The sequence below is a fragment of the Arachis stenosperma genome, chromosome 7, assembly GCF_014773155.1.
Source record: "Arachis stenosperma cultivar V10309 chromosome 7, arast.V10309.gnm1.PFL2, whole genome shotgun sequence".
NCBI classification, from domain to species: Eukaryota; Viridiplantae; Streptophyta; class Magnoliopsida; order Fabales; family Fabaceae; genus Arachis; species Arachis stenosperma.
In genome coordinates this window covers 18441854-18513641 of record NC_080383.1, presented here as the reverse complement: position 1 = coordinate 18513641, position 71788 = coordinate 18441854, and the positions used below count along the sequence as shown (strand labels likewise).

At 36.7% G+C, this 71788-nt stretch overlaps 4 protein-coding genes, 1 non-coding gene and 1 pseudogene across 8 annotated transcripts; 4 read left to right on the top strand and 2 right to left on the bottom strand.

The window, feature by feature from the left end:
• Positions 1-27951: 27951 nt before the first annotated feature.
• On the bottom strand, positions 27952-34515 carry LOC130941403 (protein ABA AND ROS SENSITIVE 1). Of its 4 annotated transcripts, none has more exons than XM_057869889.1 (9): positions 34020-34515; positions 32370-32604; positions 31606-31718; positions 31018-31117; positions 30662-30869; positions 29285-29549; positions 28643-28718; positions 28375-28421; positions 27952-28279 (listed from the first exon to the last, which is right to left on the bottom strand). In XM_057869889.1, exons 3-9 carry the CDS (start codon positions 31689-31691, stop codon positions 28093-28095), a joined length of 969 nt encoding a protein of 322 aa, XP_057725872.1. In that variant the 5' UTR covers positions 31692-31718; positions 32370-32604; positions 34020-34515; the 3' UTR covers positions 27952-28092. The 4 variants fall into 4 exon arrangements, with proteins under 4 accessions (XP_057725872.1, XP_057725871.1, XP_057725874.1 ...); XM_057869888.1 differs by having other exon boundaries at positions 34036-34515; XM_057869891.1 differs by having other exon boundaries at positions 31606-31707; positions 34036-34515.
• A 1103-nt stretch (positions 34516-35618) lies between these two features.
• On the top strand, positions 35619-41632 carry LOC130941616 (tRNA threonylcarbamoyladenosine dehydratase 2). The gene is made up of 11 exons (XM_057870176.1): positions 35619-35859; positions 36132-36175; positions 36785-36878; positions 37519-37666; positions 38093-38305; positions 38680-38814; positions 39268-39402; positions 39732-39947; positions 40352-40476; positions 40885-40942; positions 41411-41632. The coding sequence occupies exons 1-11, from the start codon at positions 35765-35767 to the stop codon at positions 41525-41527; spliced, it is 1380 nt and encodes a 459-aa protein (XP_057726159.1). The 5' UTR covers positions 35619-35764; the 3' UTR covers positions 41528-41632.
• A 2405-nt stretch (positions 41633-44037) lies between these two features.
• On the top strand, positions 44038-45607 carry LOC130941550 (pentatricopeptide repeat-containing protein At4g18975, chloroplastic-like). Its single transcript, XM_057870102.1, has 3 exons — positions 44038-44272; positions 44738-44924; positions 45036-45607. Exons 2-3 carry the CDS (start codon positions 44811-44813, stop codon positions 45240-45242), a joined length of 321 nt encoding a protein of 106 aa, XP_057726085.1. The 5' UTR covers positions 44038-44272; positions 44738-44810; the 3' UTR covers positions 45243-45607.
• Positions 45608-46670: 1063 nt separating this feature from the next.
• On the top strand, positions 46671-50696 carry LOC130940533 (beta-glucuronosyltransferase GlcAT14A-like; annotated as a pseudogene).
• A 653-nt stretch (positions 50697-51349) lies between these two features.
• Positions 51350-52168, bottom strand: LOC130941906 (uncharacterized). Its single transcript, XM_057870545.1, has one exon. It carries the CDS (start codon positions 51974-51976, stop codon positions 51554-51556), a length of 423 nt encoding a protein of 140 aa, XP_057726528.1. The 5' UTR covers positions 51977-52168; the 3' UTR covers positions 51350-51553.
• A 15212-nt stretch (positions 52169-67380) lies between these two features.
• On the top strand, positions 67381-67488 carry LOC130942452 (small nucleolar RNA R71). Its single transcript, XR_009071022.1, has one exon. It is a non-coding gene; the product is annotated as a small nucleolar RNA R71 (small nucleolar RNA).
• Positions 67489-71788: the final 4300 nt, after the last annotated feature.

The following is a 71788-nucleotide window of genomic DNA, read 5'->3' as shown; positions in this document are numbered from 1 at the left end:
AAGAAGCTCAAGAGCTTATAGACACTGTTGCTAGAAACCAATATTTGTACTCTAGCAATGAGTTCTCTTCAGAAGAGGAAGTCATGACAATAGTCACTGACTCTAATCCTCAAGAACAGATAATTGAGCTTAATCAACAACTACTCCTGATGACAGAACAGTTAGCAGAATTTAAAGAGATGCTCTGTGAAACTAAAGTTGCTAATAAGAGCATAGAACTACAGTTGAATCAAGCAAAACAGCAAATATCTAAACAGATAACTGAGGAGTGTCAAGCAGTTCAATTGAGGAGTGGAAAGACCTTGAATAACACTGCTCAAAAGAGCAAAAAGCCAAACAAGGAACAATTGACAGAGGACAACCAAACCACTGTTCAAAATCCCTCTGAGGACAGTAAGAGCCCAGAGAGGAATATTGGCGTTCAAACGCCAGAAAGGGAAGGAAAGCTGGCGTTAAACGCCCATTCCTTGCCCAGTTCTGGCGTTCAAACGCCAGAAAAGGGGGAAAAGTTGGCGTTAAACGCCCATCTTCCACCCAATTCTGGCGTCCAAACGCCAAGGGAGGATCAGACACCTGAGAGTGCTGACAGTAAGCCCTCTAACAAGGCTTCTTCAACCACTTCTGTAAGGAATAAACCTGCAGCATCTAAGGTTGAAGAATATCAAGCCAAGATGCCTTATCCTCAGAAACTCCGCAAAGCGGAACAGGATAAACAATTTGCCCGCTTTGCAGACTACCTAAGGACTCTTGAAATAAAGATTCCGTTTGCAGAGGCACTTGAGCAAATACCTTCTTATGCTAAGTTCATGAAGGAAATCTTAAGTCATAAGAAGGATTGGAGAGAAACTGGAAAAGTGTTTCTCACTGAAGAATGCAGTGCAGTCATTTTGAAAAGCTTACCAGAAAAGTTTCAAGATCCGGGAAGCTTTCTGATACCATGCACATTAGAAGGCACTTGCACCAAGACAGCCCTATGTGATCTTGGAGCAAGCATCAATCTAATACCTGCATCCACTATCAGAAAGCTTGGGTTGATTGGAGAAGTCAAACCAACCAGGATATGCCTCCAACTTGCTGATGGCTCCATTAAACACCCATCAGGCATAATAGAGGACATGATTGTAAAGGTTGGGCCATTTGCCTTTCCAACTGACTTTGTGGTGCTGGAAATGGAGGAGCACAAGAGTGCAACTCTCATTCTAGGAAGACCTTTCCTAGCAACTGGACGAACTCTCATTGATGTACAAAAAGGGGAAGTAACCCTGAGAGTCAATGAGGATGAGTTCAAGTTGAATGCTGTAAAAGCTATGCAGCATCCAGACACACCAGAGGACTGCATGGACGCTGACATTATTGACTCTCTGGTAGAAGAGATCAATATGGCTGAAAGCCTAGAATCAGAGCTTGAGGACATCTTCAAAGATGCTCAAACTGATCAGGAAGAGCTAGAGGAGGCAAAGGAATTTTCGAAAATTCCTCAGAAGGAGGATAAGCCTCCTAAGCCTGAACTCAAACCACTACCATCATCCCTGAAATATGCATTTCTGGGAGAGGGTGACACTTTTCCAGTGATTATAAGCTCAGCTTTAAATCCACAGGAAGAGGAAGCACTGATTAAAGTGCTGAGGACACACAAGACAGCTCTTGGGTGGTCCATAAGTGATCTCAAGGGCATTAGCCCAGCTAGATGCATGCACAAGATCCTATTGGAGGATAATGCCAAACCAGTGGTTCAACCACAGAGGAGGCTAAATCCTGCCATGAAGGAGGTGGTGCAGAAAGAGGTCACTAAATTACTAGAGGCTGGGATTATTTATCCTATTTCAGATAGCCCCTGGGTGAGCCCTGTCCAAGTTGTTCCCAAAAAGGGAGGCATGACAGTGGTTCATAATGAAAAAAATGAACTGGTTCCTACAAGGACAGTCACAGGGTGGCGCATGTGTATTGACTATAGAAGACTCAATACAGCCACCAGAAAGGATCATTTTCCTTTACCATTCATAGACCAAATGCTAGAAAGACTAGCTGGTCATGATTACTACTGCTTTTTGGATGGCTACTCAGGCTACAACCAAATTGCAGTAGATCCTCAAGACCAAGAGAAAACAGCATTCACTTGCCCTTCTGGCGTGTTTGCCTACAGGAGGATGCCTTTTGGTCTGTGCAATGCACCTGCAACCTTTCAAAGGTGCATGCTCTCTATCTTCTCAGATATGGTAGAGAAATTTCTGGAAGTCTTCATGGACGACTTCTCAGTATATGGAGACTCATTCAGCTCCTGTCTTAACCACCTATCACTTGTCCTGAAAAGATGCCAAGAGACTAACCTAGTTTTAAACTGGGAGAAATGTCACTTTATGGTGACTGAAGGAATTGTCCTTGGGCACAAAATTTCAAGCAGGGGAATAGAGGTGGATAAGGCAAAGGTAGAGGTAATTGAAAAATTACCACCACCTGCCAATGTTAAGGCAATCAGAAGCTTTCTTGGGCATGCAGGATTCTATAGAAGGTTTATCAAGGATTTTTCGAAAATTACTAAACCTTTGAGTAACCTGTTAGCTGCTGACACGCCATTTGTGTTTGACACACAGTGTTTGCAGGCATTTGAGACCCTGAAAGCTAAGCTGGTCACAGCACCAGTCATCTCTGCACCAGATTGGACATTACCATTTGAATTAATGTGTGATGCCAGTGATCATGCCATTGGTGCAGTGTTGGGACAGAGGCATAACAAACTTCTGCATGTCATTTATTATGCTAGCCGTGTTCTAAATGATGCACAGAAGAATTACACAACCACAGAAAAAGAATTACTTGCAGTGGTCTATGCCATTGACAAGTTTAGATCCTACTTAGTGGGATCAAAGGTGATTGTGTACACAGACCATGCTGCTCTTAAATACTTACTCACAAAGCAGGATTCAAAACCCAGGCTTATCAGATGGGTGTTGCTTCTGCAAGAGTTTGATATAGAAATAAGAGACAGAAAAGGGACAGAGAATCAAGTGGCTGATCATCTGTCCAGAATAGAACCAGTAGCTGGGGCGTCCCTCCCTTCTACTGAGATCTCTGAGACTTTCCCAGATGAGCAACTCTTTGTCATCCAGGAAGCTCCATGGTTTGCAGACATTGCAAATTATAAAGCTGTGAGGTTCATACCCAAGGAGTACAGCAGTGTGCAGAGAAAGAAACTAATTTCAGATGCCAAGTACTACCTTTGGGATGAACCATATCTCTTTAAGAGATGTGCTGACGGAGTGATCTGCAGGTGTGTACCCAGAGAGGAAGCACGAAGGATCCTATGGCACTGCCATGGATCACAGTATGGAGGACATTTTGGAAGTGAGCGAACAGCCACTAAAGTTCTCCAGTGCGGCTTCTACTGGCCTACTCTCTATAAAAATTCCCGAGAGTTTGTGCGTAACTGTGACAGTTGCCAAAGAGCTGGTAACCTGCCTCACGGATATGCCATGCCTCAACAAGGAATACTAGAGATAGAATTGTTTGATGTATGGGGAATTGATTTCATGGGACCATTCCCACCATCATACTCAAACACTTACATTCTGGTGGCAGTGGACTATGTATCTAAGTGGGTAGAAGCAATTGCTACACCCACTAATGATACCAAGACCGTGCTGAAATTCCTCCAGAAAAACATTTTCAGCAGGTTTGGCGTCCCCAGAGTGCTAATCAGTGATGGGGGCACTCATTTCTGCAATAAACAGCTATACTCTGCTATGGTTAGATATGGGATCAGCCATAAAGTGGCAACTCCGTATCATCCACAGACAAAAGGGCAAGCTGAAGTCTCTAACAGAGAGCTAAAAAGAATCCTAGAACGGACTGTGATAGCCCGAAGAAAGGATTGGGCAAAGAGCTTGGATGATGCTCTGTGGGCATACAGAACAGCATTCAAGACTCCTATAGGCACCTCTCCATACCAACTAGTGTATGGGAAGGCGTGTCATTTGCCTGTGGAACTGGAACATAAAGCCTACTGGGCAACCAGATTCCTAAACATGGATGCACAGTTAGCTGGTGAGAAAAGACTGCTCCAGCTAAATGAGCTAGAGGAGTTCAGACTCAATGCCTTTGAAAATGCAAAAATTTATAAGGAAAAGGCAAAGAAGTGGCATGACAAGAGATTGTCAACCAGAGTCTTTGAGCCAGGACAAAAAGTTCTGCTCTTCAACTCCAGGCTCAAACTGTTTCCAGGAAAACTCAAGTCCCGGTGGAGGGGTCCGTATGTGATTACAGGAGTATCACCATATGGATATGTTGAGCTTCAGGATATTGATTCTGACAAGAAGTTCATTGTTAATGGACAGAGAATCAAGCACTATCTTGAAGGAAATTTTGAGCAGGAATGCTCAAAACTGAGACTTGAGTGATTCTCAGTGAAAGTCCAGCTAAAGACAGTAAAGAAGCGCTTGCTGGGAGGCAACCCAGTCATTAGAAGGTTGTATGAATTGTTCTTACAAAGTCAAGTATCAAAAATGAAGGAATTCACAGAGTTACAGAAGGATTTAGCTCAAAAAGCAGAGAAAATGAGCTTACTGGCGAAAAAACGCCAGTAAGGGGCATTTTGGGCGTTAAACGCCAGAATGGGTGCCATTCTGGGCGTTTAACGCCAGGAATGGTGCCATTTTGGGCGTTAAACGCCAGAATGGGCACCATTCTGGGCGTTTAACGCCAGGTGTGCAGCATCCTGGGCGTTTTAGAAAAACGCCCAGTGAGGAAGAATTTCTGGCGTTTAACGCCAGCCAGGGTACCTGGCTGGGCGTTAAACGCCCAAGTGGGGCAACAGATGGGCGTTAAACGCCAGAATGAGTGCCATTCTGGGCGTTTAACGCCAGCTTGGTGGGGGTACCACAATTTTGTTTTCAAATCAGATTTTTTCAAACTTTCCTTTTCTCACCCATACTTTTCTACAAAATCACACTTCAATCATTCATCATTCACTTTCAAATCTTCAAAAATCAAAACCTTTTTTTTTCAAATTTATTTCAAATCAATTACAAACATTGTTTAAAAATTTCACCCTTTTCTCAATTTCTTCTCATATCTTCTCAAATTTCCTTTCAAATTCCTCTTTTTTTTCGAAAACTCCCCTCCCCACCTTATAAATACACGTTTGTTCCCCTCTTCCAACCACACCATTTGAATTTTCTCTTCCTCCCCCTCTCTTCTCTCTTCTCTTTTGCTTGAGGACAAGCAAACCTCTAAGTTTGGTGTGCTTTTCCGTGATCACTAAGCCAAAGTTCATCAATATCATGGCTCCTAAGGGAAAACAAACCAATTTAAGAGGCAAGAAAGAGAATAATCCAAAGAATCTTTGGAATGAAGAGAAGTTCTTAACCAAAGAACATGAAGACCATTATCATAAAATAATGGGTCTGAGGTCAGTGATCCCGGAAGTTAAATTTGATCTGAAAGAAGATGAATATCCGGGGATCCAAGAGCAAATTCGAAACAGAGGATGGGAAGTTCTAACCAATCCTGAGACAAAGGTTGGAAGGAACATGGTTCAGGAATTCTACTCAAATCTGTGGCTAACAGATAAGCAGAGAATGACTGGAACTGCTTACCATACCTACAGAACCATGGTCAGAGGGAAAGTTATGTACTTCCATCTGGACAAAATAAGAGAAATCTTCAAGTTGCCTCAACTGCAAGATGATCCTGATTCCTTTAATAGGAGGATGGTGAGAGTAGATAAGGGGTTGGATCAAGTTCTAGAGGACATATGCCTCCCTGGAACTAAGTGGATAACCAATTCTAAGGGTGTCCCAAACCAACTCAAGAGGGGAGACCTCAAACCAATTGCAAGAGGTTGGCTAGACTTCATTGGGCGTTCCATATTGCCCACTAGCAACCGTTCTGAGGTCACCATCAAGAGAGCAGTGATGATTCATTGCATTATGCTTGGAAGAGAAGTGGAGGTGCATCATGTGATTGCCTGTGAGATCTACACAATTGCAAATAGGAATTCCACTGTAACCAAATTGGCTTACCCAAGCTTGATCTCCTTGCTCTGTAAAGAGGCTGGGGTGAAGATGGAAGCAGATGAATCCATACCCATTGAACATCCAATCACCAAGAAGACAATGGAAGGAGCAAGAGAAGCAGGGGCGTGAACTCCAAGAGTTGAAACGCCAAAAGTTCTCCTCTCAAGCTGAAGGAGCATCCACTTCTCAAAATCAAGGTTGTTGAGTTCTAACTCTGTGAAAACCTCTATCATTAGGAGCCTATGTTTGCGTTTTTTTTCGTTTTTCTTGTTTTGTTTTCTACTCTTATATCTATATTTGAGTCTTATTCTTAGCTCATAATTAATAAAATTTATGCCTTAAAGTTATGAATGTCCTATGAATCCATCACCTCTCTTAAATGAAAAATGCTTTAATCACAAAAGAACAAGAAGTACAGGATTTCGAAATTTATCTCTGAAACTAGTTGAATTAGTTTGATGTGGTGACAATACTTTTTGTTTTCTGAATGAATGCTTGAACAGTGCATATGTCTTTTGAATTTGTTGTTTTAAGAATGTTAAAATTGTTGGCTCTTGAAAGAATAAAGAGAAAGAGAACTGTTATTGAGGATCTGAAAAATCATCAAATTGATTCTTGAAGCAAGAAAAGCAGTGAAAAAAAAAATTTTCGAAAAAAAAAGAGAAAGAAAAAGAAAAAGAAAAGAAAAAAAAGGAGAAAGAAGGAAATAAAGTTGTGATCCAAGGCAAAAGAGTGTGCTTAAGAACCCTGGACACCTCTAATTGGGGACTTTAGCAAAGCTGAGTCACAATCTAAAAAGGTTCACCCAATTATGTGTCTGTGGCATGTATGTATCCGGTGGTAATACTGGAAGACAGAGTGCTTTGGGCCACAGCCAAGACTCATACACTGGCTATGTTCAAGAATCAATATACTTAACTAGGAGAATCAATAACACTATCTGAGTTCTGAGTTCTTATAGATGCTAATCATTCTGAACTTCAAGGGATAGAGTGAGATGCCAAAACTGTTCGGAGGCAAAAAGCTACTAGTCCCGCTCATCTAATTGGAGCTATGTTTCTTTGATATTTTGGAATCTATAGTATGTTCTCTTCTTTTTATCCTATTTTGATTTTCAGTTGCTTGGGGACAAGCAACAATTTAAGTTTGGTGTTGTGATGAGCGGATAATTTGTATGCTTTTTGGCATTGTTTTTAGTATGTTTTTAGTATCTTTTAGTTAGTTTTTAGTATATTTTTATTAGTTTTTAATTAAAATTCACTTTTCTAGACTTTACTATGAGTTTGTATGTTTTTCTGTGATTTCAGGTATTTTCTGGCTGAAATTGAGGGTCCTGAGCAAAAATCTGATCCAGAGACTGAAAAGGACTGCAGATGCTGTTGGATTCTGACCTCCCTGCACTCGAAGTGGATTTTCTGGAGCTACAGAAGCCCAATTGGCGCGCTCTCAACGGCATTGGAAAGTAGACATCCTGGGCTTTCCAGCAATATATAATAGTCCATACTTTGCCCAAGATTTGATGGCCCAAACCGGCGCTCAAAGTCACCTACAGAAATTCCAGCGTTAAACGCCGGAACTGGCATAAAATTTGGAGTTAAACGCCCAAACTGGCATGAAAGCTGGCGTTTAACTCCAGAAAAGGTCTCTACACGAAATTCCTTCATTGCTCAGCCAAGCACACACCAAGTGGGCCCGGAAGTGGATTTTTCTGTCATTTACTCATTTCTGTAAACCTTAGGACACTAGTTTACTACTTATAGGATCTTTTGACATTGTATCCGTACCTTATGACCTCATAACATTTCTTACACGTTTCTTTCCACAGTATGAGCCTCTAAACCCAATGGTTGGGGGTGAGGAGCTCTGCTGTGTCTTGATGGATTAATGCAATTACTACTGTTTCTATTTCAATCATGCTTGCTTCCATTCCAAGATAACACTTGTTCCTAATCCGGATGAATGTGATGATCCGTGACAATCATCATCATTCTCAACCATGAACACGTGCCTGACAACCACCTCTGTTCTATTTTAGATTGAGTAGTTATCTCTTGGGTTCTTTAATCGGAATCTTCGTGGTATAGGCAGGACCTGATGGCAGCATTCAAGAGAATCCGGAAGGTCTAAACCTTGTCTGTGGTATTCTGAGTAGGATTCAATGATTGAATGACTGTGACGTGCTTCAAACCTATAACCTACTGGGCGTTAGTGACAGACGCAAAAGAGGGATTCTATTCCGGTAGGGGAGGGAACCAAACCGGTGATTGGCAGTACTGTGACAGAGTGCGTGCATTAGCTTTCACTGCGAGGATGGGAGGTAGCCATTGACAACGGTGAAACCCTACATGAGCTTGCCATGGAAGGAGGCTTGCGTGTTTGATGAAGAAGACAGTAAGAAAGCAGAGATTCGGAAGATGGAGCATCTCCAAACCTCAACCCATTCTCCATTTACTGCAATACAAGTAACCTTTACATGTTCTTTTGCTTTTTACGATCAATCCTGATAATTTCTGATCTCCTGACTAAGATTTACAAGATAGCCATAGCTTGCTTCAAGCCGACAATCTCCGTGGGATCGACCCTTGCTCACGCAAGGTATTACTTGGACGACCCAGTGCACTTGCTGGTTAGTTGTGCGGGATTGCAAAAGTGTTATTGCAATTTCGTGCACCACTAAGCCTCTCATACCAAGCTCTTGGAGCTTGCCTAAGACCATAAAGAGCCTTAGTTAGTTTGAAAACATGATTTGGAAAGTCTTTATGTTCAAAACCGGGGGGTTGTGCCACATACACTTCTCTATCAATAAAGCCATTAAGGAAAGCACATTTAACATCCATTTGAAACATTTTGAAACCTTTATGGGCAGCATAGGCAAAAAGCAATCTAATTGCTTCCATTCTAGCTACCGGAGCAAAAGACTCATCAAAATCTATTCCCTCTTCTTGATCGTAACCTTGGGACACTAATCTAGCCTTGTTACGAACAACTTGTCCATCCTCACCAAGTTTATTTTTAAACACCCACTTAGTACCCGTAACTTTCTTACCATCCGGATGAGGTACTAATGTCCAAACCTTATTATTGTCGAATTGAGCAAGCTCCTCTTGCATGGCCTTGACCCATGATGGGTCTTCAAGAGCTTCTTTCACATTATTGGGCTCCATTTGTGACAAAAATGCAAAGTTGCTTGGTTCGGATTGTCTTTTGGTTGAGGATCTTGTTGTCACTCCTTGGGAGGGATCACCAATAATGAAGTCATGAGGATAACCCCTCATAGACTTCCATTCTCTAGGCTTCCTTTGTGGTGTTGAGCTTTGATGAGTTTCTATTGGTCTCACTGTTTCAGTTTCTTGTGCTAGCTCAGGAGACAAAATGGAAATGTCTCCTCCAATCTGACGAGACAATTCTGGACTGGTAGATTCTTCAATTTGGGCAGACTTAGGATTTTCTTTGCTTGTTCCAGCTCCTTCACAATCTGAATCACTATCTATCACAGTACTGGGAATTAAGTTAGAATCACAAAAAGTAACATGTATGGATTCCTCTATGGTTCTATGTTCTTTAAGGTAAATCCTATAGGCCTTGCTAGTGGTGGAGTATCCAACAAACATTCCTTCATAAGATTTTGGATCAAACTTACCAAGATTTTCTTTGTTGTTAAGCACAAAATATTTGCCTCCAAAATCATGAAAGTACTTAAGATTTGGAGGGGTTCCTTTCCATAGCTCATAAGGAGTTCTTTTCAACCCTTTTCTAATTATTGTCCTATTCAAAATATAACATGCTGTATTTACAGCTTCAGCCCATAGAAATTTAGGAACCTCATTCTCACATAACATAGCCCTAGTCATTTCTTGAAGGCTTCTATTCCTTCTTTCAACAACCCCATTTTGTTGAGGTGTTCTAGGGCATAGAAAATTATGAGAAATTCCAAAGTCATCACAGAATTTTTCAATGTCTTGGTTTTCAAATTCTTTTCCGTGATCACTTCTCAAATGAGTTACTTTTAAATCTTTTTCATTTTGAATTTTCTTGCAAAGGGTTGAGAAAGCATGGAAAGCATCATTTTTATGAGCAAGAAAAAGTACCCAACCAAATCTAGAGTAATCATCTACCACTACCAAACCATAGTGTTTACCTCCTAGACTTTGTGTTCTAGTTGGACCAAAAAGATCAATGTGTAACATCTCTAATGGCCTTTTGGTTGAAATTCCATCTTTTGGTTTAAAAGAGGATTTGACTTGTTTGCCTAATTGACAAGCATCACAAGTAAGATCCTTATCGAATTTAATTTTAGGAATTCCTCTAACCAGATTTTTCTTCACTAGCTTAGATATTTGGTACATGCTAGCATGACCCAACTTTCTATGCCATAGCCATTTTTCAGATTCAAGAGATGTAAAACATGTTACATTTTGTTCTTTCAAGTCCTCAAGAGTTAATCCATACACATTGTTGCATCTCTTAGCTTCAAAAAGAATAACCCCAGTTTTTTCACAAACAACCAAGCACACAAATTTTCTAAAAATTACTTCAAATCCTAAATCACACAATTGACTTACACTAAGTAAATTATGTTTCAAACCATTTACAAGAAGAACATCATTTATACAAGATGAAAAGTTTTTACCAACTTTTCCAACGGCCACTATCTTTCCTTTTCCATCATCACCGAAAGTGACAAGTCCTCCATCATATTCATCAAGCTTTATGAAGAAGGTTGTCTTTCCGGTCATATGCTTAGAGCATCCGCTATCCATGTACCACATATTTTCCTTCCTCTTGGATGCTAGGCATACCTACAAAATAAGCTCAAGTGACCTTAGGTATCCAAATTTTCTTGGATCCTTTCACGTTAAACCATCTCCTATGTCCCAAATCATTGTAATAAAAAACAACTTTGTAAACTTTATCACCAATCATTCTTTCACCAAAGAAACACCGAAAAGGAAAATGACCGCTTCGGTTGCATAACCTACAAAACCTTGGAGTTGCTGTTTTGTTAAAGTAGGTGGGATCTTGAAACCTTGTGTCATTGGATGAAGAAGCTTTATCTTTAAAAAAAGGTTTCTTATCAGATTTATAAAACCCCAAACCAGCTTTATCAAAGAGTGGTTTTTGACTAGTCAAAATTTGATTTAGATTTTCAAAACTTTGAGTAAATTTGGCTAAGTTATTTTCAAGACTTTTAACATTTTTCAACAACTCTTCATTTTCCTTAAAACAGTTTACATATGCAACTACCGAGTGATTACTTTCACAACTTCTAAGTTGAGCTTTCAACTGCTTATTTTCTTCCACAAGATCACAAGCAGTTTCGGCCTCCCTTAGCTTTTCTTTGAGAAAATTATTTTCAGCTTTAAGAATGACAATTTGTTGTTCAAGATCTTGATTATCAGTCATAAAATATCTTATTTTTTCAGAAAGGTGATCTATCAAAACATGAAGGTCTTCAGTGTCAGGATTTTGAAAAAAATACCTGATCTACATGATTTGCCATGAGACAAGGCTGTGACTTGGTCTCAGATTCTTCATCACTGTCTGAGTCATTTTCCAAGTCTTCCCATGATGCCATCAGACCCTTCTTCTTCTTTCCCCCTTTTTGCTTCTCCTCTTTCTTTAACTTGGGACAGTCAGATTTGAAGTGTCCCATTTCCTTGCAGTTGTAACAAGTTACTTTGCTAAGGTCTTTCTTCATTTTCCTTGAGTTGCTGCCTTTGCCTTTGAACTTCACCATTTTCTTGAATTTTTTGGCAAACAACACAAATTCATTTTCAGAGGAGTTATCACTGGATTCATCATCCAGGGGGTTAGTTACAGAAGAAAAAGCAATTCCTTTCTTTTTTGATTCTTTTTTCAAATAAGTGTTTTCAAAAGCAAGAAGGTTTCCTCTCAAATCATCAAGTGTCATGGAATCAAGGTTACTGCTCTCAGAAATAATTAAAGCTTTTGTTTCCCACTCTTTAGTGAGACATCTCAGCACTCTTCTCACAAGCACAGAATCGGAATGTACTATTCCCATAGCATCCAAGCCCACAATGATGGTGTTGAATCGTTCGAACAGTTCATCAATGGATTCTCCTTCCTTCATTGTAAACATTTCATACTCCCTGTTTAACATGTCTATCTGAGTCTTCTTTACAATGGTGGTTCCTTCAAGAGTGATTTGTAATTTATCCCAGATTTCCTTTGCCGTTGTGCATCGTGATACCCGTCGGTACTCCTCAAAGCTGATAGCACAGCTGAGTAGATTAACAGCCTTGGCATTTAACTCTATTTTCTTTCTGTCTTCTTCGGTCCAGCTTGCTTCAGGATTAAGAGTGACTACTCCTTCAGCACTTGTGTTGATCAGAAATTAAGGACCCTCCAGGATAATCTTCCATAGTCTGTAGTCTACTACTTGCACAAAGATCTTCATTCTCTCCTTCCAATAGGTGTAGTTTTTCCCATTGAAAAGATGCGGTCTGTTGCTTGACTGTCCTTCTGTAAGGTTATAGGACACCAGATTTGAGCCACTGCTTTCTGCCATGAGGATCTTTTTTCCAAGTTACAAAGCTTGATCTCTTTGAGACCAAGCTCTGATACCAATTGATGGTTTCAGTGGCTAAGAGAAGGGGGGTTGAATCTTAGCCCCTTTTTGCTTGATTACACTTTCTGGTCTTGGAAGAGACTTTTCTGTGTTTGTCTCGTCCCTAGCCACGAGACTTTTTATTTTTGTCTCGTCACTTGGTACAAGATATTTTTTGTTTTAGCTCCTGTGCAGTAGAAACTGAAATGGAGTAGTAGAGAAAGAAGATTACACTCAGATATATCCTGGTTCAGCTGCTAAGTGCAATGCAGCCTACATCCAGTCTCCATCACAACTATGATGGAATTTCACTATAATCAATCTTATTACAAACTGTAAAGTGCTAACCCAACTTACAAGGGGATTCCCACAGAATCATGAAATACAACACAGATGTACAAAGGAACTCTAAGGACATCTATGGCTTTTCTTTTAATTTTGCACTCTCTGCCTTTTTCCACTCTATGGCTTTTTCATACAAACCTCACTGTTTGCCTTTTTCCATGAGACTCAAGACATGACAAAATTAAACAGAAAAATACAAAATAGAATACATTGAAGGAGAAGAAAAACTGTAAGCTTAGGTAGCTATGAGACTTCTGTGCCTTGCACTCTCAAACTTTCTTTCCTTGAATCAAACCGTGACTGTTCACCCCTTTTATAGAGAAGAGAAGCCTTCACAGTTGAAACAAAACCAAGCTTAACTCTTTTTCCTTCAAAACAGAACCGGTTCGGCCACAAAGAGAGAAGAGGTAACTCATGCAAAACCCAACATGCAAATACCTCTAGTTCTTCTTTGGTCATCACTCTTCATCAATCCGAGTGCTCCATCCTTGGCTTGCTCTCCAAGATGGATTTCTGGCCCTTGATGCTTCATGATGATAATGGCTTCATCTACTCCAATCTCTACCTCTTCCATCACTTCGCCACTCTAGCTACTTCCTGTGGTGGTTGAGCAGAATAAAAAACAAGCCATGCCTCCAAGAATCTCCTCCTTGCTGGCCGAATCTTCTTCTTTCTTTTTGGGTATGAAGAGCTCGAGATTACCTCACCAAATCTTACCATTTTTGGTGATAATCTTAGCCACAGCATACTTTTATTTTTTTATGTTTTCTTGCCATCATCATGATGGTCTTGTAGCGTGTTCTTCCTTCACTTCGGTAGCTCACTTTTGCTTCCATGGTTTCCTGGACAATGACCGAAAGAGAAGAAAGAGATGGGAGAGAAGAAGCAGATGGAAAAGTAGTAATTAAGTGAAGTTAAACAAATTAAGTGGAGAAAGTTGCTTTTACTTCCCTTGCTTGAGTGTCGTGCAGCACAAAGCAAATCAATCATGTCACTCATACTCTCTCTCTCACTTATGTTTCCAATGCATTTATTAATTCTTCTAAATAAAACTTTGAGTTCCATCACATGCTTAGAGAAGGGATCCGTTGAAGACATCAGGCAAATGATAACATTTGATTTCTTGATGGATTTTGGATCAAGCATTGGATCTTAGCATAGATCTTGGGCTTGTAACAATAACAAAATCAATTTGGCCCATTATTACAACTAGGTTCAGCCACAAATTAATTTGGACATTCAAGTTTGAGCAAATAGTGAAACACTTGGGCTCATTAATTTGGTTTCGGCCCAAAATCAATTCAGCCATGCTCATCAATGTATTCTTGCATTAAATCAAGGCTGAGTATAATTGGGCTTGTACCAGAATTTTATTTTCGTCCCAATTAGAATCTGCATCACAAAATTATTAATTAACATATGTTAAATAAAATCAAATTAATAATTTTGTAATTAAATATTTCAATAATGTTTGTTCATCATTAAAATTAAATTAGAGTTTTTCAAACTCATCAAGAACAAAAAGAGCATGCAAATGACACCAAACTTAAAACATGAAACTAAACTCAAAGAAAAATTAAAGATTAATAAAGAAAAATAAGATTTTTGAAAGATTTTTAAAAAGAAAAATAAAAGACTCAAACTTAGTGACTGTAAACCAACAAAAATAAATTATTCCTAATATAAGCAACAAGATAAACCGTCAGTTGTCCAAACTCGAACAATTCCCGGCAACGGCGCCAAAAATTTGGTGCACAGAATTGTGATTCACACTTTTCACAACTCTAGTGCCACTAACCAGCAAGTGCACTGGGTCGTCCAAGTGATACCTTACGTGAGTAAGGGTCGATCCCACGGAAATTGTCGGCTTGAAGCAATCTATGGTTATCTTGTAAACCTTAGTCAGGAGATTAATAATGAAAAGAGTTTTGTTTGTAAAAAGTAAAAGAACATGAAATGAATAATACTTGTTATGTAGTAATGAAAAACAGGTTGAGGTTTTGGAGATGCTCTGTCTTCTGAATCTCTGCTTTCCTACTGTTGTCTTCTTCACCCACTCAAGGCTCCTTCCATGGCAAGCTGTATGTTGGTGGATCACCATTGTCAATGGCTACCATCCGTCCTCTCAGTGAAAATGGTCCAAATACGGGTTTCATAGGGCTAATCATCTATCAGTTCTCACTCCTGCTGGAATAGGATCCATTGATCCTTTTGCACACTGTCACTATGCCCAACATTTGTGAGTTTGAAGCTCGTCACAGTCACCCCTTCCCAGATCCTACTCGGAATACCATAGACAAGGTTTAGATTTTTCGGATCTCAAGAGTGCTGCCAATTGATTCTAGCTTATACCATGAAGACTCTGATTTCACGGATTTGAACACTCTGTTGTCAGGAGAGGCAATCAAACTCGTGAACCAGGAACCCAAGAGATACACACTCAATCTAAGGTAGAACGGAAGTGGTTGTCAGGCACGCATTCATAAGTTGAGAATGGTGATGAGTGTCACGGATCATCACATTCATCATGTTGAAGTACGAATAAATATCTTAGAATAGAAACAAGCGTGATTGAATAGAAAACAGGAATAATTGCATTAATCCATCGAGACATAGTAAAGCTCCTCACCCCCAACCATGGGGTTTAGAGACTCATGCCGTAGAAGATACAATTCAGATGTAAAATGTCATGAGGTACAAAATGAATCTCTAAAAGTAGTTTTTATACTAAACTAGTAACCTAGGTTTACAGAAAATGGGTAAACTAAGATAGATAGTGCAGAAATCCACTTCCGGGGCCCACTTGGTGTGTGTTTGGACTGAGCATTGAAGCTTTCACGTGCATAGACTATTCCTGGCGTTAAACGCCAGCTTTGGTGCCAGTTTGGACGTTAAACTCCACTTTTATGGCAATTCTGGCGTTTAACGCCAGAAAAGGGTAAAAAACTGGCGTTTAAACACCAGTTTGCGCTATCAAATCTCAGGCCAAGTATGGACTATTATACATTTCTGAAAAGCCCAAGATGTCTACTTTTCAACGCAATTGAGAGCGCACCAATTAGGCTTCTATAGCTCCAAAAAGTCTATTTCGCGTGCAGGAGGGTCAGAATCCAATAGCATCTGCAGTCCTTTTTCAGCCTCTGAATCAAATTTTTGCTCAGGTCCCTTAATTTTAGCCAGAAAATACCTAAAATCACAGAAAAATACACAAACTCATAGTAAAGTCCAGAAATATGATTTTTGCATAAAAACTAATAAAAATATACTAAAAAGTAACTAAAACATACTAAAAACTACGTGAAAACAATGCCAAAAAGCGTATAAATTATCCGCTCATCAGTACACATCAAGCACACATACGCGTGGGTCAATCTGTGCTTCTAGCATAAATCCAACGCGAGGCCAGCACAACTCTTGGCCATGCACCCATTTACGTCGATTTTTCAAGGCACGCGTGTGCGCTATGTGCGCTCCCGCGTGGATTGCCGAGAACCAGTGGGACGCGTACGCGTGGGTGAGCCGGTGTGTGAGGAATAGTTCCTGCACAACTCCAGTGCAACTTTTTGTTTAATCTCACTCAATTCGCCTTCACTACGGACGCGGACGCGCACTAGGCGCGCGCGTTGATCCCTCTTTTTTTTCGAAGTGTTCAGTTCCTGTTCTAAAATAGCAGCATGATCAGATAAAACTCAATAAAAATCAAATAACTAAGAAAACTACTACTACGAAAATAACTAAGGATATGAAATCATCGGGTTGCCTCCCGACAAGCGCTTCTTTACCGTCACTAGCTTGACGGTAAGCTCCTCTAAGGAGGAGGATAATAGGGGCTCAGCTCTTCACCCCTTACTTTGAACTTCTTTCTTGTGTCTCCATAAAGTAGCTCAATATGCTCCAGAGAGAGAATTCTGTTTACTGTATAAATCCATGCTGGATTGCTGGTCAACACCACCTTCATTCCTGGGGAGAAACCTTCAGTGGGGATCTTTTTGTTTCTCCATTCTCTGGGTACTTTCTTCTTTTTGGGAACCTCCTCCTTGGTAGATGATGCATTCTCAACACCAAACTTAGGTTTGATGTCAGGAGGAATTTTATTGATTGTTACCAAGGGAGGTTTGAGCTGCAAATTCTGCTGTGTATCATCAGGAGGTTTTTGAAGGGTTGGATCAATAAGCTCAGTCTGCATGCACCTCTCTTCTTCACCTCCTAAATGTACATCCTTGAAAACATGGAAGACTAGTTGCTCATCATGCACTCTAAGCACTAATTCGCTCACTTCTACATCAATCAGAGCTCTTCCAGTGGCTAGGAATGGTCTTTCTAGAATTATTGAGGCATTCTCATCCTCTCCTGTGTCAAGAATCACAAAATCTACTGGGAGGAAGAACTTACCCACTTTGACCAAGATATTCTCCACTAATCCGTAGGCAGGCTTCATAGATTTGTCTGCCATCTGTAATGCTATCTTTGTGGGTTGTGCCTCTTGGATTTGTAGCTTCTTCATCACAGATGAGGGCATTACATTTATGCTTGCTCCCAGATCACATAGGGCTTTCTCAAAGGTTGTACTCCCAATGGTGCATGAAATTTGAAAGCTTCTTGGATCTGGCATCTTCCTTGGCAAGTTATTCTGAATTACGGCACTACATTCCTTAGTTAGGACTACTGTCTCATCTCCCTTTAAACGCTTCTTCTTTGACAATAGCTCCTTCATGAACTTGACATAGATAGGCATTTGCTCCAAAACCTCAGCAAAAGGAATATTGATTTGTAACTTTCTGAAGACTTCCAAGAACTATGAAAACTGCTTGTCTTTGGTCTCCTTTTGAAGTCTTTGAGGATATGGCATCTTAGGCTTGTACTCAGGAGCCTTTGGCAATGTAGGATGAGTGTCAAGAGAGTCTGGGAATGGGTTGTCCGCACGCTTTGGAGGGGCATGCTCTTCTTCTTCCTTCTTCTCCTCTAGAGCTTGTTTTTCAACTAACTCTTCATTGACCTTGGTCTCAGAGCCAGCTACTTTACCACTTCTCAGTTGGATAATCTTGCAATCTTTTCAACTGGCTCCTCATCAACTTGTGCTTCCATACTTGCCATTTGTCCATTTATCAAGGTGATAGCCTTGCATTCCTCTCTTGGATTTGAAATTGTGTTACCAGGAAGGCTATTAGTGGTCCTTTGATCAATTTCTTTAACTCTGGTGGCTATTTGACCTATCTGAATCTCCAAATTCTTAATTGATGCTCTGATTTTCTGCACAAAACTCTTCATCATTTCCCAATTAGAATCTTCTTGGGATTTAGAATTTGCCTGTGGAGGTGGTTGTTGTTGATGAGATTGAAATTGGCGGTTATTGTAATTATTCTGTTGGAAGCCACCCTGAGAATTATTGTTGAAGTTCTTAGGTCTCTGAGGTTGGTCTCTCCACCCAAAATTTGGGTGATTTCTCCACCCTTGATTGTAGGTCTGAGAATAGGGATCATTATTGGGATTTCTAGGAGCATTCCCCATATAATTGACCTGTTCAGAAGAGAATTGAGCATGATCATAATTATCATTCTACACAAAATTACCTGTCATGTCATAAGAGACCTCTTGGGGGTGGATTTTGGGTGTTGATAGCTGAGACTTGCATGCCACCCATATGCTGAGTAAGTAGATTTATTTGCTGAGACATAAGCTTGTTCTGAGCAAGAAGAGCATTAACAGCTTCCACTTCCAATACGCCTCTCTTCTGAGAGGTCTCAGAGTTCACAGGATTCCTGTTAGATGAGTATAAGTATTGGTTGCTAGCAACCAATTCAATAAGCTCAATAGTCTCCTCTGGTGTCTTCTTCTTGTGCAATGAGCCTCCTGCATAATTATCTAAGCACATCTTGGACATTTTACCCAAACCTTCATAGAAGATATCTAGTTGTGTCCATTTGGAGAACATGTCTGGAGGGCATTGCCTAGTCAGTAGCTTGTATCTCTCCCAAGCTTCATAAAGAGTTTCACCATCCTTCTGCCTGAAGGTCTGAACCTCCACCCTAAGCTTAGTCAGCTTCTTTGGTGGGAAAAATTTAGTAAAAAACTCAGTAACAACCTTGTTCCAAGTATCCAAACTCTCTTTAGATTGGGAATCTAGCCATAGTTTTGCTCCGTCCCTCAGAGTAAACGGAAAGAGCATTAGTTTGTACACCTCTGGGTTCACTCCATTTGTTTTCACAGTATCACAAATCTGTAGAAAATTAGAAATAAATTGATTTGGGTCCTCGTGGGGAAGACCATGATATTGCCAGTTTTGTTGCACCAAGGTGACTAATTGTGGCTTCAACTCAAAGTTGTTTGCAGCTATAGGAGGCACCACAATGCTTTTTCCATAAAGATCTGCAGTAGGAGCAGAATAAGAGCCAAGCACTCTCCTTTGTTGCTCATCCCCATTCGGATTTGCCACATTGGCATTAGCAGCATCATTAGGATCTATAGCGGATTCCATAGCCTTGTAAAGTATTGCCTGTTATAAACGTTGCCTGAAAGTCCTTTCAGGTTTAGGATCAAAGTCTAAGAGATGTTCTTTGTCTCTGTTCCTGTGCAAAAACAAACAGAAAACAAGAAAAGATGGGAATCTCTACGTCAGAGTGCAGAGAATTCCCAGTGAGGTAACCTGTGTAAAGAGATAAAGTATTTTTATTTTTTATTTTTATTTTTTTCGAAAATAATAAAGCAAAATTTAAATAAAATTAAAACTAAAACGCCTAATCTAAGTAGTCAAACAACTAATAATTGTTAATCACAGTCAATCCCCGACAACGGCGCCAAAAACTTGGTGCGGTAATTTACAACCCACAAACTAACCGGCAAGTGCACCGGGTCGTACCAAGTAATACCTTAGGTGAGTGAGGGTCGATCGCACGAGGATTGATGGACTAAGCAACAATGGTTAAATGATTTACTTAGTTAGGCAAGCAGAAAATGGTTTTGAGATGTTCAAAAGGTTTAAAAAGTGACTTCAAAATATCAGAAGGCAGGCACGCAAGTAATTAAGTTGAAATTAAAATATGGGAGAAAACAGTTAAGGCTTCAAAGTTATCTATTTTCTGGATTGACTTTTCTTACTAACTAATTTAATCATGCAAGATTTAATTCATGGCAAACTATATGTGACTAGACCCTAATTCCTTAGACCTTCCTAGTCTCCTCTAAAATTCATCAACTGCCAATTCCTTGGTCAATTAATTCCAATTAAAAGGTGATGATCAAATTCCAGTTTATATGCCACAAGAATCCTAATTATCCAAATATAAGGGGATTATATGTCACGTATCCCGTTAAATACAAACAATTAGAAATTCAAGAGAATATGTTTTCAAGCTGTTGTTCAAGTAAAGAGCTTTCCCAAGTTATACAAGAACTCAATTAGAACATGGGTCATACTTCTGTTCCACCCAAATTCATAGAATAAAAAATGAAAATAATTCTTGAAATATAAATCAAAACATGAATTAAAATAAAAAAGTAATAATGTCAATCCATACAATAGACAGAGCTCCTAACCTTAACAGTGGAGGTTTAGTTGCTCAGGATTGAGAGAGAAAATAAGGATTCAGGTAAATTGTCTGAGATGGAATGTTATGGAATGCGGAATGTAAATTGGAATAGAATCCCCTAATATCTTTTATATCTAATCCTCATTAATTTTAAAATCTAATATCTAAAACTAAATAATATCTTTTCCTATTTAAAAATTAAATTTAAATTAGAATTAATTGTGATAATCAGCAAGCCTTCAATTGATGGATGGGGACCACTTGATTCCTTCACTTTGCAGCGTCTGATCCGTGCTTTCTGGGCTGAAAACAGGGTCAAAAGTAGCCCAGAAATCGTTGGTGGTGAATTCTGAGTTTACTGTACGTCGCGCATGTCGCGCGTATGCGCCAGGTGCGCGTGCACGCCGATATGCAATTCGCCAATGTGCGCATGCGCGTGATGTGCGTGTGCACGCTCTTAGATACAGGTTAACTATAGCAAATTGTATATCGTTGCGAAGCCCCGGATATTAGTTTTCCAACGCAACTAGAACCGTCTCATTTGGACCTCTGTAGCTCAAGTTATGATTGATTGAAGATGAAGAGGTCAGACTTGACAGCTTTGCGATTCCTTCATTTTTGCATGCTTCCTTTCCATCAAATCCAGCTAAATGCTACCTAAAATAAACAAAATTGTACAAGACTTAAAGTAGCATCCATAGTGGCTAAAAGATAATTAATTCTTGCTCAAACTCATCAATTTAAATGCAAATTCATTGGGAAAAGATAGAAAAGATGCTCGCGCATCATTTATGCATCTCTCAGACGGCTAATCCACGACTTCGTTGGGGACTTCTTGAGACACCAGTTTAGCCAATTTTCGGGGAGATTAGGGTCTTCGTGGTATAGGCTAGAATCCAAAGAAGCAGTATTCTCTGATCCAGAAGATTTGACCTTGTCTGTGGCATTTTGAGTAGGATCGCCAAGAGAATGAACTACTAGAGCTTCACCCTCTGTCAGATTGAATGACCACAGGTAATGGCGTTTGATCTGGAGCAGAGGAGATCAATGACCACGGGCAATGGCTTTGATCACATACAGCTTGCCATAGAAGAAGATCATTCACAAGCAAAGAAGACAGTAGTACCGGAGTTAACAAAAAGATAAAGCAACTCCAATCCTTAACCCTATTCCTATCAGTATTTTCTACCTCTTTTGCTTTATTCCTTTCATACATTACTCTTTCAACTCCATATATGACATAAAATCAACAACCTTCTGATCTGCCTGACTAAGACCTGCAAGATAACTATAGCTTGCTTCAAGCCATAATCCTCGTGGGATCGACCCTGACTCGCTCAGGTATTACTTGGATGACCCAGTGCACTTGTTGGTACAACAGTACGAAGGTGTAGGGATTCGTGCTACCATAAGTCTGCATGACATAGTACATAATATTCGAAGGTCAGATAGACAGCGTAGACCTCCCTCTTATCTAAAAGATTACCACTGCATGCTTACATCCTCTAATGACTGAGCTAATCTCAATGCATTACTCATACCCTCTTTCACAGGTAGTTTTTTACAATTCTCTTTCACCCAAACAAAAATTATTTTCATTAGCTGCATCCATGCATGTAGAACCTAAGATATATGATGAGGTTGTTGTGGATCCAAATTAGAAAAAGGTTGTTGATATTGAACTATCTGCTTTGGAAAAGAATAACACTTGAACTCTCACTAAATTACCTGTGAGGAAGAGGATAATGGGATGTAAGTGGGTGTTTAAGTTAAAGCTTAATCCAGATAGATCTATGGAATGGTATAAAGCGCGGCTAGTTGCCTAAGGATTCTTACAGGCACAAAGGGGTAAAATGAACACATTCAAGATAGTGATGTCCATTGCAGCGATAAAGAATTGGCATTTGCACCAATTAGACGTGAATACAACGTTTCTTTATAAAAATTTAGATGAAGTAGTGTATATGAAATCTCCTCTTGAGTTATCTCTCCCAAAACCAACTTTAGTATGCAAGTTGGACAAGCAGGCAAGTTGGCAGTAAAACACCAAACTTGTTGCCTCACTTATTGCTGCTGGCTATCAATAACCAAAACATGATTATAGTATGTTTACAAAGTACTCTAATGGGGCTTTTATTGTGTTGCTTGTGTATGTAGACGACCTTGTATTTGCTGGTAACAATTTGGCAGAAATTCATCGTGTGAAACAGTATTTGTATGACCTGTACAAAATCAAGAATTTGAGAGAACTCAAATACTTCTTTAGAATAGAAATTACTCGGAGCAAGAAGGGAATAGTTGTTTGTCAACACAAATATTGTTTTGATCTTTTCCAAAATTATGGCATGTTGGGAGCAAAGCCAGCTTCTACACCAATGGATTATACTCACCATTTATTAAAGGGCTCAAGGACTTTACTCACTTCTAATATCAAATCAGAAATTTGTTATGCTATCAACAGATTAAGTCAATTCTTTAATTGTGTCACTGATAAACATTTTGAAGTTCACAAAAGAAGAAAAAGATGACGATAATAATGATAACGAAAGTAGAAGAAAAAAATTGTTGGTGTATGTATATATAAAAAAACACATAAATTTAATTAAAAATTTAATTTAAAAAATATTTAAACGTCTGGTATTTTTCTTAATTAATTTACCTATGCATAAGGAAAAACATGTAAAATAAGACATTGAAAATATGTTTTTAACAGAAAAAATCTCTTTTAATGATGGAATATTTTGTGCCCACTTTTAAATTATTAAAAATTATTTTTATCGATAACAAAATTGAAGATTATTATTGTGAACGTTTGAATTATTAGAAAACGTTTTTGGTGAATAACTCAATATAATATTTGTAAAACGCAACATCGTTGGCAATTAATAAATAATTAAAAACTTTTCGTAATGTCAGAGTCAATGCTTAATTAAGGGGTTCTAATCTCTGTCACCAAAAGCTTCTTGGTTTTGGCAGCTAATAGAACACGGTTCATTGTTTCTTTGATAAGATGGTGCTTTTATATACTGTGTATTCTCACTAGTCGTTAATTGTTAAAAATTACCACTTGAGAAAAAAATTAAGATACAGTCCCGAATCTCTGAGTCAGAGGATCATTAGTCAGCAATATTTAGCAACGCAGAAAACACACAAAACTCAAAATAATTTGCAAAAACATTGGTGACATGGCATTGACGCCTTACTGATTACTATGTCTTAATTAATGTAGACATTTCTTGTAGTTAACACAATAATTATAGGGTGATTGTTTTTGTACCTATTTTAATTAGGTAGATTGTAATATAATTATATTATGGTGGATATCATAATTATATAAATATTTTAAGTAATATTTTTTAAAAAGTATTATTTAATAATAAATAAATATTATTTTAATTTTAATAATATTTTTTAAAATATTATAATCACTATCATCATTTTAATATAATCATACTAAAATGATGTAATTAGTTAAAATTATGTTTTGTTTGTGTTATATTATTAACAAATAATTAAATTACTTTTTAAACTTTAATGTTTATATTTTCTTATATTTTTTTATTTTAATATTTTTTTTCTTATATTTATGTTTTTTTAGACAATAATGAGAGAATTAACTTTATTTTTTCAATTTTTTTCTTTTTTATTTTTTATTTTTTGGTCTGAGAACTAATCAAATTTTAATCCTTTCCAAAATTAATACTTGCTTTGTTTAAGTTGTATCAGAATCAAATCAAAACATTAACTAAAATAAAATGAAAATTGCCAAATTTTATGAATATGTTAGTACAAATTTTATGAATATGTTAGTATAAATTTTATAAGTATCAAGATACTATTATTTTATGATCATGCTTTAAATTGTGATCATAGATATATCAAATTGTGACTATAAATTTATGTCCATTTCTTTAATTTTATATCATAATTTTAAAATAACAAAGTGGAATAAAAAAAAAAATTTGTCAGCCAAAAACTGTGACTATAAAAAAGATATTGTCTAAGCGTAGCTGAAGAGTTTATCTTACAATATACAATGATACATACATATAATTTTTATTAATTATGTTATATACTTAAGAGATTCTATAAGTATATATGGAACGTTGATTATCATAACATAATAAAGCAACGTAAATAGATTAATTAAGTCATGATAAAACATATTGTGGTTATCCGATCGATGATTCATGTATGAGTTAGATAAATGAAAGTATGTGTATTTTACTATTTTATTCTTGATATGTTACTTAACTTGTCTGCAATTGTTTAAATATTCAAGAGGGCTTAATTAATTATAGTAATTATCTATCGAACTCATAGAAGACTCGGTAAACCTTTTCTCCCCCAAAACATGCCTTCTTTCTCTTAATTAAAAGAATCTCAAATATTTGTTATTTAATTATATCTTATAATACATTTAATAATGTTGATACCTTTGTATGTGGACTATTAATATATAATCTTGGACTATATATATATATATAATTTCTTTTTTTAAAAATATTTTTCACCATGTATAACTTTTAAAAAGATATTTTATTAATTCCAAAAATTAATCTCACGAGTATTTAATTTTAGCGTAATATACTTACCATTTTAACTAAGATCAAATTTGTTATTATTATTCATATTTAATTTATAAAAAATGAATTAATAAACACTTTATATACAAATTAATATATAAAATTCATATTATATGTTAATTATGATTGGCATAATTATTCTTAATGTTGGATTCGAGTATAATTTTAAAGTGATTTTTGAGATTGGCCATTTGTAATGAAAATGTCTCTAAAATCTTAATAATCGTACTATAAACATTTTTGAAATTGAAAAATTGTACTATACTAATCTCTACTTTGGTTTCTTTTCATTGAGTTACTTCTCAAGCCTTAAGTGGCACATATATTTCTATATTAAACTAAATAACGTCACTTTAGTTTTAACTTTAAATATTTGGTAAAATAATGATATTTAATTTTAATGATTATGTATTTTTTTGTGTGGAAATAAGACGTTTTATATTTTATTATTTAATATCAAAATTAAATGACGTTATTTCATCTAGTTTAATATAAAATGATATGTGTCACATCACTCAAGTAATATAATAAAAAGATAGTATAGACTAATATTTTTTTAATTTCGAAAATATTTATGGTATAATTAGAGTCTTGGGAGTCTTTTTGGTACAAGCGGCTTCAATTGTTTCAATAGTTATTTATTTACTTGTTGCGTGGGTTTGAACTGCTAAACCCGAGTATAAATGTCCTAATTATTATTACATATCCATATGATACTGAAATCAGTAAATTTTATTTTTGTCAATTTAGTCCTAATATTTCTTTAAACAATGCATATATTATATTTTATTTTCTTTTTAAAGAATAGAATGTGAATTTATCTGTGTGTGAATTGAGATACAATTATATATATATAATGATAAAAAATATTATCTATATATTAAAATCAGTCATAATATCTAATCTATTTTATTGTAGGGCATAATATGAAAAACTAAATTAATTAATATATTCTTGACTTATAAATTACATGATTTTGTAGAGTATTGTCTAATCTGACAAATCAATTACTAATTCATTACTGAGTAATAAATTATTTATGCAAGACAAATTTAAATCTCAAATAGTTATTTAAACGGACTAATGATACCCATCTATCTAATAATTTAGTTACACAAACACAACCTTTAATAAACAACACAAATCACATGCATACCATTGAGTACTTCTCTCTATCTAATTCTTTCTCATAAAATTAAAGTATATACTAATTAAGACATCACCATAGTCTTAGCTCACAAAATTTTGCTCAGAATATTATTAGTTTCTCATGTTACTTTATTTCTATAATCAACAGCTGTTTATGGGGCGGCTTGTACTGCATGCAACCTCATTCCAAACATTGTGCATGGTTTTGAATATTATATTATATTATATTAATTATAATTTAATGTTAACACACTAGTAATATAAAATAGTTTTATATTAGTTATCTAATTATATAATATTATTTAATTAAAAATAAAATAGTATAAATTATCATCTAAAAAAATGACTATGACAAATTAAATAACTGTATAAATAGTATATTATTAGATAATTATATAAATTATTTTATACTATTAATATATTGAAATTAAATTCATAATTATTCTAAAGTAAAATGTCATCCCTCATCACTGGTAATAAATTAAGCTTAACATGTTATATCATCTGACATACAGAAGATTATTGATGATAGGGGAAGAGGACTACTCATCAAGAATAATAATCACAACCTGGATTTATTTGAATCCTTGCAAACTTCAACAAATGTTGAATTAGTTAATTAAGAAATCCGCATGTTGTTTTCATCTTGCGTAAAACAAGTACGACAAAGACTTCCAAGTTATGTCGAACCGTCGAAGCAAATTATTTAATTTGTAATAACTAATAATTAAATTAAAAATGTATTTGATTTGGGTGTGGGAGCAGAATAGCAGATAGATATACATTTGATTAAGTCAATAAAATTAGTTGGGTGTCATTGACTTGTGGCAACGTGATACATCTTCACTGTTAGAAAATGATAGGTTTATTGGCATCTGTTCAATATTTATCTACCAAAAAGTATTTACAATAATTTTCTTACCACTTTTTATTGGTATATACATCCCTTTTAAATTAGCCATGTTTACCACTATTATTATTATATACAAATACATAATGATTGATTTTTTATGTGTATATAACATTTTTGTATTACTATTATTATCCATGATGAGCAACTGCAATTTTGTGTTCTCCATATATATATAGTTGTTTGTTGCTTTTACTTTTTTTTTCATTAAATATTTACTGAGTATTTTTTGTTGAACATTTATTTGTAATTATAAATGCTTAAGAAATAAAATTCAGAAGTTTATTACGATTATTGTGTTAAGCCACTAGTTAATTAAGAGAATTATCACTTTTTTAATGTCAAACAATACACACAAATTGCTTCATGCCAAATATAATTTGAGAATGGAGTAAATAGGTATTATTTTGAATCCGAGTGGGGGCATATTAAGAAGCATATAGTTTTACCAATTGACGCCTCCAATTGAGCTAGGCGTCAGCTGCACACTCATCTTAATCTTCAATTAAATGTATCAGTATGTGGGTCTGTGTTTTCTTAGGCCCGAAAAGAACGAACACATCTCGCTGGACCCGATTACAGAAAAATGGGCTTCAATAGGCTTCCAAGTAGAAGACCAAAAGCCCAAAAGTAAATGATGTGACATAGACTCTAATGTTGATCCAAGTCCAAAGAAAAAAAAAAGACTCTAATGCTGATCCATGACAAAAAGAAAAAGAGAATCTAATATTGATTTAACTTTTATTTTTCACTTATCTTTTTAGGGACCTCCTCTAGGAATGGGAACATCCCAGGTAATAATTCGCATCAAGTCCCATGCAGCACCAAATCAAATATTATGAAAAGAAACAGCATGTGAGTAAACATATTTCAGGGAAACCGAAATGGCTCATCTTAAAACAAGTGTTGAGTAAATTGTTCTACATACAAACTGTGGTGTTAATGTACATAGTATATGGAATTAAACAAATATCAAGTGTTAGTTATCAATTAGCATTCACAAGTGTTGTGCTCTCCAGTCCACAGCAAAATTCTCACCACTTTCATCATCACTGGATGACTCTTCTTCATGCCTTGACTCCTCCTTGGTTTCACCCTCACAAGTTTTACCTCGCTTTGCTGACTTTGCTGCTTTCAGCTCCAGTCTCTTTTTCTTCAACATTTCCACTCTCTCCCTGAAGATCCTGTTGAGGGGTGGTTATGTAATTTGAGTATAGGTAGAAGAACAAAACAAACCAAGGAAGTCAAAGACTTTTAAGTATAATGCAGATAAACATACTTTTGTTCAACGGATTCAGCTTCTTCTATCATTTCAGCAGCATCAATCTGGAGAAGAACAAACATTAGATCATATCTCATGTTTGTAATGCATACATATCTTAAGGTTGTTACGTCATACGGCTTAATACAAAACCCTTAATCATCCATAATATCGTAGGATCTACCAAATAAAAAATTTAACGATTTTTTGTCTATTAACAATAAAAGGTATGTTCCTAGCCATATATAGGGTGTGTATATAGCAAAAAGAAAATCACGATCCTCACCTCTTCTTCTTCCAATCGGTCATCCACCTCCTTCAAGTCCTCTTGAATCAGCTTCTCAAACTCCTTGTACTCATCCCTAATAGAGAATTTAATCCAAACAGGGGGGAAAAAAATAAAAATATAAAATATCAATCATTCTACGTCTGATCCACTTAACCAAATTTGAAAATCTTCAACGCAATTTAAAACAACATAAGTTTTCACAGAACTAATAATTAACATGGAGGTTCTCAGTTATGTACAAACAATCTAAGTACCATGGACATGGACTCAGCCATTATAACTTTATTGATCTGATTATAAAGTCTAATAAGAAATCAAGAGAGGTCATTAACGGACACAGCTATAACAACAGTATTAGATGTGATTATGCAAAGAACAAACGAGGTCAATCTACAATCATCTAATGCTATGAGTTATTCTTGTTTCCATTCCCTTTTTGGAGTATTTGAAAATTTTAGTGTGATTGACAAAATCCGATAAAAACTAATGTGGATTCTTCTTACTCTATTTGGGCACGTATTATCCCACAACCCCAAATATTTCTCCTATCTTTTGACTTCCATGCAACAAAACTCCCGACTATAAAATGAAGCAGTAATAAATGTGCAAATCAACACGTCGTGGGAAGTGAGAACCTACTTGACATCTGGCTTCACAGGCTTAATGCCACGTGCCCGCAAATCCGCATCCTTATTGTCAAAAAAGCCTTCAGGCAGAGATCCTTTTGTTTGGCTGTCCTCTGCATCAGAAGTTTTGGCTGAGGTCTGCCTAGTCTCTGTTGTTGCTTGACTAACCTTTGACGGCGCAGCATCATGACCACGAAAATGACCTCTTTCCTCCAACTTTGACACCTGACTTTGAGCAGAAACTCCCACGTTTCTTCCTGAATCAGATGATTTCTTTTCTGGAAGACAAGATATCCATGAAACAGAGGCTAACATTAGTTTGCAACAAAGGTGTGGTAGTAACATATCTAAAGATATGATAAAGAACCATAGACATATTCAGTATAAGTTTATGAAGAATAACATCTGTTCATTGTTCATTGAGTATTAGTTGCTGCGCTAAAATACAATCTTCAAAAATTAGAGCGCATGCCCTAGCCAAATGTAGCAAGTAGTAGCGTGGATTGAACATGACATAAAAATTATCTGTCTGCTTTCTATGAAAACCACTAATTAGTGGTAATCCAAAAGTTGGTTCAAGGATATAGAGCAGCGATTCCATAAGTAAACAAAAGTGAAACAATGTAAAAACCAACGAGGGACTAATATTAAACAAGCACCACATATAGCATGCACGTTAGGACAAACTTTAGTGGCTACATAAGTTATGACATATTACTATTATTAACTCTAGCAACCACCTTAGTCCAAATAAGGGATTAGACCTTATACCACTAAAATATATATGTAATAATCCAAAAGCAACTCTTATTTTTGCTATTCAAATTTATGGGTTTCTGATTCTTAATATCAATCCCGGTATCATATAAAAAAATTGAGTAATACTTTTAGCATTTCCAAGAAGTAATTGATTAAATAGTTGGAATAGTTGTAATAGTTAACAAATGATCGGTAGTTTCTACGAGAAGCTTTTTCTGTATTTTGAAAAGATTGGTAGTCAACCCCAATCTTTTTTACATTTTAACCATGATTGCAAATAAATGAGTTCAATAAAGAACTTAGAAATCCAACTTTGAAAAAAGGGGAAAAAAGGGAAAAGGGGTGTTAAAGGGGGTTCCACGGTTACTCATTTGAGCAGTTGACCCAGCCCCTTGTTGTTTGAAGAAAACCTCCACTTCAATTGGTAGAGATTTATACTTACAAAGGGGATTTGTAATGACGAAAGGTAGTTCTCATTTCACTTTAAGCAAAGCATTATAAATTCCCGATGAATATCCTCAGGTTAAATGTCAATAAACAACATATGTGCAAGTCTCTACGTTTTGAAAGTGCAACCTGATTAATTATAGTATATACACGTACAATGTTACTTTTCTAAACCAATACTTACCGGTTTTCCTTGCACTGTCATCAAAAAAATTTGGTGGAAGCACAGACGACGACTGGGCTTTAGGTACTTCTTGTGAAGGTTCAGGCTTTTTGGATAGTGGTTCGGAAGGTTGTTCAGGTTTGGCTTTGGGAAATCTGTTACCAACAGCAGGCTTTGCATTGTTTTGCTGAGTTAATCCAGCTGCATTAGCTTTAAGATTATCAATCGCCTGCAGGTATTAACCACACTGTCAAAACCATTGCACTAAGCACATGTTGGGAAGCAGGGGAGGCTGCAAAGCAAGCAGAAAGGGAACCAAAACCATACTAACACACCACCCCCCAAAAATAAATGCCACAAATCATAAATATAATCACCTCGCGATGCTTACGGGAGATTTGGTGTGCATCCCATATAGATTCAGACTTCAGAACAACATCACAAACCCGACAAACAGGTTGATTGAATTCATTATACCTATATGCATGCGCACATAAAGACAAACCAGTAAAAATAATAACAAAATCAATAGCAACAATAAACAGGAAAGATATAAATAATCTTTTCTGGTGAGCTCAAGAAAGAGGAATATCTTGACAAGCACAAAACAAAGTACATGACTACACGAGTAGCTATAACAAGATAAGCAAGTCATAATCGGAGTGTGTGTGTGTCTTTCCACATAGTTGCAAACAAAAACATAGCTGCCAGCATTTACAATAAACAGAAAATTAAATAAATCAACAAAATGGCTAGAACTCAATTCATGAGCATAAGGTGTCTAAGGATTATAGTGTCAACATTTTTCTAAAAGAATAATAAATGAATCCATTCATAGCGTCGAGTCTGTAACAATAGCAGCATTTTGTGTAACAAGCTAAACAACCCTAAGACGCATAATGTGCATAGCAATCAAGACAGCTGATGTTAGTGAGCGATAAAAGAGAAAATTTAAGTGAACAAACCTTACAAGGGGAGAATCTATACGCTTTTCTTTCTTCTGGGCCAATTTAGCACGAAAATCTGCCTTTTTCTTAGCTTGTGCATCCATGATTAATGATCCTATTCTTTAAGGAGACTAAAAACAATTAAATAATGTCAATTGAACGATGTCACGTATTAGAGGGGTCATGGAACAAATGTCATACTGGCTCAGAAATTTTAGAATAATCTGTTATTAGGATGTGATCCAACTCTTTTGAAAAATAAAGCTAGTTATCAATCTCCATTTCAGATGCTTGCTCATATAAGAATTTGAATTTCATACCCAACTTTCATGTAGGTTTATATAATGAAAACCCTTTGAAAACCAGCAATAAAGTTTTAAAAAGTTACAAACTAATCTTCCCCTCCATTTATCTTATCTCAAAGTGTCAACATTTTCACGAAATCCAAGTTCAGCTCTCTCTAATAACAATAATGCTTCTTTCTTTCACCCTTCTCATTAGTTCTTTCATTACAATCTTTTGAATTTAACATTCCTCCCTTTGCACTGCAAAATTGATTTTCCAATTGGATCCCTCTATTTTCCCCCTCAATATTGCAGTGGAAACAGAGCTTTTTTTCTTTGTTTCATATATAACAAAGCAATACAACCAAGATTCTTCATATTTTCATCTTATGCATCAATTCACAAATACGACAACGACACCTTAAACCCACAAATAGAGTTTTTCATGTGATGCAGCAAAAGAGAGGCAATAACAGATAAATGCACAAAGAAACTCACGAAACAGAAGATACTCGCTGCCGGTGACTAACAACAGCGTTGACGGCCAGGCGTGTGGCAGCGACAGTGGCGCCGTGGATGGTGGACACGCAGAGTGGTTTTGGGGGAATGGGCTCGGTCGATCAGGCAGGTTGATATGTTTTTACCAAGGTTCTGAAAACCAGACCGGTTATCAAACCGCTCTAGTCACTGGTTCACTGGTCCAACCGGTCTAACCGTGGTTCAACCAGAAAAACTGTTCCATAATAAAATAATAAATAAATTATAAATAAACATCCTAAATATCTTTGAAATTTAAAACCCTAAAATAAAATATCACCAACTAAATGTAATTAATCATTAAAATATGCAATGACTTGCTGCAAATTTGTTGACAATTAACATAATTATACTTCCATTAAAAATAGCTGGATTGAATTACAATGCACAAGTTAAAGATAGAGAATATTGTCATGTAGCTAAGTCAAAAAGTAAAACAAAAAATGATAGTGTTGCACAATAAACACACAATAGAGCCTGAAACAAACACACAACAGAGGCTGAAACAAAACAAATCCAACATGGAGGAGGGGTAGCAAGTCAGCGGAGATCAAGAACAGGGACAGTGCAACCAAACAATGAACAAAACAATGAAAACATAATTTTTTTTATATAACTGAACAATCAAAACATGAATCATACAATCACTAATTGCAAATTTTTTCTTCATAAGAACAAAACAATGAAAACATGAAGCATATAATAAATCAAACGATCGCCAATTGCAAATTTTTTAATAAGAACAGAAGTTAGAACAGTGAAAAATGAAGAAAGATTAACAGTTTTCAACCCAATTTTTTAACAAAGCTCATCACAATGATTAACAACAAAAAAAAAAAAGCAATGAAGGAACAGTGAATCAGTAACATAGGCAGTGCAAATTCAAGAAACTTTAATAAAATTTAACTACAAAAACAGACAATAAAGCAGTAATAGAGTTATCAATTTTAAATTTATCATCAAATACAATCAGTGAGCAAAACCAGTCAACCAAGTACTGACTGGGCATTCGGAAAATTAACAATAGGAACATTTAAAACAAAGCAACCCAAAAAAACAAATCCAAAAATCACCATTGCTGAAAACAATGATTTGATCCGTGTATGCTCAAAGAATTAAAAGCTAAGCTTACAAGAAAGTGAAGAATACCCAAACCAAAGAACCTTCAATCACAGCTTAAATCAAGAACAGAAAATCACAACAAAAACAAAAAAAAAATTAAAAGTAACAGAAGAACAAGAACAACAACACAAGAACAATTAGCAAATTAACAAGTTCACAATAACAGTAAAAATTTATCAGAAGAACATTAATGCAAGTGGAATCATCATGCTAATATGTTTTCTAGAAAAATGCTATTTGTGCAGCTAAAAATTCCTAATTACTAAGATCCAATTATTCTAATTTCACATGCAATCAATTTACTAAGTTTCTAATAGCTAGAGATTATAAAACCAACCAGAAACATGGTTAAAGCATTTCATCAAACATGTTGACTACGGTAAAATTAAAACGAAATAAGAGAATTCAAAGCTTAATATCAATGTGACAGAGAAGAGAACATAACTATTGTTACTTTAATTCAGTCTATGAAAAAATCCAAACCACTACCAAATCAAATAGTTACTTATTGTAATGGAAATCAGAAGTTGCAGAGTTTGAAGCAGAGTATTGGTGTTGTGTGAGTGTATTATCTGGTGGCGGGTTTAGGGAACTCATGGCGGCGACAAAAGGGAGCAGTTCGACGGCTAGGCGGAGGGCGCGGGTTGGTCGCAGAGTTTGAAGCAGAACAACGTGGCTTCCAGACAAACGCAGAGTTTGGAACTCGGAGAACGCCGAAAGGACGAAGAGAGAAGACCCTGAGTGCGACGGGCAGCGGCTGTGGCCCACTCCTTGCGGCGGTGGTCGAGGGCAGTTCTGCTTTCTGAAGGAAGGAGACTGGCGAAGGGGCTGGGGGAACAAGGCACAGCAGAGGAGGAAACGGTGGCCCCTGAGCGCAACGGACGGCGGCGCTGAGGTTCTCCTTGCAGCGGTGGGCGAGATTGTAACCTAGGGTAGAGAGTTGAGAGAGAGGAAAGAGTCTGAGGAATGGGCTCGAGGGAGAATGGATGACTGAGCCAGGGAGAAGAGGAATTTTGGATCCCTAAAGCTAAAAACATCAAACGACAACGTTTTCTCAAAACCGGCCGAGTTTCAGTTCGGAATCGGCCGGTTCAATAGTTTAAATACGGTTTTAATTTGGGAGGTTTCTTCGTTAAACCGAACTGTATTTGTTTTTGGTTCGCAGTTAAATCGGTCCGACCGGCCAATCCAATCTAATTTTTAAAATATTAGTTTTTACCGAAAATAATAGAATTGTTTATTTTTTAAAAAGTTATTATTATTTTAGTGATTTAATTTTAATAATATTTTAAACAATCGTATAATTATTCTCACCATCAATATAAAAAATAACTATTTTTATTAACATTGATTATGTGATAAAAATATATGTGTAAAATAATTTTACATTAATAATATATAAAATTAATTTTTTATCCGCAAATATATTGATAACTTTTTATGTCTTTTATAAAATTTGTTCAATTAATAATTAAAAACATATATGAGCTAAATTCAATAAATTCTATTATTGGAAAACACTTTTTTTTTTGTCATATTTCTGGAAAACACTTTTTTTTTGTCATATTTCTGGAAAACATTGATCAATGGCTTTAAGCCCCTTTTTTTTGTGCTAAATATAGCTTTAAGCCTTTGTAAGTGGTGTTTGGATAACTCATTTTCAATTTCATTTTTTCGCCAAATATTTCGTTTTTGGTATAATAGAGATTTTTTGTTTGGTTTTTATTTATTTTACCTACCTTTAGAATACTTTTGTTTTCAATTAGTAATCAGCTCACAAATTTCTTTAATTAAGTTTCAAAAAATTTAAATTCTATTTTTTTATGCAGCAGTTCATTAACTGACAATAAATTTATAAACCAAACTTAAATTCAGGACGTATTAATTTTTAATTTGTCGAGAAAAATAAAACAAAAAAATTCTTTTGTTGTTGGTACATAACCTTGGGAAAAGTTTGTAAAGATTTAAGACATTTTTATTTTTTAGGGCCTTAAGCATGCTGGGCTTACACACCGACCCAAATATCAAAAACCCGCTTTTACCCCCCAAAGATACAACTAATTACGAACTGTCTAATTCGGTCTTCAAAACCAACACAACCAGAAAACCTCCGGTTAGCACGACGGCGCACGGTGTTCCCCAGCAAAAGAATTTGTTCCTAAAAAAAAAAATGGTGCTTTTTTAAGTTTTTCGTGTTTCATAATCGTGTCTGCGTTTGAGAAAGAAAGAGAAAAATGGAGAAAGGTAAATACTTAGCATTGGTTGGAACCGGTGCTCTTTTTGGCTCTGTATCTACCATCTTCTTTCTTAGGCTCCTTCAAAACCATAAGTGAGTTCTTTCTTTCTTCTTCTTCAATGATAAATGTTTGCACCTTTATTGACTCAATTATCTCTTGCATATAACCTGTTTGTCTTAATAATCCAACCAAGTGAAGTGGTTGATTCACTCTTAAAGGTTTGCGTTAGATTAGCTTCTGGGTTTAGTTTGATCAACTAATACTGTTGAGAGTCACTAATTTTTTATTCATGTATTTTTTTTGGGCGGCTTGAACATTATTTGAACGCTGCTGAAATCTGAATGTATATTTTTTATGTTTTCAGAAAAGTGGCGCGGCAGTATAATAAGAATGCTACCGAGTTAAATGGTAAGTGGCTTTGAACTAAACATGTGAAGTGAATGCATGTAATGTTGTTTACAAAAGCTACAAAAGAAGAAGTTATTTAGTTACAATCATATGCTCCCTGATATCGGCAAGTAAAGCAAGTTGAAGTCATACATAGTCACCACTTTTCAATGCTGAAGAGCAAGCTGGGATGTAGTGTTATGGGGTGAATTGGAATACTGGAATATGTGATATATTGAACCCTTCTAATGTGTTCCCTCTCCTGTATAGTGTGATGTTTATGCTGCCACTACATGGTTACCAAACGAAGAAAGAACAATAACCTGCATGCATAACATCATTGCATAAGATCACTTCTTAAATATAGTGTGCTATATTCGGCTATTCCTATTAAGAGTTAGTTCTTGAGGTGATTGGAGGATTGAACGGACAGGGTTTTAACTACTTGTTATACAAGATGCAATCACATTCTACCCTTACCTTTTGCAGTGCGATCAAAATAGATATATTAACCGTAAATATGTTATCACTGATAAACAACTTTTGATACCTGACAAGTTTCTGCCTAAATCCTAGTTGAATTATCAAAATTTTAACATGCTATCCATCTGGACTTTGTGCCTCATGCAGGTCTTGAGACTTGCACTATTGCTGGAAAGAAGAATGATAAGGCAGTTAATGAAGATCTTCTGAAGGATGAGATTGTTTCTGAACATCTAACTAGGTATTTCATGTTATTGCCAATTGCTTTATTTCTTTCTTTGCTGAATAATTAATTGGTAAGACATGCATGATGCACTTTTTTAAGACTATTTAGTTTGAGACACATTAGCACTTGTCCATCAATATACTTGGTCTTCATCCTTTCTTACAGCTAATTATGATAGTGTGAATGTCTTGGGCGCTTGGCTGTTAATTCTAGAATGAATGGGGCATGAAATATCCTCCCTGTATATTATGAATGTCTACAATTTAAATGGCGCATCACTAGATTGTATAGTCAATGAAATGTTATCACCTTAATACAATTTAGAAGCATGAACTTTTAGCTTAGGGATCATTGGTTAATGCATATATTTGTGGCATGTTTAGGGAACGAGAAGACAAGGCAAAAATAAACTTTTAACTTTAGGGATCATTGGTTAATGCATATATAATTGGTTAATGTATTTGGTTGTTGGAGCTTTTGCAAAGTTTTCTTGCGAGAACTACCACCAGCACATTACCCACTATGTCTAAAACCATTTTTGTATGATTTATTTTTCATATAAACCTTTTATTAATTGGATGTATAAGGGCAATTCATTTTCTTCAATTTCAACTAATCAGTTTTTATCTGGGGTGGAATTTCGTTCTGTTATTAGGAACATTCAGTTTTTTGGCTTTGAGTCTCAGCAGAAAGTGAGTGCATCATATGTTGTGGTCATTGGTCTTGGAGGGGTTGGCAGTCATGCTGCATCTATGCTCTTGAGATCAGGGGTCGGCAAGCTTCTTCTTGTGGACTTTGATCAGGTATTTTCTATGATTGATTCTCCACTTGCCCATGTTTGATTGTTAAGTCTGAGTTGTGTTCTCTACTTCTTTGTGTGATTCCTTTTTTGTTGGTCTGATTGGTACTGCCGTACTGTACTATCACGTCTTAACCTACCTATTCTTGTCCAAAATTCTCCCAAATTCCCAATGGTTATCACAATTTAAAAATGGAACTCCTACATATGAATCATTGAAGATTTTGACATCTGTAACTAGCAGCAAGATTCCAAATGTGTTACATTGTGAATGCTATTATCGTTGCAATATTAATAAGCAGGGTTTGGTTTAAAACAAAGTAATAAGAAGATAAAGTGGTTATGCAATCAATGTTAAAAGTTTGCCTGGTTTGAGAACTTCATAGATTTTCCATACAATATTTATACTTATTTATTTATTAATGAGAAGGTTTCTCTTTCATCATTAAATCGACACGCTGTTGCAACAAGAGCAGATGTTGGCATTCCAAAAGCGCAGTGCCTTAAGGAGCATTTCTCATCTATCTTTCCTGAGTGCCAAGTAGATGCAAAAGTACTGCTATATGATTCATCTACCGAAGAAGAAATTTTGTCAGGCCACCCTGACTTTGTCTTGGATTGTATTGATAACATTGATACTAAGGTATCTCCTAAAGATTACTCCCTGTTAAATTTTATTGATGTAGGTTCATACTGCCTCTTATTATTTCTTTCCCATGTATGTACATACCGCACAGACCCTAGATACGAGGCCTGGTTTGCTATACTGCTCGAGGTTCTTAGTCATCAGTTTCCTGTTACTTATGTTGCAACTCTTTTAGATTCTAAGCTGCAAAAGTTAATAAAATTGGAGATGTATTTATTAATTTCACTTGCTCAGTCATTTATATCTGTATTTTTGTTGATACAAAAAATTATGTATTTTGCCTAAGCTGTTATCATTGGAAATCTTTCCTTTTAAGATATCTTGGTTTTGAATTTTACCTTTCAGTTGCCTAATTTGTTCAAGTGTAATAGGTGGCACTTCTTGCTGCTTGTGTACGGAGGGGCCTGAAGGTGTTATCTGCCACTGGGGCTGGTGCTAGAGCCGATCCAACTAGAATACGCATTGCTGATTTAAGAGAGTCAACTAATGATCCATTGTCTCGATCTGTAATGTTCCCATTTATGTTTCTTTTCAATGTTTTTCCTAGAAATTCTGAATATAGACTTATATATGTTAATTTTTGTTACAATTGAACATTATTTTTCACTCTGTCTAGTAGATTACACCCTAAAATCCCAATTATCATAAAAGTAAACTAATTATTGCCCTTCCATTCCATATGCTAGTTACTACTTACGATTATGAAAAATATATGTACATTGCTTATGAAAAGGTGCACTTGTGTGCTTAAAGATTGACAAATATGATTTTTATGTCCATCAATTCCAGCTAGATGTCAATTGTCCAAAACAGATTTCATTTGTCTGTTAGTCTTGATTTTCTTTGTTTGTAATTCCTTTTTGTTTTTCTTTTGGGGTAAAAAAACAGGTATACTGTAATTAATTATTATTATTATTATTATTATTATTATTCAACTCACTCATGGAAATTTTATATAGGTGAGACACCGTTTGAGGAAAGATCATGGCATTGAAGGTGGCATCCCTGTTGTATTTTCTTTAGAAAAACCCAAAGCTAAGTTGCTTCCATTTAAGGGTCCAAATGGTGAAGAGGAAAATCCTTCAGACTACCAGGTGAGGTTATTTATTTAATCAGTTTTAGTCACTAGTAGATTCTGCCACTGTCCAACTTGTGATTCTTTAATAGCATGGTTAATAAACATTCTTTCATGGTTATCATACTTAGATCAACATCAGCTCATCTCGGTGGCTTCTTTGTATGCTTTCTGTAGTAAGATGCCTGATGTGACTTTGCAATAAACTATGTATTTTTAACATATAGAATATTTTACCTTTTAGTTATCATATTCATAAAGGTTTGTTTTGTAGGTACTTCTCATTGATTGTCACAATATTTAGTGGCATTGGCCATATCCATTCTAATTTGTTGGTCCTCTTGTCAGATAGTACCAGGCTTCAGAGTCCGTATCATACCGGTGTTAGGCACAATCCCTGCAATATTTGGACAAGTTATGGCATCCTATGTTGTGACGGAATTAGCAGGATTTCAAGTTCAAACAGAACCGATAGTCAATTTTGATACCGATCATTACCATACTCTCCATCAACGCCTAATTGAGCATGAGGAGTTAGTATATGGAACATCACAGCAAGTGCAGGTAAAACTCTACCCCTTTAACCTTTTGTTTCATTTCAACTTCCTTATCCATAAACTGTGATATCTTGACTTTTCAAGAGCCTGAGACTCTAATGCTCAGAAACTTGTTTCTTTCATTTTCTACATTTCCTACGCTGTTTTCTTCTTTTTCAATGCTCGATTTCGCACTGATGTTAGTCTTGGGAGAATTTTGGGCTGTGGCCTTGCTTTATTCACCAATATCCCAATTCTTCCTTTATCTTCTCTATTTTTTGTGGTTTCCCACATCATAATTTAAAGGACCATACAAAGGCATGCCTGTAAGAAAAATTTTATTACGAAGTTTTCTGTGATATTTTGACATATATATGAAATATTGAAAGAGCATATTTTCTTCTACTTATTGTCTTTATTTCTCTTCTACAGGTAGATGTTGAAGAAGTGATGTATATTGTAAAAGAATTATGGCATGGAAGAAGTGCTAGAGACCAGCTTGTGAAAGAAGCTGGACGAGGAATGTGGCGATCAGTTAATGAATTAATGCTTGTAAGGTATACAGTTAGCTTTTTTGTCTCCATTATCATTTACTTAATTCTCATTATCAAGCTATTTCTTGGTTACATTCGACCATTTAAATTTAACATTTGATTGTTCCAATGTATATTGGTGCGCCCCTCCTCAAGTTCTTCAAATTTTATTTATTTGTTAATAATAGTTTGAAACTGGCTTTTGTTGCCCTGTGCTTAGTTCAGTAGTAGAAGTTTCACAAAACTAGAGAGGTTCACAAAACTGGCACTTAGGACTAAAGAGAGTTTTACTGAAATGTGTTTTCATCTGATGTTGCTTTTTTTCTTTCTCTAATGAATTAAATGACATTGATTATAATATGTCAACATAATCTTTCTTTATCTCATTGAAAAATTTCTCACTTGATTCTTCTATGCATATCTTTTGTTTAGGTGGGATTGCGAAAAGCCGGCTTCTATATCAAATTTAATTCTTTTGAAATTCAAAGAGGTAATCTAGCTTCTCCATATATTAGACAAAAGCTTTTTGTCTCAAGAATTCTATTTATTTTATGTATATCGATGACTAATGACACAAGACTAACAAGAGGCATAAAAAGAAACATCCATAACCAGATAATTCTTTAATTATTTTTTTTTAAATGTTTTTTTTTTCAGTCAGCATATTTTCTACTTTTGTTTTTGCCTGTAAAATCATTGATGACAGTTACCTGTGTAATCATAAGTTTTCCTAACTCTCCTTTTAATCAAGACAACTCAATACCTTAACAACTAATAAAAATAAGCAACATGTAACTTTGATATGGTAATTGAATGAGAATAATTCCCTTACTCTCAGATTCATTAGTATTGGAATGAACACAATTCGTTTGTCCTTGTTATGCTCCACTACTATAAAATTTTAATTTATTTTAGTAAAGTTTCCATTGTAAGATAATATAACTCTTTGTTAATTCAGGTTGATGAGCATGAATCTAGAACATTGGATGAAATAAAGGAAAAGGAACCTGAATTCTACAACAGTGTAAGTGCAGTGTTAAAACGAGCTGAAATTGACTTTGGCTACGCACATTAATACTTGTTACATGTTGCTCTAAGAATAGAAGTATCAAGTATGTAACAAGATCAACAATGTAATATTAAAAATCTTGTAATTGTTATTTCTCTTTTACTTTATCAACCTTATTATGGCTTCTTTTTCTTTTCGTTTTAGTTGGAATACACATTTAGGACAAAAAATATATTTGATATTTATTTAATGCATTGAAACCTTTTTTAGTTATTTAATCAACATTAAGTTTTTTGTTTTGGTTTAACCTCTAGTTTGAGTGGAAACCCCACGAAATTGTCTTACTTATATCATTTAAACAATTAAAAGTAATTGTCTTAAATTTGCATTCGGATTGGCTTTTATAGAAAAAAAAACTTTCTATAGAATTTTAAGTGTGTTTGGTGTAGTTTTTTTAATATATTTTAATTTCATGCGATGAAGAAAAATTTATTTTTATTTTAAGTTAGCAGTATGTAGTTTTAAAAATAAATTTTAAAAAAATTTAATAAATTGATTATTAAAAAAAAATACTTCTATATCATTTGTTGAAAGTTTGAACAAAAAATTATGTTTATAAATTAAAAAATTCTTTTAAAAGAAGTTAAGAAAAATTAAAAACCTTTTTTTTTTCAACAGTTAAAAAATCTGTATAGTTGCCTCATTTTCATTATGGTCACTATCACCACCACTTGATCTTGTCATTACCAGTTTACTACACTGGACAAAAACCTATTTTTTGTTCACAATATTTAGAATTAATCTTAAAATTATCTTTTAACATGTTTTTCATCATATTTACATTTTAAATCTTTTGTGTAGTTTCATTTTCGTTCTATTTATGTATTTCAGTCAAAATAAAAAAATAAAATCAATATTATCCCTCCCTTTTATCCTTAATGTTTTATTCGTTTTGTGCAAGTTTCTAACATTTTTTCTTTATTTACTCATTCTATGATTTAGACATTAGTATATGATCTAAGAAAGAGTATAAATGTATAATAGAACGAACACCTTACCTTTCTTGAATATATATAATAATATGAAGCGAAAAAACCTAAGGTTTACCATCATAAAATTAAATAAATAAAAAGACAATTTCTCTTTCAAGGAGGAAATTTAAAAAAGAAAGTTGCCAATGAGAATAGAAATCCACTGGGCTGGAATCCCGGTTGACCTTGGTCCACTATTTAATAATGGGTCTGCTTTTTATTTTTTAAATTTTTTCTGGTCTAGTCTTTAGATATTTTGATTTTGATATATAACAATAATGGAGGTAGCTACTCTAAAAATATGTTCATTTTTGCGATTAAACTAATTCATATGTAACTGTAATATGATAAAATTTTCCGTCTAATAGCACTACAAATTGGTATTAATAATATCTATATCTTCGTTTACTAGCATTTTTTCAATACTTAAAATTCCTTATACTCTTAATTAACATCTTAATTTTATTTTTGGTTGACGGTTGATTGATTGATGATGCTACATGTCACACCATGTAAATGTTGAAATGGATGATATCAATTTTTAAGGTTTTCCAATACGGTACTGGAGAGAATATCTGAATCTTTGAGGATCCTTGGCTGCCTCTTCCATATTCTTTAATGATTTTTGACATGCCAAATAGACAAGCTATTTCTGAGTTGATTCCAAGAGTTAATGATATAATTACTGAAGATAGGAATTAGAATAAGAATCTCATTCAAAAATTATTTCTCCAAGACGTTGCAAACAGGATTTTGTTAGTTAAAATTCAGCAGAGTATGGACAAATTGCAATGAGATTTGAACAAATTCAAACAATATGATACAGCTTCAGCTTACAGAATTGGCTATTTATTTTACCATCCGCCTCTGGAGCTTTGCCCTAATTATATGCAACAGAAAAAGTCGTGGATTGATATATGGAAATTGAACTTGCCTCACAAAATTAAGCTATTTATCTGGAAAGCTCTCCATGGCCGGCTTCCGGTGCTTACTCAGATTCATCACCTTTGATCGATTTGCTCTAGAATTAAAGATGTATGGTCTTAGAGTTATCTTCGTGACTGTCTTCCCCATGAGTCCTAACGACTTTTGGACATGTGGACTGCATCAACAGAGATGCTTAACCCGTTGAAGAATGCTGACCGTAATCCTCAATTGCTTGCCATCATTTGTTGGAACTATTGGAAAGCTCGCAACTAGTTGATTTTTGAAAGTTCTACTTCAATGCTGTCTACCATTCTAGCAAGCTCGGTCAAGTTGCTCCGTGAAATCATGGTTCTGAAAATCGAATCGGACCGACCGGTTCAACTGGAATAACCGAAAACCGATCACGTAACCGGTCCGAGTAAGTTCAGAAACTGCTTGATAAAAAACCGGTCGAACCGATGGTTAACCGTTGAACCGGAAGAACCATCCAGTTTTTTTAGCGATTTTCTAGTTTAGTTACTCCCTCCAAAACGGTGCCGTTTTGAACCCTTTAAAAAAAAAAAAAAAAGAACACCTAAATAGCTACCCGATGCCCAGTCCCCCCAGCCCCCAGTCCCACTCATCTCTTCTCTCTTGAAAATTCAAAGAAAGACAAAGAAAAGAACCCTAGCGGCGTAGCCCCCAGCCCCGGAACCTGCAGCCACCGCAACCTTCACAGCCACCGCAACCTCCACAGCCACTGCATCCCTGCAGCCCCACAGCCCCGCAGGCCCCACAGCCACCGCATCTCCTCTCCTCTGTTCGAGCTCTTTCTCCGTATTTGCCGGTGTCGCCGTCTCTTCTGTCGCCGCCGGTAAGCACTCCCCTTCCTCTTCGCCGCTGTGTCTCCTTTCTCCCCTGTTTGAGCTCCCTCTGATAATAGTTAATTTTGTTCATAATTTTCTGTGATAATAGTTAATTAGTTTGCTGAATTAATTTTGTTCATAATTTTCTGTAGAGTTTGTTGATTTTATTGTGGAGTTTGCTGATTTTAGTTTTACCGTGAAGTTTACCGAGTTGATTTGTTCATAATTTTGCTGTGAAGTTTCCTGATTTTATTGTGGAGTTTGCTGATTTTAGTTTTATGGTGGAGTTTGTTGATTATTTTGCTGTTTTTAGTTTTTTTTTTTTTTTTTGCTGTACATTGAAGATGGAGCAATCACAAAGAGTTAATTATATGAATTAATTATTCTGTATTCGTGATTTGAATTCTGAATTATATGAATTAATCATTCTAAAGGTTGGCTTTTGGATTTTGGATTTTGTATGTAATTTGTAGTTTGGATTTCAGAATTTTGGATTCGGATCAGCTTCTTAAGCCATGGCAAATTTCTCACCCAATTCAATCAATCATGGCATTGTGGAATATGATTGTACATGCTCACACACGTTCTGTCTCAAAGAGATTGTTTTCTAGAATGGTCACATTATATGATCACCATCATTTGCCAGAAAAGATGATTGAGGTATATTTTTATTGTACTATCAATCATACTATACCTTGATGCAAGCTGTTCAGCAATTATAAGGTTAATTCTTCTATGCTTTGACATGGAGCTATCATGTTTGTAAGTTAGATATTTGCAGACATGGAGGAGTTGCAGGTAAAACCTGATGAAGATACGGTCAGACGAGTGGCAAATGCCTTTAGAAAATTTGGCCAAGAAGAAAAGAGTAAATTGGTTACAAAACGATATGGGCTCAAGTGGAAATATATTCACTTTAATGGTGAACGGGTTAAAGTTAGAACAGAAGCTTGGGAAGAAGGTCCATTTAGAAGTTGAAATTGGTGTATTCCAAATTGTCAATGAGGACACCAGTACACCACCACATTCTATTACCTGGGATCTGCTGTTGTTGCGGATTATATTGTTACATTCCTAAAGCTGCTGTATTAGAGGTTCACTAGTTTGGTTTCTTAACATGTTTAGAGCTTAGCAGCTAACCAATCAGGAGAGGAAGTGAGGAACTGAACTACCGTGAGGGATCGGTGCAGTGCTCCCAGATATGAACACGTTGTATACTTGTATATATATATATATATATATTCAATGGAAAGGTAGCTAAAATTTAAGAAATGTATTAATATCTAAATAATAGAGAGACCTTGTGTTAATTAATATGAATATATTATCCCTGTTAATGTTTTTATTGAGCATCTTAACCTATCCAGTATTAGTGCTTCTAGTTTCATTGTAGTTTCATTGTAGAAAAAAAATTATATTATGCATTAAGAACAAATTGTATCCACAGTGCTTATCTCTCTAATTTTTGGTTCATTGTTATGAGTTTTTATAATTGTGCAGTTGTAATTTTGTCTGTGTTTAATTAGTATACATTAGTTAACCAAACCTTATTAATAAATTTTTTAAGAAAATTACTAATGTCAAATTTTGAGGTATAATACTTTTTAGTCTCATGTTGAAGTATAACTCAAATTATTTTCATATTAAAATTTTTTGACTTAGAAATTATTGAATTTAAATATTTAAAATTATATATTAAATTTTTAATAATTTTATTTAATATTTAATTAAACCGATTGAATTCTGGTTAAATTTTGGTCGAACCACTAAACCAGTAAACCAGTCACCTCACCGGTTCGGTTTTCGCAATCTTGCGTGAAATTCAAAGAACTCCCAGTTTAGGTCGTCATCTCCATGAAACAAGCTCTTAGTTGCATTCAATTTGATTTATCATTCTTTTTTCTTTAAGATTTTTTTTCGTTTTTCGACTACGCACCGTTTGATGAATACCTTCAGTATAGTGTTTTTGGAAAAAACCCCACCTTTCATTATGCTGTGCTGTTTTTGAACATCTTTGTATTTTATTTTTCAATAATTAATGAAATATAATCTAACTATATTTGGAAAAAAAAAACAAAGCATTTAACTTTAATGCTGACTATTTCAAAAATCTTACAGAAAAATGATGATATTTATTATAGAAGAAAAATGTATTCTTTTAATATCTTCTTTCTGAATATACTTAAAAAAAATTAATCTCCTATCCAAACTATAAAAAATGGATACCCTTAACATATAGAAATGGTTATGAATATAATATTGAAACCTAATGAAAATGCATCATAATAAATTCATAATTAACTTCCTTAATTTTGTTAAAGCGACAAACGTCAATACTTAATCTTCTGGCAACATAATTAATCTTTCGCTGGCCAACATTCAAAGCTAAGAATGAGAATAGAAAAAAAGAAGAAAAACAAAACACAATTAATTCCAAACAACAATACACAAGAACAAGCGTACACTGTGCCAAGAAAAAAAAAAAGCAGAACAGTAGAACACCGTTTTCTGTTGCTCTCATTACAAAACCCCATCACTTTTGAATCTTCATTGAATCCTCTCTCTCTCTTTCATCTTTGGATTGGACCATTTTCCTTGGAACTAGTCCTCTCTTGAATCTGAAGTTACCCAAAAGGCTTGAACTTCAAGTGTGTTCTTCTCCTTAAACAAAGCCTGGTTTTGGAATTGACATAGATCTTGCCTTTGATACAGTTTGCGAAAAAAAGGGTAGAGATTAAAGCATAAGGTACAAGCTGCACTTTTATTTATTTATTTTAATTTGTGTGGTGAGTTCCAAAATCAATAGCAGTTACTGATAAAGAGACATAAGAGAAGAGAAGGTTGATTGATTGATGACTTATGGTGAAGTTTGCTCCCGCCTTTTCCTTCATAAAAAAATGGTTGCTTTTTTGATGGGGGAGTGAAATTGATTGACTAATGTCTAATGGTTTATGAGCTGAGTTTATCAACTGGATGTGGGTCCCAATTCATGTGTCATAGGTTGTTTATGTTTCGTGTAGCTCCCAAATCATAATCTTTTGGCATTGGTGTGGATTGATGCCGATTTAAAGTAGACATCTTAAGCTTGAAAATCATGTTCTATCTTTCAGAAAAGATGCACCCTTTTTGCTTAAATGCATGTTAAGGAGGTTGTGGTTTTGGTAATCTGGTTCTCTTTAGTTGTTAACAAGTGGTTTCAGTTCTTTTGCTGAAATCATTTTTCTTCCGGGGATTCGACTATTTCGGTTTCATCTGCAGCTTGAAAGAGGTGAAATTTATAGACAGAGAAAGTTTGTTCTTGCACCTGAGGTGAAACGGTTCTGGAATTCGATTTGGATTTTGAGCTGTTGTACAAAAGAGTATGAGGAAAAATGCTGGTTCTTATTCAGGAAGGATGTTTAGTGACAGGAAATGGATTATACCCTTTTTCGCAAGTTTACTGGTTTCTGTGAGTTTGAGATCCCGACTGCTATGCTTGGGGCACCGAGTTCTGCTGGCAGGGGAGATTTGGAAAGGCCTTATAATGATAATGTGGTTATGAAAATGGAGGCACCTAGGTTTGCATATCTTATTTCAGGAACCAAGGGTGATAGCCAAAGGATGTTGAGAACATTAGAGGCAGTGTACCACCCAAGGAACCAGTACATCTTGCATTTAGATCTTGAGGCTCTGCCCCGTGAAAGGATGGAATTGGCAAATGCAGTGAAAGCAGATCCAATGTTTCGTGAAGTGGAGAATGTGCGCGTTATGTCCCTATCCAATTTGGTGACTTATAAGGGTCCAACAATGATTGCTTGTACCCTCCAAGCCATTGCCATATTATTGAAAGAGAGTTCCGGGTGGGACTGGTTTATAAACCTCAGTGCATCAGATTATCCTCTTATGACACAGGATGGTTAGTAATCAATTCTTTATTTACCTCTTTGATGTTATTATGGTGTTGTTCTTGTGAATTCTTTTCCTTGAGCTCTGGCCTTGTTGGTTGTGGGGATATAACTTTATGGACTTCTTCTTTCAGTTTATACTTTGAAAAACTATGTCATTTGGGTATATGTTGATCTTTGAGGACAGAAAAGGTTAGAAATATTGGGCCTAATGTTACTAGGACAGGAATGGTTATTGAATCAAGGGATTATGGTATGTCATAATGTGCTGTCCCTGCTTCTCCTTACAAATTGGTATTGCTGTCGATAATATGATTACTAAGTGTTGACTAGTTTGAGCTAATAAAGAATTTATTTTCCATTTGTTGATTTACAATCCGTAAGTCTGTTGCTTGATTTTGTTACAGATTTTAGGAAATTTGCTACTGGCTTTGGTTTAGTGATCGATCTATTCCCAAGATGCGAGGGATGCTAATTTGGATTACCCTTCTTTAGCTAGAATTGTGTAGCTTTATATAATTAAGCTTTATTCCATTTTATGTCCACCTTGTCACCAATATTGTTGCATTCTTGCATTTCTATTGGGTTCCTTAATGTGGTTATCCATATAGACAACTCAGCAGTTTGTTTGGCCTCAAAGGTCAACTTTGTAACGAGAGAGAATTTTAGCTCAATTGACTATGCTATATATTTCAAGATATTTGTTAATAACTATTATGGCAGGAATTTAGTTTTTGCATGATGTCATTGTTTCCTGAAAGGTATAAATTTCCTTTTCCACAAAACTTTGTGAACTTCAATCTTAGCGGTTTCTGAATCTTATCAGAAATCACAACTTAGATTATGTATTATAAGATTGTTAGGTTTATCTTTTAATTACAAGAACCATTGTCCCAATGGAGGTGTCACAGCAATAGCAATTGTCAAATCCAAAGTTAATGTTGATTCAAATAACTATTTGGTCAGGGATTAAATATCACCAAAGCACGGCATGTGATCAGTTTAATTGTTTTCCTCTATCTGATATTCAAAGGGATTGACATATATTGTTATATGGTTTTATCCATTTGAGGTCTACATAGTTTTCTCCTTGTAGAATTTAGTCATTGATTTTGAACCTTTGTGAGGATATCTTATTCCTTTTGGTACCATTCCATGTGTTGCATTTATTAAAAGGTAGTGCACTTATCCATGCACCTTACATTCTCATGGTTGTTTGATCTATCTTAGTCCTTCTTGAACCTTCTAAGAACCCTTTTGAACTGTGAAGTAATCTGTGTCTCCCTGCTTTTGCAGATTTGCTGCATGTTTTCTCTAATCTGTCAAGAGATCTCAATTTCATTGAACACACTCGCCTTGCTGGTTGGAAACTGTAAGAAAATCGCTGCACTTCGTAAAATCTCTACTGTAAAATATAATATTATAATCCCCCCACACACTCTTTCTTGGTGTACTGTATTTGTTGATCCGGATTTCTCGTTATAAATGCTTTTATGCTCAGGAATCAAAGAGCAAAACCAATCATCTATGATCCTGCGCTTTATTTATCAAGGAAATCTGATTTAGCATGGACTACTCAGCGAAGAAAACTTCCCACATCTTTTTCCCTTTTCACTGGTATGTCTAAATTTGTGTACTTCTTTATGCTCTATTGCTTTATTTTCCATTACCAATATAAACTGCAGTTTCCCTTTCAAGGTTTAGCACTGCGAAGGTTGTCAAATATGTAGTTAACTTGCCGAGTTACATTTATTGGCGAATCCCTATAATTTTCTTAAATATGCTTTGATGAACAGGTTCAGCTTGGGTTGTACTGACCCGGTCCTTCATGGAGTACTGCATATGGGGATGGGATAACTTACCTCGCACGATGCTTATGTATTATGCAAATCTTGTGTCCTCGCCGGAGGGATATTTTCATACTGTCATATGTAACAATGAAGAATTCCGGCATACAGCAATAAGCCATGATCTTCATTACATTGCTTGGGACACTCCCCCGAAGCAGCATCCCCGCTCATTAACTATGAAAGACTTCGACAAAATGGTAACAAGTAATGCCCCTTTGCCCGAAAGTTTCCCAAGGATGATCCCGTTCTAGACAAGATTGACAAAGAACTTCTGCCCGGGGCATGGTGTGTTGGGAGCTCAGATGGTGAGGCAGACCCTTGTTCTACACGTGGTAACGATACGGTGTTTAGGCCAGACCCCGGTGCTGAAAGGTTACGGGAGCTGCGTCAAATATTGGTTTCTGAAGAAAAATAAAAGCAAACGGGTGTTTGTGACAAAGAGGTTACCTTCCAAGTAGGGCAATGTCAAAGTGTAAATAATTGTGATTATAGATCATATACATATCCAATGTAAAAGCTCAAAATTGTGTTCAATGCAGGTTCACAGTAAAAAGCAACAAGCACTGACAACAGAAGTTTTAAACTTTAAAGTTCTTTAAAGTTCTTGTTTCAGGTTAGTTGACTTTTGGTTGCAATTGGAACAAACCATTTAGGCAATGACCATATTTTTACCTTCTTGGTTACAAAAGGAAATTAAATTTCACATTTGGACTTTATATTCATTATCAAATTATTTATTATGGATAAAGTCTTAGACAATTTTCTGTCATAACCACCCTCTTCAACCTTAAAATATATAATGTTGTGTAGAAATACTATATTCCCCTCTTTTCTGATGTTGTGTAGATACTCATATTACCTGCTATATATATGATGTAACACTTTTAATTTCCATTCTATTATATATAATAGTGAGATAATATAAATATTGAAACGTGAAATTTTGAACAGAACACACAATGTGTACAGTTTTAAGAAGCAACATCGACATAGCATAGCTATGGCATGGCTTCTGTGATGTCAAGTCCCACTCTATTATTGTGATGCATAGTTTTGTAAGTAGCCAGATATATATATATATATCATGTTCATGGGCAACTTTCAACTCATAGATTAGTGTAGTCAATAATGTTTAGAATGAAGCTATATAGCAATCGCAACACTAATCCGACAAGATGTGAAAATTTTGCATAATATTTATGCTGAAACCTCAATCTCATAAGCCCAACAGTGATCATCTAACAACTCCACAAGAGCCTAACTCAACTATAAAATTAATAATATAATAATTAGAAATATAACACTTAGAAATAATTACATCAAATCTAAGATACTACTAAACATATTCTAATATTAAAAATTTACCTCAGAATATATATATATATAATTTAGATCATAGCAGGATCTGATGTTACTAAAGATGATCATAAGTTCATAACCTATCCATGGGGCATTTTCATACCCTAAACCAAACACTAACTTTTCAGCCCAGAAGGAAAATCCTCACTAAATTTCAGATGCTGTAAGTCTACAACAGTAGAAAGAAGAAACACTTTTAAAACTCAAGACTGTTGGCGTCGGAAGCAACTGCTTTCGGGTACCCATCATACTCGATCTTCTTGATGTGCAGCGAAGAACACACCATCTTGAACTTGCGCCTCAGCTCATCCATGATCTCCTGCACGTGCTGGTCCTCTGGGTCCATCATGGGGTACCTCTGGAGCAGCTCCTCCATCTGCCGGATACCTGCTTGGGCCCGAGAAGAGAACACTGCGTGGTCAGCCTGGATAGGAGAGACCCAGAGGTCAATGCAGCCCTTGTAAAAGCCCAACTCCTCACCGACCTCGAAACCTACCTTGAGGCCCACCTGCCTGGCCTCTTCCTTGCCAGCGGTGAGACCTTCGGAATGGCCTTGGTTGTATCCTTCCTTGTAGTGGGTCTCCTCCAAGTTCAGCGAAGAATCGAATATGTCATCCATGGCCAGTGATTTTGGCCAAAAAAGAACTTACTTCGATTTATTAACTGCAGTTCAAAAGATTTCTGTTTTAATTTTTATGGTCCTGGAAAAAGAGAGATGGTGCAGGAGTTAGTTATAAGTAGAGGTGTAATCTGGTAGTGTTGGAAGAAAAATAACCCTTTAGATTGATGCACTTTTCATAACTAAACCTCAATGGAAACAATTGATTACAAGTGGGAATAGTTATCATTATCAATATGTTTGGCCCTATAGGGCTTTGGCCCTACTTTACAGGGCCAGAAGAATAAAAAACCCTTTAACTAATAGGGTCAAATTTTTAAAAAGCCCTCAGGACCAAAAGCCCTCGTGTGTGTTTTACTAATAATGATATCAGTTAATTTACCTTTTATTTCAATTAGAAGAGTAACTAAAAAGAAAATTCTTGATTAAAAACAAAATAATTACCCTCACTCCGAGTATTATTACTATGTTTTTTAGAATGTTATTGCTATTATGAGATTATATATTAACAAAACAGTCACAACAAAATATTGAAGGTATATGATAATAATTAGATGAACTTAATGTCAGTTTAAGGAAGAGAGTAAGAGACTATGCAGCATGAACATAATTCATCAAATCCAGTGAAATCATATCTCCAATTTTTTACTTTACTCATCTCTGAAGTTTCAACAAGAAGTAATTGAAGAGAAAAGTAGAAGAAATGACCAAATATAAGGAATGCATATACAGAGGAATAGATGAAATTTTGGATACTACATACTAGTGTTGCTTTGCACATCTATATGAAGCTAATTATCTGGTTTATTATGCCATTACCATTCTCATGAAACTCATCCAAATATGAAGATAATGAATCAAAATCAGCATAGAAAGAAAATATGGAATAGACAGAAGTAGAAGTGTAGAACGCACATCCTTTCACGTTTCAACGCAGAAGTAGTTCTCGGGTCAGGGACTCAGGGTAGATTTGGGGCTTGTAGGGCTTATAGCGCCAGCCTGTAATGAGAGAGGATTCAATGAAAGAAAGAGAGAGGATTCAATGAAGATTCAAAAGTGATGGGTTTTGTAATGAGAGCAACAGAAAACAGTGTTCTACTGTTCTGCTTTTTTTTTTCTTGACACAGTGTACGCTTGTTCTTATGTATTGTAGTTTGGAATTAATTGTGTTTTGTTTTTCTTCTTTTTTTCTATTCTCATTCTTAGCTTTGAATGTTGGCCAGCGAAAGATTAATTATGTTGCCAGAAGATTAAGTATTGACGTTTGTCGCTTTAACAAAATTAAGGAAGTTAATTATGAATTTATTATGATGCATTTTCATTAGGTTTCAATATTATATTCATAACCATTTCTATATGTTAAAGGTATCCATTTTTTATAGTTTGGATAGGAGATTAATTTTTTCAGAAAAGCTCCGCATACAAGCCCTAATGGCTTGTATGCTTTACAAGTTCATTTCGTAATAAATCCAAAAAACGCGCTGCTACACATACGTCGAATACACGCGCTCTATAAATATCATGCGTATATATAACTACCAAATTTAAAAGTTCTGTTTTCTTTTTCGTTCTCCTTATTTTCAGATTTGCTCGTTCTTCTTCTCGCGCCTCTTCCTGCTTCTTCTCGATCGTTCTTTTCTCCTCCTTTCTCACTGGTATGTTCTTTGTCATTTACGTTAGTTTCTCTCTCTGCAACTCCATCTTTGTTTTCTATTCGATTTCTGAAATCAAAGTTTGAATTCGTTTTTGAAGATAATGGATGATTCAACCTCAGATTGTCAGCTGAATCCAGGCGAAGTGGACGATGAATTTGAATCTAACGAAGTTCCTGAGGTTTGATTTACATAGGATTAGTATGAATTTTGTTGCAGTAATTTGTTTAGCAATGTGTAGGGGAATAATTTGTGAACATTGACTGTCAAAATAATGCATGAAGATAAATCTGTGAATTGAATGTAATGTATTAGTTTTGATTAATTATCTGGAATTTATAGTAGACGCTCGGGTGTAGATCAGACCTTTTTTGGGTGTATTTTTGCTAGAAGTGTGGGTGTATTTACACTTTACTGCTTTTTTGTTATTTTAATTGAGTTGTTGTTGTTCAGGTGTATTATATCAGACATGATTGGGTGTATTTTTAGTTTTTGACATGGTGTATTCTGCAGCCTGTGTATTTACAATTTATGGCTTTTATTGTCATTTTAGTTGAGTTGTTGCGGTTCTGGTGTATCATATCAGACATGATTGGGTGTATTTGAATCATATCTATGGGTGTATTTATAGTTTTTGACATGGTGTATTCTGCAGCCTCTCTCTGTTGTTGATGACCAGTTTATTCCGAAGGTTGGAATGACCTTTACCACCCTTGAAGATGCTGGAAAATTTTACAGGAACTACGCCAAGGTTGTAGGTTTTTCTACAAGAGTTCGGAGCACAAATAGGAAGGGAAACGAGATTAAGAATCAATTGATTACATGTAGCAGAGAGGGAAAATGGAAATCTAAAATATCTCCGACCGAGAAGATGAATCCGACAGCCGGTTTAAACTGTCCTGCAAGAATTTATATACACACATTGAAGGATGTCGGTGCTTGGATCATTTCAAAGGTTGTGCTGGATCATTCACACTCCTACTGTCCAAGTAAAGCAGAGATGCTCAAACAGCACAGGGAACTAAGCATGTCCATTCGTTGTACAATAGAGAATAACGAGGAGGCCGGTATCAGACCAAGCAAAACCTACCAATCATTTGTTGCGGCTGCCGGGGGTCACCGCGAGTTAAATTTTATCGAAAAGGACGTGAGGAATTACATTACCAGGGAAGTGCGGAATGTTTCCGAATAAGAAGATGCAAAGGAATTCGGGAAATATTTGTTAAGAATGAAAGAGAAGAATCAGAATTTTTTTTTGAGCTTGAACTCGAGGAGGATCAATCGATTAAGCTGGCTTTTTGGGCCGATGCAAGAAGTAGAGCTGCCTTTGAGTATTTCGGAGACGTCATTTCATTTGACACCACCTACAATACAAACAGGTAACAAACTGCCCCTGTTTATGATGCTAAATTAATGTATTTTTGTGAATCCGCAGCAGAGGTGTATATTGGCTGTTTTTTGGGTGTATACGAAGCATGTGTTGGGGTGTACCTAATGATTTTGCATTCTGCACTATGGTAATTTGTTTTCAAGTATAATTTGGTCTGTGGTTCTTTTGTCGGGGTGAATCACCACGGCCAGTCAACACTTCTCGGATGCTCTTTGATGAAAAACGAAGAAATTGAATCATTCAAATGGTTATTTCAATGTTGGCTTCATTGCATGGGAGGAAACGCTCCGAAAGGGTTTCTCACCGATCAATGCGCATCAATGAAAAGGGCTTTAGAGGCCTGTATGCCAACAACAATTCACCGTTGGTGTATTTGACACATCATGAAGAAGATTCCAAGCAAATTAAACGGGTACAAGGGACATGCAGGTATTGAACGAGAAATGAGCCAAATTGTTTTTAACTCTCATAGCAAAGACTCATTCGATAGGAATTGGAACGATTTTCTGCTGAATTTTGGTCTTGTGGACAACAAGTGGCTTTCAGGTAATGTCTTTTTAAAATCTGCAGCAGAGGTGTAAATTGCATATTTTTTCGGGTGTATTTATAGTCTGTGTTTGGGTGTATTATGCAGATCTGTATGAAGACCGTCATATATGGGTTCCTATCTATCTGGATCACCACTTCTGGGCAGGGATGAGAAACACACAAAGGAGCAAGAGCATGCATTCATTTTTTAACAAGTTTATTACTCGGAACAGCTTGCTTATTCAGTTCGTCAAACAATACGATAATTGCCACGGAAGTAGGGAGCAAGCAGAGAGAGAATCAGATGCTGCAGATTTTCATACGGTCATACCGTGTGCAACCAAATCCTCCATTGAAGCTCAGTTTCAAGATGTGTACACTCATCAAAAGTTTAGGGAAGTCCAAGCGCAATTCAGAGGAAAGGTGAATTGCATCACCAGATTAACGAATTCCGCTCTAGGCTATTCAGTATACGAAGTCGGAGAACAAGTTCCAGCTCAATATTCAACAAGTTTGTGGTTACTTACGACTCAGTTGCAGCCGAGGTAAAATGCCAATGCTTATTATTCGAGTCGAGAGGGATACTGTGTCGTCACGCACTAAGCGTGTTAAGCTTTGAACAAGTAAGCCAAGTGTCACCTAGATATATACTGGAACGATGGAGCAAGAAGGTAAAGAGGCGACACACACACATCAAGAGCAGCCACGATGAGCCACTGATGGAGCCAAGAAGCAAGAGGTTTGACCAATTGGTTTTTCGTTCACAAAATATTTGCGAATTTGCATCCGAATCAGAGGAGCTGAATGCATTTTTGCACCGTTCGTACGATAACGTCATGGCTGAGATGGAATCATTAAAAGCCAAAAGGAATGGGACATCTTCTTTATCCCACAAAGACGCCAACTTGGAATCCGTTAACGAGCTTCAAAGCCCGCCAAGGATCCGAACAAGAGGACGTCCAAAAAATAGGCTAGGTTCAAAGTTGGACAAACAGATTACAAATGCCACAAAGAAGAAGAAAACGAAAGTTTTAAGTGAGGTAAAAGTAATGTTCTTTAAATTTGTGGTGATTGAGTTTATTTTTCTCGTTAATAGTTTAGCTAATATGTGACTGTTATATTCAGATAAACCTGTTTGATGCTACATCAGTGGTGCATTCAAATAACAGGCAATATCAAGGATATGTTATGAATTATCAGTTTACGGTACCAGCAGCAGTGGATAACTCTTTGGGTGTATAGTTTTACAGAATATGGGTGTAAAAGCACTGTTTCTCTTGGGTGTATTTTTGTGAATTCACATTTTACATTTTAAGTGTTTAGGGTTCAGGGTTTTAGTCTCAAAGCATCATGGGGGGATAGATTTCAGGGTGTATATTCAACTTTATTTGGGTTTAAAAAATCGCAGGTTATGGGTGTATATTTGATTTGATGTTTTTCTTCATATTTTGGTACCTGTAATTCATACATTTTGAATACAGCACAGACAGTTTAACAGCACATACAGTTTGGGTGTATATTTTAAGCAATCTTGGGTGTATATTAAACCCCCCGTTGGGTGTAAAATTTATAATCTATCTTTAGATCTGCCTTGATGTTTTCCTTCATATTTAACTACCTGTAATACAACTTTTGAATACAGCACAGACAGTTTAACAGCACATATAGTTTAACTATGGAAAAAAATTTCATTGAATAGAAGTTGTTTATAAATGGCAATTTTTTACAGCATTTGTTCAATTTACAAACTAGCTAGCAGTTGGATTACTCATTTTCTATATCAGTAGAATTTATCTGACAAAACAGACTCAATAATACGGAGGATGGCTTCGACAGTCTTATTGCATTACTCGCTCTAATTGCTTCATCTCTCTCTTTACTCATTTCATTGAATAGTATCCGCGAAGCATACTCCACTCTATAGTGGTCCACCTCGTCCTACAATTAAAAAGTATATTCTGTTTAAACAGCAATATTAATTCATTAAAGTAATACATAGTTATATAGTTCTAAAGACAGTTACCTGTTTCCAATTATCCCATTCATACTTCCCCTTTTTAATGTTTTCCGGCTCAATTAACTCAAGCCACTTCATAACGTAGATAGCGCAGTCATATCTGAAAATGAAGAAAATAAATTACAAATCTCATTTAGGAAAGTTTAATGTTCAGAGTCACAAATTTATACGTTGATTTTTGGCCTGATATTTTGACGTATGATGCTTTAATTTCCTTCTCCTTCTCGCCTTTCTTCAGAGGTTCCCCGCCAACATATGCTCTCATTCTTGAAATTACATATCCCTTAAATACCAAAACAAATCAGTAATACACCCGAATGAAATACACCCAAATGAATGCACAAGATACAACCAACTGAATAAACAACATACACCCAACTTGATCAACAAAATACACCCAAATGGTTCTACAAAATACACCCAAAGGAGAACACAGAGCCAACTTACAGTGAATTTATTAAGCTTCTTTCTCTGATCGCTTAAAGCTTTCTTGTGTAGCGGGTCAAGTATATGAAATCTCCGCTTTCTTGTATCAATCACCCATAACCACCAATGGTCCGCGTGACAAACAGGTGCAAAAATCTGAAGGATTGCCATATTTCAACAGTGTGGTATTTTATTTGGCATATAAGTAAAGAACGGTACTAACAAATTTTACTAATGACAACTTACATATGGATGCAAAGTTAATTTTTTTGCATCTATAAAGGGAATAAAACTTGGGTAATCTTCCACCCTGAATTCTTTATTGGTTCTAGGTGATATGAATTCCCCGTTTGGGTGCTTCGAAATGGCCATGTTCTGCAACAATTGTGAGACAACAAACATAATACTGAAAATACACCCAAGTGAATACTATAAATACACCCAAATAAATACACAATTTACACCCAAGTGAACTTAAAAAATACACCTAAATGAATACAGAAAATACACCCAAAATGCGTAGAAGTAACACTTACCACAATATCGGGGGGGGGGGGGCGGGGGAGACAGTATACTTGTTTTTGAAACCTTTTATCATTTGTCTGGTTGAGGATGAGGCACATGGCAGATACAATCTAGAAATATATGCCGAAATCAATTTATATTAATAAACATTGCATTAAACTTTGGTGTAAAAACATTAGTGTTATTCTAATATTACCTCAGCTTCTATATAAGTTGCTGGCTGGAGTGATGCAATGTGCATTTTTGTCAAAATGTATTTATCTTGGGCCATCAAAGTGCACATGTTTTCATACTCGTTAGTTCTGCCATCTGCGTATGTCTTCACTCGCGTCCCCCAAATGTAGCACTTCTGTTTCATATCATCCGTATTCTCATTTATCCCCGCAGGAGTTTCAAACCTCCCAGAACTTTCTCCCCCAGTCTCCCTTTGAATTTGTGGACTTTTACTTTCTTCTTTCGCTGCATTTCTTGCTATTTTTTGTACCAAATCGTCTAATTGTTCTAGCAAATTTGCAGTTTCTGGAGATTTTGCCTTTTTTGTCTCCTGCGTTGACGCTCCCTCCTGGCTTGAATCAGTCAAGCCAAGGGTGAATGATGGCACTGGATCTGTTTTAGGAACATAGGATGCTGTCCGTGCCATCATCATCAGGGCAGCAACGTCTTCTACGGCTGGATGACTGCGTCATCATGTATAACGTATTATAAGAGTAAGAATATATAGATCATAAGCAAAGATTGATTTTAGTCTGATGAACTTACATTTTAGATGGAGTTGGGAGAAGCGTGGGTGTGGTTTCTTGAAGTTGTTGGGGGGTTCAGAAGTGCTGCACAGTTACACAAAATTAATCTTGGCGTAAAAAAAACTACTCAGGAACAATATACACCCAAACTGTTACCAAATATACACCCGAACTGTAACCCAATATACACCCAAACTCTAAACAAATATTCACCCAATACTATTTCTTACGTTTCTGTAGTTCCTTCAATCTGTAGCAGAGGGGTTGGTTCAAAATCTGACTCAGGTGTTTCTTGAAGTTCCGGCACAGTGGTTGTTTGGGACGCCGGCACAAAAACTTGAATTGGGACTCTAAACAAGAAGAAAAATGAAAGGTTAACAACGCCTTTGAAAATAATAAGGTTGAAATATTCTTGAAAAACTCACATTACAAGCACATCCGACGGTGTATGTTCCCTCACAACCATCATATTCGAATCAGCCGGCTCACTGGCTGACTGTTGAACCGGACTCAACCTAAAATACACCCGAACAATTCAAAAAGAAGACAGGTTTTGTTTTTTGAGAACTTACATACTTGCAGTTTTTGCTTTTTTTTCCTGCCTTTTTTTTCTTGTATAAAATAATAAAAGGCTTTTTTTTTCTAAAAAAAATATATACAGAATTAGAAGTAGAAGGTAATAGAAGAACAAAAGTAACGGTTATTTGAAAGATAAATTACATGCTCTCTGACGACTGGTTTACACTACTCTGTTCTGTGCGTTCTTGAGAGGAAAGATCATCACTTCCCAAGTTCACAGCTGGTATTCTAAATAGATTTCATGTTATTCAGACAAAATAAGAGACATGTATTAAATACACCCAAATGAATGCACAAGATACAACCAACTGAATGGATAATATACACCCAACACAACAAATGAAATATTCCAACTTAATAAACAACATACACCCAACTTGATCAACAAAATACACCCAAATGGTTCCACAAAATACACCCAAACAAGAAATATTTTTGAATTTTATGATTTTTTTAATTTTTTAATTTTTTGTGTTTTTCGAAAATTAAGTGGAAAAAGAAGGTATCAAAATTCTTAATGAGAATTCCAGGAATCAGTGCAATGCTAGTCTAAGACTCCGGTCCAGGAATTAGACATGGCTTCACAGCCAGCCAAGCTTCCAAAGAAAGCTTCGGTCCAAAACACTAGACATGACCAAAGGTCAGCCAAGCCTTAGCAAATCACTGCTCCAAAAGCAAGATTGATACGAAATCAACAAGCTCTTGTGGTGATAAGTTGAAACCTCGGTCCAATCAGATTAGACATGGCTTCTCAGCCAGCCAGATTTCAACAAATCATCATGAAACTCTAGAATTCATCTTCAAGAACAATCCCCGGCAACGGCGCCAAAAGAATCACTGGATTCTACTCCGGTCTGATTGAGAACCGACATATGGAATGCCGTGCCGTGACAGGGCATTAGGAATCGTTCCAATGAGAGGATGGGAGGTAGCCACTGACAACGGTGAAACCCTACACACAGCTTGCCATGGAAGGAGACTTGCGTGTTTGATGAAGAAGACAGTAGGAAAGCAGAGATTCAGAAGATGGAGCATCTCCAAACCTCAACCTATTCTCCATTACTGCAAAACAAGTAACCATTTCATGTTCTTTTACTTTTTACAATCAATCCTGATAATTTCTGATATCCTGACTAAGATTTACAAGATAACCATAGCTTGATTCAAGCCGACAATCTCCGTGGGATCGACCCTTGCTCACGCAAGGTATTACTTGGACGACCCAGTGCACTTGCTGGTTAGTTGTGCGGGATTGCAAAAGTGTTATTGCAATTTCGTGCACCAAGTTTTTGGTGCGCGAAATTGTGATCACTACAACTTCGCACAACTAACCAGCAAGTGCACTGGGTCGTCCAAGTAATACCTTACGCGAGTAAGGGTCGATCCCACGGAGATTGTTAGTATTGAAGCAAGCTATGGTCATCTTGTAAATCTTAGTCAGGCAAACTCAGATATATATGGTGATGAACGAAAATAACATAGAAGATAAAGATAGTGATACTTATGTAATTCATTGGTAGGAACTTCAGATAAGCGCATGAAGATGCCTTCCCTTCCGTCTCTCTGCTTTCCTACTGTCTTCATCCAACCCTTCTTACTCCTTTCCATGGCAAGCTCGTATAGGGTCTCACTGTTGTCAGCAGCTACCTCCCATCCTCGCAGTGAAAGCTAATGCACACACTCTGTCACAGTGCTGCCAATCACCGGTGTGGTTCCCTCCCCTACCGGAATAGAATAACTCTTTTGCGTCTGTCACTAACGCCCAGTAGGTTACAGGGTTGAAGCACGTCACAGTCATTCAGTCATTGAATCCTACTCAGAACACCACAGACAAGGTTAGACCTTCCGGATTCTCTTGAATGCTGCCATCAGTTCTTGCCTATACCACGAAGACTCTGATCTCACGGAATGGCTGGCTCGTTTGTCAGGCGAGCACTCGGTTGTCAGGCGATCAACCATGCATCGTGCAATCAGGAATCCAAGAGATATTCACTAAGCCTCAGATGCTTGTAGAACAAGAATGGTTGTCAGTCACCTTGTTCATGAGTGAGAATGGTGATGGGCGTCAATCATCACCTTCATCATGTTGAAGAACAAGTGATATCTTGGATAAAGAACAAGCGGAATTTGAATGAAAGAACAATAGTAATTGCATTAATACTCGAGGTACAGCAGAGCTCCACACCTTAATCTATGGTGTGTAGAAACTCCACCGTTGAAAATACATAAGCATAAGGTCCAGGCATGGCCGAATGGCCAGCCTCCCAATGATCTAAGAACTAAAATGTCCAAAGATGATCTAGAGATCTAAAAGTGATCCAAAGATTTCTATACAATAGTAAAAGGTCCTACTTATAAGAAACTAGTAGCCTAGGGTGTACAGAAATGAGTAAATGACATAAAAATCCTCTTCCGGGCCCACTTGGTGTGTGCTTGGGCTGAGCAATGAAGCAATTTCGTGTAGAGACTCTTCTTGGAGTTAAACGCCAGCTTTGGTGCCAGTTTGGGCGTTTAACTCCCATTTGGGTGCCAGTTCCAGTGTTTAACGCTGGGATTTCTTGAGGTGACTTTGAACGCCGGTTTGGGCCATCAAATCTTGGGCAAAGTATGAACTATTATATATTTCTGGAAAGCCCAGGATGTCTACTTTCCAACGCCGTTGAGAGCGCGCCAATTGGGCTTCTGTAGCTCCAGAAAATCCGCTTCGAATGCAGGGAGGTCAGAATCCAACAGCATCTGCAGTCCTTTTGAGTCTCTGGATCAGATTTTTGCTCAGGTCCCTCAATTTCAGCCAGAAAATACCTGAAATCACAGAAAAACACACAAACTCATAGTAAAGTCCAGAAAAGTGAATTTTAATTAAAAACTAATAAAAATATACTAAAAACTAACTATATCATATCAAAAACATACTAAAAACAATGCCAAAAAGTATACAAATTATCCGCTCATCACAACACCAAACTTAAATTGTTGCTTGTCCCCAAGCAACTGAAAATCAAATAAGATAAAAAGAAGAGAATATGCAATGAACTCCGAAAACATCTATGAAGATCAGTATTAATTAGATGAGCGGGGCTTTTACTTTTTGCCTCTGAATAGTTTTGGCATCTCACTCTATCCCTTGTAATTCAGAATGATTGGCTTCTTTAGGAACTTAGAATCCAGATAGTGTTAATGATTCTCCTAGTTAAGTATGATGATTCTTGAACATAGCTATTTCTTGAGTCTTGGCCGTGGCCCAAAGCACTCTGTCTTCCAGTATTACCACCGGATACATACATGCCACAGACACATAATTGGGTGAACCTTTTCAGATTGTGACTCAGCTTTGCTAAAGTCCCCAATTAGAGGTGTCCAGGGTTCTTAAGCACACTCTTATTTGCCTTGGATCACAACTTTATTCTTTCTTTTTCTTTCTTTTTCTCTTTCTCTCTTTTTTTTCTTTTTTCTTTTTCGGTTTTTTTTTTTTTTGAAATGCTTTTTCTTGCTTCAAGAATCATTTTATTGATTTTTCAGATCCTCAGTAACATGTCTCCTTTTTCATCATTCTTTCAAGAGCCAACATTCATGAACCACAAATTCAAAAGACATATGCACTGTTTAAGCATACATTCAGAGAACAAAAATATTGCCACCACATCAAAATAATTAAACTATTATAAAATTCAAAATTCATGCAATTCTTTCTTTTATCAATTAGGCACGTTTTTATTGAAGAAAGGTGATGGATTCATAGGACATTCATAACTTTAAGGCATAGACACTAAGACACTAATGATCATAAGACACAAACATGGATAAACATAAGCATTAAAATTCGAAAAACAGAAGAACAATAACAAGGAAATCAAAGAACGGGTCCACCTTAATGATGGCGGCTCTTTCTTGCTCTTGAAGATCCTATGGAGTGCTTGAGCTCCTCAATGTCTCTTCCTTGTCTTTGTTGCTCCTCCCTCATGATTCTTTGATCTTCTCTAATTTCATGAAGGATGATGGAGTGTTCTTGATGCTCCACCCTCAGTTGTCCCATGTTGGAACTTAGTTCTCCTAGGGAGGTGTTTAGTTGCTCCCAATAATTTTGTGGAGGAAAGTGCATCCCTTGAGGAATCTCAGGGATCTCATGGTGAGAGGGGTCTCTTGTGTACTCCATCCTTTTCTTGGTGATGGGCTTGTCCTCATCAATGGGGATGTCTCCCTCTATGTCAACTCCAACTGAATAACAGAGGTGACAAATGAGATGAGGAAAGGCTAACCTTGCCAAGGTGGAGGTCTTGTCCGCCACCTTATAGAGTTCTTGGGCTATAACCTCATGAACCTCTATTTCTTCTCCAATCATGATACTATGGATCATGATGGCCCGGTCTATGGTAACTTCGGACCGGTTGCTAGTGGGGATGATTGAGCGTTGTATGAACTCTAACCATCCTTTAGCCACGGGCTTGAGGTCATGCCTTCTCAATTGGACCGGCTTTCCTCTTGAATCTTGCTTCCATTGTGCGCCCTCTTCACATATGACTGTGAGGACTTGGTCCAACCTTTGATCAAAGTTGACCCTTCTAGTGTAAGGATGCTCATCTCCTTGCATCATAGGCAAGTTGAACGCCACCCTCACACTCTCCGGACTAAAATCCAAGTATTTCCCCCGAACCATAGTGAGATAGTTCTTTGGATTCGGGTTCACACTTTGGTCATGGTTCTTTGTGATCCATGCATTGGCATAGAACTCTTGAACCATCAAGATTCTGACTTGTTGAATGGGGTTGGTAAGAACTTCCCAACCTCTTCTTCGGATCTCATGGCGGATCTCCGGATATTCACCCTTTTTGAGTGAAAAGGGGACCTCGGAGATCACCTTCTTCAAGGCCACAACTTCATAGAAGTGGTCTTGATGCACCCTTGAGAGGAATCTATCCATCTCCCATGACTCGGAGGTGGAAGCTTTTGCCTTCCCTTTCCTCTTTTTAGAGGTTTCTCCGGCCTTGGATGCCATAATGGTTATGGAAAAACGAAAAAGCAACGCTTTTACCACACCAAACTTAAAATGTTTGCTCGTCCTCGAGCAAAAGAAGAAAGAAGAGAGTAGAAGAAGAAGAAATGAAGAAGAGGGAGATGGTGGTGTATTCGGCCAAGAAGGGGGAAGAAAGGGTGTTTAGGTTGTGTGAAAATGAAGAGTTGAAGAAGGGTATTTATAGGAGAGAGGGGGGTAAAGGTTCGGCCATTATGGGTGGGTTTGGGAGGGAGAGTGGTTTGAATTTGAAGGGTGAGGTTGGTGGGGTTTATGAGGGATGGATGTGAGTGGTGAAGAGAAAGATGGGATTTGATAGGTGAGGGGTTTTTGGGGAAGAGGTGTTGAGGTGATTGGTGAATGGGGGAAGAAGAGAGAGAGTGATGGTAGGGTCCTGTGGGGTCCACAGATCCTGTAGTGTCAAGGAAAAGTCATCCCTGCACCAAATGTTGCTCAAAATCACGTTTTGAGCCATTTCTGGCGTTAAACGCCGGGCTGGTGCCCATTCCTGGCGTTTAACGCCAGGTTCTTACCCTTTACTGGCGTTTAACGCCAGTCTGGTGCCCCTTTCTGGCGTTAAACGCCCAGAATGGTGCCAGACTGGGCGTTAAACGCCCAACAGCTAGCATTACTGGCGTTTGAACGCCAGTTTCTTCTCCTCCAGGGTGTGCTGTTTTTCTTCCTGTTTTTCATTCTGTTTTTGCTTTTTTCATTGTTTTTGTGACTTCTTATGATCATCAACCTACAAAAAGATAAATAACAAAAGAAAATAATTAATTATAAAACATTGGGTTGCCTCCCAACAAGCGCTTCTTTAATGTCATTAGCTTGACAGAGGGCTCTCATGGAGCCTCAGAAATGCTCAGAACCGTGTTGAAACCTCCCAACACCAAACTTAGAGTTTGAATGTGGGGTTTCAACACCAAACTTAGAGTTTGGTTGTAGCCTCCCAACACCAAACTTAGAGTTTGACTGTGGGGGCTCTGTTTGGCTCTGCTTTGAGAGGAGCTCTTCATGCTTCCTCTCCATGATGACAGAGGGATATCCTTGGGCCTTAAACACCAAGGATTTTTCATTCACTTGAATGATTAACTCTCCTCTGTCAACATCAATCACAGCCTTTGCTGTGGCTAGGAAGGGTCTGCCAAGGATGATGGATTCATCCATGCACTTCCCAGTCTCTAGGACTATGAAATCAGTAGGAATGTACTGGTCTTCAACTTTAACCAGAACATCCTCTACAAGTCCATGGGCTTGTTTTCTTGAGTTGTCTGCCATCTCTAATGAGATTCTTGCAGCTTGCACCTCTAAGATCCCTAATTTCTCCATTACAGAGAGGGGCATGAGGTTCACACTTGACCCTAAGTCACACAAGGCCTTCTTGAAGGTCATGGTGCCTATGGTACAAGGTATAGAAAACTTCCCAGGATCCTGCCTCTTTTGAGGCAGTTTCTGCCTAGACAAGTCATCCAGTTCTTTGGTGAGCAAGGGAGGTTCATCCTCCCAAGTCTCATTTCCAAATAACTTGTCATTTAGTTTCATGATTGCTCCAAGGTATTTAGCAACTTGCTCTTCAGTAACATACTCATCCTCTTCAGAGGAAGAATACTCATCAGAGCTCATGAATGGCAGAAGTAAGTCCAATGGAATCTCTATGGTCTCATTTTGAGCCTCAGATTCCCAAGGTTCCTCATTGAGGAACTCAGAGGAGAGTGGTGCACGCCCACTGGGGTCTTTCTCAGTGGCGTCTTCTTCCTCTCTTTCCTCTCCATATTCGGCCATGTTGATGGCCTTGCACTCTCCTTTTGGATTTTCTTCTGTATTACTTGGGAGAGTACTAGGAGGGAGTTCAGTAACTTTCTTGCTCAGCTGACCCACTTGTCCTTCCAAATTTCTGATGGAGGACCTTGTTTCATTCATGAAACTTTGAGTGGTCTTTATTAGATCAGAGACCATTGTTGCTAAGTCAGAAGTATTCTGCTTAGAACTCTCTGTCTGTTGCTGAGAAGATGATGGAAAAGGCTTGCCATTGCTAAACCTGTTTCTTCCACCATTATTGTTATTGAAACCTTGTTGAGGTCTCTCTTGATTCTTCCATGAGAGATTTGGGTGATTTCTCCATGAAGAATTGTAGGTATTTCCATAGGGTTCTCCTAGGTAATTCACCTCTTCCATGGAAGGGTTCTCAGGATCATAAGCTTCTTCCTCGGATGAAGCATCCTTAGTACTGTTTGGTGCATTTTGCATTCCAGACAGACTTTGAGAAATCAAATTGACTTGTTGAGTCAATATTTTATTCTGAGCCAATATGGCATTCAGAGTGTCAATCTCAAGAACTCCTCTTCTGACTAGTCCCATTGTTCACAGGATTCCTTTCAGAAGTGTACATGAATTGGTTATTTGCAACCATTTCAATCAATTCTTGAGCTTCTGCAGGCGTCTTCTTCAGATGAAGAGATCCTCCAGCAGAGCTATCCAAGGACATCTTAGATAGTTCAGAGAGACCATCATAGAAAATACCTATGATGCTCCATTCAGAAAGCATGTCTGAAGGACATCTTCTGATTAATTGTTTGTATCTTTCCCAAGCTTCATAGAGGGATTCTCCATCCTTCTGTCTGAAGGTTTGGACTTCCACTCTAAGCTTACTCCATCTTTGTGGTGGAAAGAACTTTGCCAAGAAGGCATTGACTAGCTTTTCCCAAGAGTCCAGGCTTTCTTTAGGTTGAGAATCCAACCATATTCTAGCTCTGTCTCTTATAGCAAAAGGGAATAGCATCAGTCTGTAGACCTCAGGGTTAACCCCATTAGTCTTGACTGTGTCACAGATTTGCAAGAATTCAGCTAAAAACTGATGAGGATCTTCCATTGGAAGTCCATGGAACTTGCAATTCTGTTGCATTAGAGAAACTAATTGAGGCTTAAGCTCAAAGTTGTTTGCTCCAATGGCAGGGATAGAGATGCTTCTCCCATAGAAATCAGGAGTAGGTGCAGTGAAGTCACCCAGCACCTTCCTTGCATTGTTGGCATTGTTGTTGTTTTCGGCTGCCATGTGTTCTTCTTCCTTGAAGAATTCGGTCAGGTCCTCTAAAGAGAGTTGTACTTTAGCTTCTCTTAGCTTTCTCTTCAAGGTCCTTTCAGGTTCAGGATCAGCTTCAACAAGAATGCCTTTGTCTCTGCTCCTGCTCATATGAAAGAGAAGAGAAAAAGAAAATGTGGAATCCTCTATGTCACAGTATAGAGATTCCTTGAAATGTCAGAGGAACAAAGAAATAGAAAGAAGAAGGAGAAGAAGAATTCGAACTTTAGTTAGATAAGGTTCGAATTGTGCATTTAGAAGGAGTGGTACTCCATAAATAGAAGGATGTGAGAAGGAGGGAAGAGGATTTTCGAAAATTCAATTAAAAGATTTTGAAAACATTTTGAAAATTTGATTGATAATTTTCGAAAATTGAAAGTGGAAGAGAAATCAAGTGATTTTTGAAAAAGATTTTGAAATTAGAAACTAAAAAGATTTGATTGAAAACTAATTTGAAAAAGATATGATAAAAAAATATGATTGAAAGGTTATTGTCTTAAAAAGATGTGATTGAGAAGATATGATTTGAAAACCATTTTAAAAGATATGTTTTGAAATTTATTTTAAAAGATTTGATTTGGAAAATTAGTGACTTGCCTAACAAGAAAAGATATGATTCAAACATAAAACCTTCCTTAACAGAAAAGGCAAAAAATGTTCAATCAAATCATTAATTGTTAGTAAGTATCTTTGAAAGGAAAGAAATTAATTTTGAAAACATTTGAGTGAAAAGATTTGATTTGAAAAAGATTTGATTTTGAAAAACTTAAAAAAAATTGATTTGAAAACAAAATCTTCCCCCTAGCACCATCCTGGCGTTAAACGCCCAGAATGGTATACATTCTGGCGTTTAACGCCCAAAATGCTACCTCTTTGGGCGTTAAACGCCCAACCAGGTGCCCTGGCTGGCGTTTAAACGCCAGTCTGCCTTCTTCACTGGGCATTTTTGAATGCTCAGCTTTTTCTGTATAATTCCTCTGCAGTGTGTTCTGAATCTTCAATCCCTTGTATCATTGACTTGAAAAGACACAAATTAAAAATATTTTTGGATTTTAATAATTAAAATGCAACAAGAATCGAATAACAATGCATGCAAGACACCAAACTTAGCAGTTTGTATACTACTGACACTAATGAACTGAAAATGCATATGAGACACACAAAATACTCAAGTCAATAGAATTCAAAGATCAGAGCAAGTGAATCATCAAGAACATCTTGAAGATCACTAAGACATATGAATGCATGCAATTGACACCAAACTTAGGATGAGACACTAGACTCAAACAGAAATATTTTTGAATTTTATGATTTTTTTAATTTTTTAATTTTTTGTGTTTTTCGAAAATTAAGTGGAAAAAGAAGGTATCAAAATTCTTAATGAGAATTCCAGGAATCAGTGCAATGCTAGTCTAAGACTCCGGTCCAGGAATTAGACATGGCTTCACAGCCAGCCAAGCTTCCAAAGAAAGCTTCGGTCCAAAACACTAGACATGACCAAAGGTCAGCCAAGCCTTAGCAAATCACTGCTCCAAAAGCAAGATTGATACGAAATCAACAAGCTCTTGTGGTGATAAGTTGAAACCTCAGTCCAATCAGATTAGACATGGCTTCTCAGCCAGCCAGATTTCAACAAATCATCATGAAACTCTAGAATTCATCTTCAAGAATTTCGAAAAAAAAATACCTAATCTAAGCAACAAGATGAACCGTCAGTTGTCCAGCCTGAACAATCCCGGGCAATAACACCAAAAATCTGATGTTGCTGCCGGATCTTGGCACTGATGTTACCAAAGGCTTGCTCAAAACTAGAACAATCCCCGGCAACGACGCCAAAAACTTGGTGCGCGAAATTGTGATCACTACAACTTCGCACAACTAACCAGCAAGTGCACTGGGTCGTCCAAGTAATACCTTACGCGAGTAAGGGTCGATCCCACGGAGATTGTTAGTATTGAAGCAAGCTATGGTCATCTTGTAAATCTTAGTCAGGCAAACTCAGATATATATGGTGATGAACGAAAATAACATAAAAGATAAAGATAGTGATACTTATGTAATTCATTGGTAGGAACTTCAGATAAGCGCATGAAGATGCCTTCCCTTCCGTCTCTCTGCTTTCCTACTGTCTTCATCCAACCCTTCTTACTCCTTTCCATGGCAAGCTCGTATAGGGTCTCACTGTTGTCAGCAGCTACCTCCCATCCTCGCAGTGAAAGCTAATGCACACACTCTGTCACAGTGCTGCCAATCACCGGTGTGGTTCCCTCCCCTACCGGAATAGAATAACTCTTTTGCGTCTGTCACTAACGCCCAGTAGGTTACAGGTTTGAAGCACGTCACAGTCATTCAATCATTGAATCCTACTCAGAATACCACAGACAAGGTTAGACCTTCCAGATTCTCTTGAATGCTGCCATCAGTTCTTGCCTATACCACGAAGACTCTGATCTCACGGAATGGCTGGCTCGTTTGTCAGGCGAGCACTCGGTTGTCAGGCGATCAACCATGCATCGCGCAATCAGGAATCCAAGAGATATTCACTAAGCCTCAGATGCTTGTAGAACAAGAATGGTTGTCAGTCACCTTGTTCATGGGTGAGAATGGTGATGGGCGTCAATCATCACCTTCATCATGTTGAAGAACAAGTGATATCTTGGACAAAGAACAAGCGGAATTTGAATGAAAGAACAATAGTAATTGCATTAATACTCGAGGTACAGCAGAGCTCCACACCTTAATCTATGGTGTGTAGAAACTCCACCGTTGAAAATACATAAGCATAAGATCCAGGCATGGCCGAATGGCCAGCCTCCCAATGATCTAAGATAGCATAAAACAAAGATAGCTACCAAGATCTCTAAATACAATAGTAAAAGGTCCTTCTTATAGAAAACTAGTAGCCTAGGGTGTACAAAGATGAGTAAATGACATAAAAATCCACTTCCGGGCCCACTTGGTGTGTGCTTGGGCTGAGCAATGAAGCATTTTTCGTGTAGAGACTCTTCTTGGCGTTTAACTCCCGTTTTGGTGCCAGTTTGGGCGTTTAACTCCCATTCTTGTGCCAGTTTGGGCGTTTAACGCTGGGAATTCTGAGGGTGACTTTGAACGCCGGTTTGGGCCATCAAATCTTGGGCAAAGTATGGACTATCATATATTGCTGGAAAGCCCAGGATGTCTACTTTCCAACGCCGTTGAGAGCGCGCCAATTGGGCTTCTGTAGCTCCAGAAAATCCACTTCGAGTGCAGGGAGGTCAGAATCCAACAGCATCTGCAGTCCTTTTGAGTCTCTGGATCAGATTTTTGCTCAGGTCCCTCAATTTCAGCCAGAAAATACCTGAAATCACAGAAAAACACACAAACTCATAGTAAAGTCCAGAAAAGTGAATTTTAACTAAAAACTAATAAAAATATAATAAAAACTCAACTAAAACTACTAAAAACATACTAAAAATAATGCCAAAAAGCGTACAAATTATCCGCTCATCACAACACCAAACTTAAATTGTTGCTTGTCCCCAAGCAACTGAAAATCAAATAAGATAAAAAGAAGAGAATATACTATAGACTCCAAATTATCAATGAAACTAAGCTCCAAATTAGATGAGCGGGACTAGTAGCTTTTTGCCTCCGAACAGTTTTGGCATCTCACTTTATCCTTTGAAATTCAGAATGATTGGCTTCTTTAGGAACTCCGAATCCAGATAGTGTTATTGACTCTCCTAGTTAAGTATGATGATTCTTGAACACAGCTACTTATTGAGTCTTGGCCGTGGCCCAAAGCACTCTGTCTTCCAGTATTACCACCGGATACATACATGCCACAGACACATAATTGGGTGAACCTTTTCAGATTGTGACTCAGCTT

What these genes read in the sequence shown, in the direction of transcription:
- LOC130941403 (XM_057869889.1), bottom strand. Translation starts at nt 31,691, where the DNA reads ATGGATGCACAAGCTAAGAAAAAGGCAGATTTTCGTGCTAAATTGGCC. An exon ending in ATAGATTCTCCCCTTGTAAG is followed by an intron (nt 31,118 to 31,605) that starts GTTTGTTCACTT and finishes GCATGCATATAG; the next exon opens with GTATAATGAATTCAATCAAC. An exon ending in TCTCCCGTAAGCATCGCGAG is followed by an intron (nt 30,870 to 31,017) that starts GTGATTATATTT and finishes TAATACCTGCAG; the next exon opens with GCGATTGATAATCTTAAAGC.
- LOC130941616 (XM_057870176.1), top strand. Translation starts at nt 35,765, where the DNA reads ATGGAGAAAGGTAAATACTTAGCATTGGTTGGAACCGGTGCTCTTTTT. An exon ending in GAATGCTACCGAGTTAAATG is followed by an intron (nt 36,176 to 36,784) that starts GTAAGTGGCTTT and finishes TGCCTCATGCAG; the next exon opens with GTCTTGAGACTTGCACTATT. An exon ending in TTCTTGTGGACTTTGATCAG is followed by an intron (nt 37,667 to 38,092) that starts GTATTTTCTATG and finishes ATTAATGAGAAG; the next exon opens with GTTTCTCTTTCATCATTAAA.
- LOC130941550 (XM_057870102.1), top strand. Translation starts at nt 44,811, where the DNA reads ATGGCATTGTGGAATATGATTGTACATGCTCACACACGTTCTGTCTCA. An exon ending in TGCCAGAAAAGATGATTGAG is followed by an intron (nt 44,925 to 45,035) that starts GTATATTTTTAT and finishes TTTGTAAGTTAG; the next exon opens with ATATTTGCAGACATGGAGGA.
- LOC130941906 (XM_057870545.1), bottom strand. Translation starts at nt 51,976, where the DNA reads ATGGATGACATATTCGATTCTTCGCTGAACTTGGAGGAGACCCACTAC.